This window comes from Oryza glaberrima, chromosome 10 (assembly GCF_000147395.1).
Source record: "Oryza glaberrima chromosome 10, OglaRS2, whole genome shotgun sequence".
In the NCBI taxonomy this organism is placed as follows: domain Eukaryota; kingdom Viridiplantae; phylum Streptophyta; class Magnoliopsida; order Poales; family Poaceae; genus Oryza; species Oryza glaberrima.
In genome coordinates this window covers 20,139,095-20,209,751 of record NC_068335.1, presented here as the reverse complement: position 1 = coordinate 20,209,751, position 70,657 = coordinate 20,139,095, and the positions used below count along the sequence as shown (strand labels likewise).

General features: G+C 41.9%; 7 protein-coding genes across 7 annotated transcripts in view; 2 read left to right on the top strand and 5 right to left on the bottom strand.

The window, feature by feature from the left end:
• The first annotated feature begins 1,749 nt into the window (after positions 1-1,749).
• Positions 1,750-3,512, top strand: LOC127753137 (putative B3 domain-containing protein Os10g0537100). The gene has a single exon (XM_052278608.1). It carries the CDS (start codon positions 2,230-2,232, stop codon positions 3,178-3,180), a length of 951 nt encoding a protein of 316 aa, XP_052134568.1. The 5' UTR covers positions 1,750-2,229; the 3' UTR covers positions 3,181-3,512.
• Positions 3,513-17,436: 13,924 nt separating this feature from the next.
• LOC127785764 (peroxidase 5-like) lies at positions 17,437-19,800 on the bottom strand. The gene is made up of 3 exons (XM_052313161.1): positions 19,265-19,800; positions 18,976-19,164; positions 17,437-18,332 (listed from the first exon to the last, which is right to left on the bottom strand). The coding sequence occupies exons 1-3, from the start codon at positions 19,496-19,498 to the stop codon at positions 17,739-17,741; spliced, it is 1,017 nt and encodes a 338-aa protein (XP_052169121.1). The 5' UTR covers positions 19,499-19,800; the 3' UTR covers positions 17,437-17,738.
• A 2,961-nt stretch (positions 19,801-22,761) lies between these two features.
• LOC127753221 (peroxidase 5-like) lies at positions 22,762-24,162 on the bottom strand. Its single transcript, XM_052278694.1, has 3 exons — positions 23,878-24,162; positions 23,622-23,810; positions 22,762-23,518 (listed from the first exon to the last, which is right to left on the bottom strand). Exons 1-3 carry the CDS (start codon positions 24,097-24,099, stop codon positions 22,973-22,975), a joined length of 957 nt encoding a protein of 318 aa, XP_052134654.1. The 5' UTR covers positions 24,100-24,162; the 3' UTR covers positions 22,762-22,972.
• Positions 24,163-24,590: 428 nt separating this feature from the next.
• LOC127752859 (protein CURVATURE THYLAKOID 1B, chloroplastic-like) lies at positions 24,591-26,281 on the bottom strand. Its single transcript, XM_052278296.1, has 6 exons — positions 25,872-26,281; positions 25,659-25,768; positions 25,496-25,582; positions 25,324-25,386; positions 24,913-24,950; positions 24,591-24,818 (listed from the first exon to the last, which is right to left on the bottom strand). The coding sequence occupies exons 1-6, from the start codon at positions 26,035-26,037 to the stop codon at positions 24,764-24,766; spliced, it is 519 nt and encodes a 172-aa protein (XP_052134256.1). The 5' UTR covers positions 26,038-26,281; the 3' UTR covers positions 24,591-24,763.
• A 1,368-nt stretch (positions 26,282-27,649) lies between these two features.
• On the bottom strand, positions 27,650-33,624 carry LOC127753035 (flavanone 3-dioxygenase 2). The gene is made up of 4 exons (XM_052278493.1): positions 33,266-33,624; positions 32,922-33,169; positions 29,004-29,328; positions 27,650-28,435 (listed from the first exon to the last, which is right to left on the bottom strand). Exons 1-4 carry the CDS (start codon positions 33,476-33,478, stop codon positions 28,193-28,195), a joined length of 1,029 nt encoding a protein of 342 aa, XP_052134453.1. The 5' UTR covers positions 33,479-33,624; the 3' UTR covers positions 27,650-28,192.
• Positions 33,625-46,383: 12,759 nt separating this feature from the next.
• Positions 46,384-57,012, bottom strand: LOC127752535 (MADS-box transcription factor 56). Its single transcript, XM_052277940.1, has 8 exons — positions 56,708-57,012; positions 56,298-56,593; positions 49,547-49,625; positions 47,744-47,805; positions 47,546-47,645; positions 47,367-47,408; positions 47,210-47,251; positions 46,384-46,897 (listed from the first exon to the last, which is right to left on the bottom strand). The coding sequence occupies exons 2-8, from the start codon at positions 56,480-56,482 to the stop codon at positions 46,706-46,708; spliced, it is 702 nt and encodes a 233-aa protein (XP_052133900.1). The 5' UTR covers positions 56,483-56,593; positions 56,708-57,012; the 3' UTR covers positions 46,384-46,705.
• Positions 57,013-68,919: 11,907 nt separating this feature from the next.
• Positions 68,920-70,657, top strand: part of LOC127753411 (SUMO-conjugating enzyme SCE1-like) — a 3,256-nt gene continuing 1,518 nt past the window's right edge. The window contains exons 1-2 of the mRNA XM_052278900.1: positions 68,920-69,077; positions 69,172-69,255. Coding sequence (XP_052134860.1) covers positions 69,009-69,077; positions 69,172-69,255 — 153 coding nt within the window. The 5' untranslated portion in view covers positions 68,920-69,008. The remainder of the gene's footprint in view (positions 69,078-69,171; positions 69,256-70,657) is intronic.

Genomic DNA, 70,657 nt, shown 5'->3' with positions numbered 1-70,657 from the left:
TAGGTTTTTTTTTAAGTTCGTTCACTTTTAAAATACAAAAGAAGACGTATAAGAAATCTCTTTAAAAAAACTCACATGCTAACTTGAAACGATTAGACTTCTAATTGTATCTCATGATCTTGAAAAAGACAATATCCAAGCGAATTTCTACAGTGAATTTTATCTTATCTAAACCGTATAACATTAATAGTAAGATTAAGATAGTCTTCTTCCGTTGCAACGTACTGTTATTTTTTCTAGTTGATTGCTCAAATTGAAAACACAAAAAGTAATGCTGCGAACTAACAGTTTGAAATATACGAGTGAAGGACACAGACAGTAGCATATCGTCAGTACTGGCGTACTGCTTATATCTGGTGCACATATAGTTGCCTCAAATATAAATGTACTCATGAGTAACACTGGATAGAATAATAATTTATGGAACTATGTATGATCATCAGAAACACTGACCGGATCGGATAATGCTATAGTTAGAAACAGGGTGGAACAGCTAGTTACTATACACAAATAAACTATAAGCATTTCTAGGATTTAAATTTTATACGCAATAGAAGTATTTTGAGGATACTGGTTCGAATGAACATGAATCCAAGAATTTTCAACCAATCAAGTAATAATACTTAGGATGGAAATCTCCAAGCAAATTCAAAATTTAAAATTTGACCAATCAGATGACTAAAAGAGAAAATCTTAGCTAAACAACATATAAATGCTTATATTTAGGATCGAAGGGAGTAAGATGTATATACATAGTTTTCCTTTGACTTAAAAGAAATCAAATTTAATTAATATATGTGTGAAATTAATTTTTAGATAGTGGAAATGTAAAAAAAAAAAAAGGAATGGGAAGTCTAGTTATGTACTACTCCTCAGCAGTAATGCATACGGCAAATATGGACATAGTACATTAAACAACTCAATTCAAAACATTGTTGATGAAGAGCCCAAAGCATCTCAATTCAGTTTTCAACTCTTAAAACCAATGGGATCAGGTGTTACCACACACATGAAATATAATATTGCATTATCCCCCTGCTTCCAGTACTGCTCATGGGTAGTACAATTGCCTCTTTCTGGCCAATCAGCTGGCCCAGTTAATTATGGAGCTCATCACACCCTTGCCTAACTAATACTATAATCTAATCTAAGCTTGGGGCCCTCTAATGAGTTAGTACTAGCAGTTATCACTACTAGTACACAGCAGGAGCAGGGGGTTGCATGCATGAAGTACTATGAGTGAGGATATATATCGATCAAAGCTAGCTTCTCTGGCCGGTCAAAAGCTTAAAAATACCCTAATTAGTTTTATTTTCTCTTCACACCATGCATGGTTTACTGATGCTGACATAGATTTTTGATGCAAATGTGGTCGGCACAAAATTGTTTAAGAGTGCTAGAGCCAATCAGAATCACACATCCATCCATCCATGACACCCAGCTGCTAGCAGCAGGGCTTGAGAGGGACATGCTCACATGATCTCTCTTCTCTCTCAAACCCAATATCATTAGTAGCCCCTGTGGGCCCCACACCTCCTCTCATAGCTAAGCTATAGTACCTAGTAGCTATATACCTAGCTTAGCTAGTAGCTAGAGCTAGATCCCTCTCTCAGCTTGCATTGCACTTTCTTCTTCTTCTCTTCTTCTCCTTTCCCCTCCTTGAGAAAGCTACTTGGTGGCTATATACCTACCTGTGCTTGTGTTGTGTGTGTACATAGTTGCCATCTTCTTCTCCTTCCATAGCAACCTCATACACACACACACTCTCTCTGGTAGTCTGGGTGCCTAGTTACACATACATTCATACTCCATGCTAGCTCTCATATATACACCAATCTAGAGACACCCCTAATTCACAGTGCCACATGCAGTGCTATATTATCAAGAGAGAGAGAGCCAATTAAGCTAAGGTAGGTAGGTAGCTTCCATTTCTTCCTAGCTTGAGTATCTTCCCTTCATTGATCTCCATATATTAATTAGAACCAATTTAGTAGTAGTAGTATTGTTATTCCTCCCCAAGAAAAACATCCACTACTTAAAGGAGACTCGATCTCCATGTTATAATAAGGTGATATATATATATAACCCTAATCCAAGTCTCCAAAAATAGTAGTAGCAGAGAGTACACTGTTTCATATATCATCCCAACTTAGCTCCCGGAATTAGCATACTAGTCAAAGTCAACAGCTTTGGTAGGAGGAGGAGCACGCGAGCTTAGGTAGCCTAGCTATGGAGTTCACCCCAATTTCGCCGCCGACGAGGGTCGCCGGCGGTGAGGAGGATTCCGAGAGGGGGGCGGCGGCGTGGGCGGTGGTGGAGAAGGAGCACATGTTTGAGAAGGTCGTGACGCCGAGCGACGTGGGGAAGCTGAACCGATTGGTCATCCCCAAGCAGCACGCCGAGAGGTACTTCCCGCTCGACGCCGCGGCGGGCGCCGGCGGCGGCGGTGGTGGCGGCGGTGGCGGCGGCGGGGGGAAGGGGCTGGTGCTGAGCTTCGAGGACAGGACGGGGAAGGCGTGGAGGTTCCGGTACTCGTACTGGAACAGCAGCCAGAGCTACGTGATGACCAAAGGGTGGAGCCGCTTCGTCAAGGAGAAGCGCCTCGGCGCCGGCGACACCGTGTCGTTCGGCCGCGGCCTCGGCGACGCCGCCCGCGGCCGCCTCTTCATCGACTTCCGCCGCCGCCGCCAGGACGCCGGCAGCTTCATGTTCCCGCCGACGGCGGCGCCGCCGTCGCACTCGCACCACCATCATCAGCGACACCACCCGCCGCTCCCGTCCGTGCCCCTTTGCCCGTGGCGAGACTACACCACCGCCTATGGCGGCGGCTACGGCTACGGCTACGGCTACGGCTACGGCGGCGGCTCCACCCCGGCGTCCAGCCGCCACGTGCTGTTCCTCCGGCCGCAGGTGCCGGCCGCTGTGGTGCTCAAGTCGGTGCCGGTGCACGTCGCGGCCGCCTCGGCGGTGCAGGAGGCGGCGACGACGACAAGGCCGAAGCGTGTCCGGCTGTTCGGGGTGAACCTCGACTGCCCGGCGGCCATGGACGACGACGACGACATCGCCGGAGCGGCGAGCCGGACGGCAGCGTCGTCTCTCCTGCAGCTCCCCTCGCCGTCGTCCTCGACGTCGTCGTCGACGGCGGGGAAGAAGATGTGCTCCTTGGATCTTGGGTTGTGAGCTCGAGCCAATCTGAATTGGAGAAAGGCTAAGCTAGCACTGACGACGGCGACGGCGACGACGCCAACTGATCAAGATCAGGCAATGTTTGGAGCAGCTGCGTATATAGCTTCAGCAACTGCATGTGTAACAGTGAGATGAATTATTTTCTTGATGATATCTTGCTCATATTAATTATTAGCTAGTTAATTTGCTCTATGCTTAAAAAGTTACTGCTCTGTTCTTCATTTCTATGAGCCTAATTTGGAGGAATTTGATCAGAAACTCTAGAACTGTGTACTGTGGGTTTCCTTAGCTTGCTACACTTCCAAAAAGGTGATCTTGGTTAATTATAATTGTAAATACTCTTATCAAGTTGCAGTAAGATAAGTACTATATTGATAACACTGTGCAAGTACCTGCATATGATAACAATTTAACCCCCAATTAATCTATGTATATATAACTTGATTAATTGGCTTTGTACTATATTGATAGTGCCGGACATTCATTTTTTTTTAATCTCTTGAAGAAGTTCCAACCTCTCAGAGCAGATCATGAGAGGCTCTTCTCCCAAAATAAGGCAGATTACTGGATGGTTAGAGGTCAGATATACTACTGCAACAAGATCAGATATGCATGCATGCATGCATCATGTACTCCATATACTATCCATATCGTATGATAGTATGATCCCTGCCCTCTGTTGCATTGGTTCCTGTGCAATTCTTTTGCTGCTGCTGCAGTGCTGCATCTCATGTTCTGATCCACTCCTGTCTCCGTTGCTACTGGAGTAGCTGCATATGCTGCACAACCCTCTGTAATTCGTGTAAGATTCTTCAGAAATCATGCTGGCTCGATCTTACAGTTAATATCCAGCTGACTGATGCAGAAAATACTTACAAACCTAGATTCTACAACATTAATTGTGCATTTGTAGTTTTGTGCACACCCATAGCATACATGCACACAACAATAATGTTATAATTAATTGTGAATATATTCTTGGGTCATTTGCCAATTAAACCCTTTAAGAGAAAAGTGTAATAAAACTTAATTTGAGTATAAAAGGAATTTAAGTGCTATTACTCCTATTTTGCATCAGTACCTTACAAAAGAAACATCAATTGCTCCAAAAGAGTAGTTCTAGCTGAATTGAAATGATGAGATATGTGCACACATTACATACCGTCACATATTTTTTTGGGAAGACTGGTTATAGCTTTTGTTAAAGCAAAGGCCGGATTTTATCTGTTAGCTAAATAAAATTGTTGGAAAGACTTGTATATCATAAAATGATCAGTGATACAAAGGAACATTATATATACTCACTTGGAAAGGATTTGTGCCGAAATAAGTTAATTCTAGCTAATATTTAAGCATGTTTTAAATGTTGTTACTGTTATTTCCCTCCTGATTCTCTCTTGGATCAAGTATGCATACACCAGGGAGAAATATTTTATTTTATATTTATATTTATAAGTAGTAGTACATTATGGAACACTGGGCAGCCCAACATGCACTTTTATTTACCTTTAGGATAAGAGATGCACGCCCACACTAAGGACCTAAATGGAGTACAAAATAAATATAGCAAAAGACTCCACAAATATATACCTCAGTAGCTATTTAGTCTTCCTTCCAGAGAGCTGATCTTTCATCAATTATATATTCAGGTTTCCTTCAAATTCTGCTGGCTGCCTATTATTGAACTAAAGTTCATGGAAAGTACTAGCTGCTCCCATGCAAATATGTAGTCCTGCCCATTGATGTGTTCTTCTCAATATCTAAACTTCAGTGCTGTGCAGCACAAAATTGGATGCCTAATTATGTACATATATATGGTAGTGAAGCGTTCGAATTAGTTACAATTCACTAACTAATGGAGACAAATTATGTTGTAAATGGTCCTAACCACCATATAAGAAAGGATGGTGGAGTGCCATATTTTCCAGTGCCATTATCTTAATGCATGTATGGACCATCCTATACATATACATTTTTTAAAAGAAACGTGCATAATCTTGTACAAACATACATATACTCGATTCAATGTGTGCATCATCTCAATGTGATATACTAGCTTCGTTTTAGTAGGATATTTATAGCTAGCAGCCAGAGTTTACATTCCTTAATTGCACAAAGTTTGCAGAATTTGACAAGCATGTATACCTTAGAACGTCACTATATATTCTGTTGAAGTGAGGGTATAATATATAAAACTAGGTCTTCAAAAGTAGAAAAATAAAAGCACCTGATTTGCATCTCTCTTGAAGTGTGGCAATAATTAATTAATTAAATCTATGTTTGATGAATATATGCTGTCATTGCTGAACACTTGAAAATTACGTATACCTACTACCACAACACACAACATCCTAGCTAGTGGAGACATATTATTTGTAGGCTAAAGACATTCTGTTTCATTGATGATACCGTAGAGAGTCGTTCTTTATGATCATATATATAGCAGAATATAATGTTTCCCTATACAGTTTGTCTAAAAAATATGGAGATATCCACAATTTTTTGTTAAAGCATGCACAAATCATTTAAAATGTTGTTCTAACATATCTTTATATATTTTTTTAGATAATGGAAATTTCTGCCTTTACTTCAATAGAAACTACAGCCAATTATTACATTATATTGTTCATAGCTTATAAGGCTGTCGACAAACCCTTAAAGAGACAGAATAACAGTAAAAATTCCAACCTACAAAATGAGATAACATAATCAAAATGAAATCATATTGCTAATTTTTTATCCATTGTTGGCATAAATCTGCATCACCGTTATCTCTAAACTTGCCACACATTTTGCATGATAACATCTCCTTATATTTAAATTAAGTGTTATCTGTGTGTGTTTTGCAATTCAAACACAAGTTGTATTTATTTGCAATACATGATCATATATTTTAGCATATGCCGTGTTGTAGGGGTACACTATACATTTCATAATTGTAGTGCAGGAGGGGTTACAGTTATACTTCCGCGACCCTATTGCACATATATATATATATATATATATATATATATATATATATATATATATATATATATATATATATATATATATATATATATATATATATATATATGCTCCCTCAAGCTTAAGCTACCTGGGGAGAGAATTTAAATTAATTAAACATAAATTTATTATTTCTTCAAAAAATGTTATCTCTTATATTAGATTGATTTCATATTCACAGATTCATTTGGGGAACAACTAACTTTTTGCCACTCCGAAGGGATGAGTGGCAATTCGTTCAGCCAAGTTCTTATAATTAAAAGTTGGTGAGAAAAATATGAGATATATATGTACTCCCTCCGTTTCATAATGTAAGTCTTTCTAGCATTGCTCACATTCACGACGATGTCTAGATTCATTAATATCTATATGAATGTGAGCAATGCTAGAAATACTTACATTATGAAACGGAGGAAGTATATACTTTGCTTGCTAGCTAGGGTTCATAGCATTAATTAGTATACTACATGGGATAAAAACTTAGATGGCATGGGAGTTAATGTGGAAAGAGGCAAATACATAGTTTTGCATGAAAGCCAAGCTCAAATTAAGCAAACCCCAATACAAAGAATCAAAAAATATAGTGGGCATGGACATGAGTCTGATGAGCTTTAATGGAGAAGAGAATTTTTTTTGAAAGAAATAATGGTGATCTTTTTTGCAGGATGATTTTATAAATTATTGGGCCATTCTTAGAAATTGTGATATATAGGAGTACTAGGTCTAATATTAATGTATACTGTAGCGTCTAGTGTAAATGATGTGGAGATTATAGACACCACTGTAGGATCGAATAGAATAATATCATGCCAATTGTTCATTACATAATAAGAATTAAAAACATTTTGATTTTACAACCACAAATAGAGTAGTCATGCATTGGGACTGCTCTTACCTAGTCCCTCCGTCCCACAAAAAACGAATCTAGTACTGGATGTGACACATCCTAGTACTATGAATATTGACATACTACGAATCATAGTACTAAGATGTGTCACATCCAATATTAGGTTGGTTTTTTACAAGGCAGATGGAGTATACTCATGCGTACACTTCAATATAAATTATTGCTATACATGTTAACTCAAAAAAAATCCCATCACCTTGTCGAAATAACATGTTGGTCACCCAACCTTGGTATAGGTTCTAAGGTTGTGTTTGGAACTTCACCTCCCCGCACGAAAAACATGGTGATTTGTTAATGGATAATTAATTAAGTATTTGTCGGTGATATGGGCCTGGGGGTATCACGTCTAGAGGGAGGAGGCCACCCTCAAACCCACGTGGCTCCCCCGAGGGGGATCGAACCCGGGATGGAGCGGTGGCTGCCCCCTCCCAGCTAGAGGGAGGAGGCCGCCCTCAAACCCACGTGGCTCCTCCCGAGGGGGATCGAGCCCGTGGTGGAGCGGCGGCTACCCCCTTCCAGCTAGAGGGAGGAGGCCGCCCTCAAACCCACGTGGCTCCCCCCGAGGGGGATCGAGCCCGGGGTGGAGCGGCGGCTGCCCCCTCCCAGTTAGAGGGAGGAGGTCGCCCTCAAAACCACGTGGCTCCCCCCGAGGGTGGTCGAGCCCAGGGTGGAGCGGCGGCTACCCCCTCCCAGCTTGGGGTCGAGCTGCCCCGACCCCCTCCACATATCAGCCCACGTGTACAGGGATAGGTGGGCACGCCTAACGCCTACCTAACCACATTTAAAGCGATTTATGCAGCCGCGCCACGCCGCATTTAATGCGGCGTGCTGCGCATCTGACCGGTTTGTGACTGGTCGAATGACCAATGGGACGGCGACTATGTACCCTCGCCATGTCAGTGTGTCAGGCGGCGTGCGGCGTGCTCCATCCCGTCCCATCATAATGATGAGGGGCTTCACAACCTCTTATCCCGGTCAGAGCTAGTCCAACCACTCTGAACTGACCCGGGTACCTGTTTCCTGGTGTGAACGGGAACCCGGAAGTCCTCAACCATTAAATGGCGAATGACAAGGGCGTCCCGCATGATCTGATGGGCCCCACGCAGCAGCCGACGCGCAGATAGCTTCTGGGCTAAGGCACAAGACATGTAATTAATATAGACAATATTTTCCCTTCTCCCTAGGTAGCACTCGCAGCATATGTGGGATCCCCTTAGAGTATAAAAGGAGGACCATGCCTGGCGAGAGAGGGGATCGGACTCTGGATCCCCAAACTAAAGCTTCTCTAACCCTAGCTTGTACATGGAAGATTCAGAGGCTTTGCAAGCATAGAAGAATCATCATACACACAAGAGTAGGGTATTACGCTTCATAGCGGCCCGAACCTGTATAAATCCCTTGTGTCTCTTTTGTCTTGAGAAACCTCGGATCTCACTCGCTCCCCCGGCCGAACTCACAAGGAGGGTCTCACGACCTCCCGCTAGAGAGGATCACTCCTCGACAGTATTAGCTAAAATAACTTGAAAATTGGATTAATATGATTTTTAAAGCAACTTTCGTATAAAAATATTTTTTGCAAAAAATGAACCATTTAGTAGTTTGAAAAGTGTGTATGGGAAAAATGAGAGAGGTGAGTTGGTAAAGTAAAGAAAAGAACTCAGCCTAAGAGATACTAGTTATATACCTGCATTCATATTAGTACCTGAGTGGTGGCAGTACGTACTGATAAGAACACGTATATACACTTAAAAAAAACAGAGAAATAGGAAAAATATAGGATTCTCATAGGAATTCTACTACAAAACAGAGAATTGTAAAACATGAGAAAAATACAAGAATGATTGTTTGATTGAACCATAGGAAAAACGTAGGAATTAGATGAGAGAGATAGACTCATAGGAGACTTTCCATGAGGTTGGACCTCATGTTAAAGATCCTCCAAAACTTGTATGGATTAAGACATTTCTTAGGAATTTCATAGGATTCAATAGTTTTCAATCCATTGTTTCAAAGGGCCATATAAGAAAAAAAAATCCTAAGAATTAGAATCCTACAAAAATTCATATACTTTTACTTCAAATCAAAGGGCCCTACATCTGTACTTCTAAAAGACATTATTTGCTTGTTAATTATGTGCTAATTATTGTACGTTGGTGAAGTCCAAAATGTGATCAAGTTGGTCTCTAATATAAACAAACACTAAATTAGTCAGACATGGACAGACAACAAACTAATATTAATTAATTGTGAGAATATTCTGTTCTTGCTATTTTCACCAAAAGTAGTCTCTGTCAAGCCAGCTAGTTGTAGCCAAAAGTTCCCAAAGAGATACTGATCTCATGAACACTCAGATATTCCTTCTGTGGTCTAGAACACAAAAGCATTACTGGCACCATCCTTTTTAGACAACAGTAAATGAAGTGACAATGTATACATCATTAATATATAATTTCTGTACTTGCTCCTAATTAATAATTAATGGATATCCCAATCGTGATTGTTGTTCAATTATACGCGTGACGATCGATATGAATAATATGATCGAGCTAACAATAATATGCAAGTCGGCCGCAAAGTGAGAAAAGAAATTAAAGCACATAGATCGATCACAGTAGTTGAGTTGCTAGATAACGAAAGCTAGCGAAGGCCCACTTGGTAATGCACCAATTTGGCATCCGATGCTGCTGATCCGAACAGTAGATCACGTTCTTCGATAGCTACGTGTGTACTGTGTAGATTATAGCCGGCTGGGACGGTAGCCTTTTATGTGGGGAAACCTTATATATATATACGTGTCGCCCTAGCTAGCTTTGATATTTGGCATCATGGCATTCATTGAGATCCACAAAAGAAGATGAAGTTGTTGACTTGCAATAATAATCCATTACAAGAAGACATTTTCTTACCGTTAACGGCCAAGAAATCTGAATATCCCTAGCTTTCTAGACTTAGTGGTCGAGCAACGGAATAAATAACCTTGGTTGTTTCATGTTATACTTGGCAGTTTTTGACCGCTAAGAAAATTACGGATTCTTGTAGTGATTTTATTTATTAGTTTCACGCGTCAAAGAACAGTACAACGCAAAGCTTAAACTGATAAGTAGTAGGTAACTAAAACGCTCAAAATTCACTTATATTCCAACACTCTCCCTCATGTGGAGGCTCTCTCGATCCTTATATGTGGAATAGAAGTCAACCATAATTTTTTTATTTAGTTGTGTACCAAGTCAGAATTTGAATTCGAGATATATCTCTGATAATATATTGAATTGCATTTACCGACCCCAATTCAACACAAAAGTTAAGTTGATAAGGAAAGATAAGTAATTCTTTTGTACTACAAAAGTTTCTCCGATCAACTCCATCAAATAAAAGCAATAGCAAAATAACTCTTTCTGATTTTAAATATAAGTTGTTCCCCTTGCAGTGAAAATTCAGGTAAGTAATCTCTTCGCCAGGTGATCTTATGAAAAAAAACAGTGACCTATGCATGAGAATTAAGAAAATAGTATAAATAACTTTGTTGCCTTCTATTGCACGACATTGGTAAAGGTACACTATTTATTTTTCTAGGAAATATTCATAAAAAACCATTAAATAAGTAAAAACTCAATTTCATTTGGAATAAAAAATAGAGAAAATTTTGAAAACTTTTAGGTCCGGTTTTTATGGGTTTTCACATATTTCATGGCTTTCACCGAATATTCTCCTTATTTACCAGCAGTGTAATATTCGCTTGACAAATACAAGAAGGGAAAGAGTAGAGGAAAAAGTGTCATCCCAATAGTTTCCCAGATTAAGACCATCAAATTAAACATATTATATATAGATACATGGTGGTTCTTCCTTGCTAATACTGTGCTCCATTAATTTGTGCGCATGCTCGCCAAATCAAACTAGCAAGGTCAAAGCACTAGTAATTGATTAGACGGAATAGCTAGCTGAGATGGGCACTGATCTAGCTATATCAAAGTGATCCCACAAGCTTTTTTCTAAAAAATCAAAAAAGAATATCAAAGAAAGCAGTCGCATGGCTAGCTAGGTTGCCAGTACTGTACATCATGCATATGGTCCATTCTCCTCGAAACAAAAGAGAAAAAGGAAGCTGTAAATAAAGTTTTGTTTTGGCATGCAGCAAAGTTGTAACTTTGAAATTTAATTTGTCTAGCTCGTAATTAATAAAGGTCCTTTGATAACTCTAAGAAACCGCAGAAGCACAATAAACTGGAACGCGTACGTGTACATAGGAGTAATGCAATACCATCGTTCGTGAGTTTTGACCGTACAATTTTGAGCTTTGACCAACTATTAATCTAATAATGTTACTTTTAGGATGAGATTTGCTATAAAATTAACATCGTTGGAGATATGCTTAAAAGTATTATCTTGACTATGATTTTGTAATCGTACATTAAAAATGTAAAAAATATATATTTATAGTCAAAGTCCATCTTAGTCTCTGTTTTGAAATATAAATATTTCTAGGTCTATAATTTACGATTAACTTTGAGGGAGATGATTCCTTTTCAAACACGTTATTGGTTGAAATTTGAATTTTGATTGTTTAGATTCCCTTTAATCAAGCTTGTTGATTAAGAATGCTTTGATTTTTGTGCATAGATGTTAGTGTCTTAAAAAAGTTTAAATTGTGATACAAATTTTGAATATTAGAAATATTTATATTTTGAAATATAGGGAATATTTTTTTTCAACAAATGAAGTACTAAAGTATGTGTATTGCCGATATAATACATCACCATTTAAGTTCCTATTGAAAATGTGAAAGATTTCACTTATCACTATGAATCTATTCCTACAAACTAATTCAAGCAAAGAATCTGGTAAGATTAGTGCATGTAAACAATAACATTATACAGGAGCAAAACCAAAGGAAAAAATAATTAATAGTACTCCAGTAATGCACTGTATCATTTGAGAAAACAAACTGCAGGTCTCGTCCTGGTACGGGTACCCGAGAAATGTGTAAGGAGGTGGGGCCTCAAGGCAATGTTCTAAGGTCCACGAGTCCGTGGTCCCACCCGGCAGCGACAGCAGCAGGCAAAGGCAACAGTAGCAGGCATGCCTCGCCACTGCCGGTCGCAGCGCAGGCTCTCATTCCTTTTTTATACCCACCTGTCACCTGTGACGCCATTTAAGGTACGTTTAAGGTGCTTCTAGTTACTGCAGCTTCTCCTATAATTTTTAACTCCCCAAACAATCCAAATTGTTACCTAGATTTTAAAAATTTATAGTTGTAGAATCCAGAAAATAAACTACAACCTAAATCTCAGAAGCTGGCTAACAACTAGCAGATTCTCAGAATCTTAAGCTTCCCAAACCGAGCCTAAATCTCATATGCCACTCATCTCCCCACTGCCATGTGGGCCCGCCATCCATCCGGCCTCACATGTCAGTCACACAGCTGGCGTAGTCTTCACTGCAGACAAAACTGCTCACCGTTAGCCACACTGCAGAGATCTTACTGTGGTCGAGTTGCCAATTTTACTGCACACGTCGACGTGGGCTCGATGTGTCCTCCGGGACCACCATGTCAGAGACACAGCTACCGAGGAGTGAAAAAAAAATTAATAAAAATCTCTACGTACAGTACATCGCTGCCAAAACTCTGCATGCATGTATGCATGCTCGCGTGTTTCCTCCTCTCCACACTCTCGCTGCTGAAATGCAGGCAAAAGGGATGCTTACATAATGCATATATATGTGCAATTTATGCATGGGAGCATCATGGCCGGCTATGAACAGTTGTCCCCCCCTTTCAAAGGTCTAGACATAAGTGGGTAGATACCTTCATCTGTCTATGTACCCACCATTGGCTTATTCTCTCATTACTGGTCTAGGTAGGAAGGAGGTGAAGGAGTTGTGGGGTTGCAGCAAGTGGGGATATTGAGTACTGTTCCGCGATCAATACCGGTCGACTACTTTCGTGCTCTATTTGTTCGTCCGTCGGTGCCCTGTGCGTACGCGGTTTGCATTGGGTGTGTGGGTTGTACTGGTCCGGGGCGTATCCCGCGTGAGCCGACTGAATTAAAGCGGGTCACGAGTCGTCTGTCTTGGCGTGACCGAGAGAGACAGGTGATGGCTATTTTTGCGTGGAGGGCAGGGTATGTAGCGCCCCCTCTATTGGTTGGGAGCATCTTGAATTGGATGATAGGATGGTCCAATTTGTAGGCGTTGTAGGTTTGAATTTTGAATTAGGCTACTACTTGGAGTTTTCGTGACTAAAAACACAATTTCAAGGTTTACTTCCCATCCATGAGCTTCAAGAAATAATTACCTCAAATGCGTGATATATGGTTCATGAAAATTTAGGTGGTACCATGTTACTTCAGAAAACCCTTTTAAGGAAACAACCTTTTGGCATCCATCATGCACTTGGTCTGCTCAATGTATACCTCGAGGAAGTTAACTAAACTGCAAAGTAAAGTGGTTGTTAATCTAACTAAAATTTTTTATTTAAATTATATAGATCATTCGAGTTTGTAAAAACATGCCCAAACTAAAAATCAGCTAATAAAAAGCTCAAACTTATGACCAATTAATGGTAATATATCAGCATGTGCCAATTGAATGTTATTTCGAAAACCTATACTTATTGATCCACACCAATTTAGATATAGATCACACAGCAAAGCATACATACAAACTAACTGCAAGAAAAAAATATCTCTCTTTCTATCTAGCTTATGTCGATCAAATGTGCTATGTGTTCTGACAAAAGGGAGGCCACTGGACCACGGATAATTGAATATTCTCATCATGACTTCCCCACACAAGACATTACCAGGACAAGTGATTGCACTATTAAAGAGAGTCATATGAATCTTTTGTCACAATTAAGATGAAAGAAATGATGTCAAGTACTCCCTCCGTCCAGCATTTATAGGATTCAAATTTTGTATTACAGTATACTATGTATTTCTAAGGCACGTGACAGCTCGTTTCAAGTCTGGTGGCCGTCTTCTAGGACCTGCTTACCTGAGCATCTCGCGCCGGCTTCAACTCCCTGGTCCTCCTGGTCTCTTGGCAGCTGTGGAAGGACCGGTACTCTAGGGTATTCGACTCGGCGCTCTCCTTAGTCTCCGTGGTTTTAGAGTTCATTCACTCGGAAGGTTGTCTGTGGCCTTCCGCTGGCATCGCCGCTTTTTTTTTTGTGGGGGGGGGGGGGGGTTGGAAATATAGTGTGGCTCTACTACCACCCTCTCGTTATTTGGAGTAGCTTTTTCCCGCAGTAATTTCCCCTTCTTTTACCTAGTTACAACTGATTGTGTTACGTAACAAAAAAATATTTTTCTTTTAATATATTGACATGCAATCGATTTGTGCGTTCGCGAAAAAAAGATTCTAATGTACAGAAATCTATACACATTTTCATCGGTGCTTGGGAGGGTAATCCAAATAATTTAATACTCAAATTTATCCATTCGATAATGGAAAGGAAATATTTTCCCCTTAACCTTCGTATTTTCTAAACAACTTAGAAATTAATACTTATATTTTCAAACGGAAGGAATACTTATTTAACTAAAATCCATGAAAGAAACAATTAACTTGCAACTCTATATATGTGTGTCTCTTGTTCTAGCTAGCTATATGATTTTCTGGGATTCATGCCATCAAACTTAACTCTCTAGACTTGTATTTTTCCTTCATATAATAGTTAATATGTTACGAATTTACCATTTTCTTCTTGATACTTAGTACTGCAGTTTTTCTACAATTACAAGATATTTACAATTACAAGAATGGAAAAAATCACATGAGAAGTAAAAAGGGTGTAAATAACTAATGAAGCGGATTCAAATCCTGATAGGCATGCACAATCACGCTTATATGAGTGCACTTTTACTTTTAATTTTGTGTAGAATGAGAAGTCGAAGAGTGCTATACTTTAGTACATTTATCTTGGTGTGGGGCACTCATCGATGGAGCAATCATCTCTGCAACCATATAACCTAGAAATTTTTCAAAACGTACAGTGCCGTCCTTGTATCTTCCATTATTTTACTTATCCCCAGACCCTAGTTCCAAAGCTTTTTTCCAAACTTAGAACTTTCCATTGTATCAAACCTTTCATACACACGCAACTTTTCTATCACATCGTACTAATTTCAACCAAACTTTTAAACTTTAGTGTGAGCTAAACACAGCCTGAGTGGCCTAATTTTGCCTAAGCACATGGTACGTATATAGGTTAGTTATGGGTAGCTACAAGTACGTACTCACTGTTGTCTACAGTATACATGTACGTACTACAGTATACAAGTACCTTTAGCAGGCAGCTTCCAGCCTTCCAGGCCATCAGCCATGTCCTCTACTCCTCTCTCTGTCACGGAATAACATCACCCAATTGTAAAATACTATCGTACGTGAGAATGATGTTAATGAAACATATGGTGATATTTTTTAACTCTATAACTCTTTTTTGATGGTACTAGTTAAATAAGTCTATCAACTTCTATATATGAATTAGGATATGAAATTTATTCGTATATACAAATTGATTTATTTAAGAATGAAGGAAATTCAAGAAATATATATTGGCCACATGCAGAAATAGAGGGTACATACATATATATAGAGAGAGAGACACACACGCGCGCGATGTATCGGATATATATTATATGTTCTGCATGCGCAATGCGTCACCTGGACCATGGTACACGTTCCCATCAGATCAATACTACTGTATATGCATCTGTACACCCCTTCTCCTTATGTGTGGTACACTAACTGGTACTAAGTACATGACAACTACAAAAGAACAAAAACAAGGTCCATCCATCCATGGCATGCTCTACAATGCTAGAAATGTAGTCGAATTTTGCAGATAACTAAATAAGCATAAAATATTTCGGTCACTGTTCGGCAAGTTAATCATGGAGCTTCCCAGTGAAAGATCGAGTTATGCAATGGTGCACTTGTAGTGTCTAGTAATCTATATATCCAAAACAAAGAACCATTCAAAATGAGAAGTGGGCCAATTAAAGCAGTGGGCAAAGTCAAGTATGGCCCAGTATGAATCTTAACCGATTAAAGCTTCGTGATGGGCCGCTCGTACACTTGGATGGGCCGTTGTTGAGGCCGAATCAAATTAACAAGGCCCAAAGATTTATATCTGTGTATTAGGCCCAACGAATTAGGCCTCGAGGAATTGAGGTTTCTACTGAAGGCCATTGGCCCATTATCCTCCAACTTGCCTAACCTGGAAGTCGAGTAGCAGCCATGTCAAGGTTGATTATTATTTTTTTCTCGAATGTGCAAAAGAATTGCACGTTAATATATTAGAAGAAAAAAATATTTGTTACACAACGCATTAAGCTAGACCGACTTATACCAAGAGAGGAGGGAAACAAAAGACCAAGGGAAAAAAAACTCGATACTACGACTCCAAACAGTGTGAAGGGGGCATAGTCCACTACTCTCCGAAAATCCCAAAATTAGCAATGCCAACTAACGACCAAAGATGGCCCTCTAAAAGGATGGACTGTAGGACCTCTGAGACCAAAGATAACACAGAGTCGAAAACCCTGGAGTTCCGTTCCTTCTACAGTTGCCAGGAGACCAGGAGGATTAGAGAATCGAAGCCAGGACGGAGATGCTCAGGCAAGCATGCCCTAGACGAATGCCATCAATCCTAGAGGCAGCTACCAAGGGAGGGAGAGAGGGCAACCCAACCAAGAGACGACAACACACGGAGCCAGACCTGCCAAGCGAACACGCAATCGAGGAGGATGTGGTTCGCCCCGTCTCAAGCTCTTGAGTGCAAAAGGGGCAGACCAAGTGACTATCAATGCCGCGCTTCTGGAGGAGATCGGCCATCCAGCAGCATCGTTGAAATGCAAACCAGAGGAAGAACTTGCATTTAGCAGGACCCTTCACGTGCCAGAAAAGATCAGCACAAGCAAAGAAGTGCTGGCCATAAAAGCACATCTGGTACGCCGAACGCGCTGAGTAGCGCTGGTCATCTTCCAACGCCAAACAAGACGATCCTCGACACCCGGCAAGAGCTGGACGTGAAACACTGCGTCCCAAATAAGAAGAAACTGGGAGATGGCCGAAACAGTTAGTGCGTCGCGGATGTTGGAAACCTAGGAATTGTTCGCCAGGCCAGAAGCGACCGTGAGTGAACCTCGGAGGCGCTGGGGCACGGCGAAGAGGAGATCAGGAGCCAAGGAAGCCACTGAGCGGCCATCAATCCATTGGTCAGTCCAGAAGAGCATTGACTCTCAGTCCCCTAGCACGAAGAAGATGGATGCCTCGAACATGTTAGAAACGGTCCGCTTGACTGGGGCTTTTCAAGCCATCTCAATAAGGATGCCCAAAGCGCTGCAGCCACATCCAACCTTAATTTTATTGCAGAATCAACAATTAATTAGCTTCTCTTTTTTTTAATATTAAGCACCATTTGGCACACATGGCTAGTTACAACTTACAGTTCTCTCAAAAGACACACACAGTCACAAAGAATTAATACAGATCATCAGCCAAAGAATAGAGAGCTCTAGCTCTTGATGCACAACCAACCAACCATACACACACACGCACACACAAAATGCACGTTACATACATGATACGTCACGTTGTCACGGCGAGCTAAGCTATGGCTTACCGATTTGCATCAGGCGACCCTGCAGTTTGCCCTGACCTTGCCGCTGCTGCCGGTGAGCACGCCGACGGCGCCCATCTTGACCATGGCGGCGGCGAAGTCGCTCTGGAAGGTGGAGGCGTCGTTGGCGTAGGCGACCACCTGGACGGCGGTGTTCTTGTCGCCGAGCAGCGCCTGGTCGGAGGAGAGCAGGCCGCGGTTGTTCATGACGCCCTTGAAGAAGCCCTCGTCGAAAGCGTTGGGGGTGACGGCGTCCATGGGCACGAGCGCGCCGCCGCCGGCGGCGCCGCCGCTCTGCGGGCACTGCTGTGCCAGCTGCGCCACGTACGCCGGGTCCATGGTCGGGTCCTGCCCGCCGCCGGCGCCGCCGGCCGTCGTGCCCGCCCGGTACAGGCGGCTGCTGAACGAGCTGCAGTGCGACGCGCCGATGGTGTGCGCCCCGGACAGCGCCACCATCTCCCGCTGGCTCAGCCCCTTCGCCGCGAACATCTGCGTCAGCTGGCTCACGCTCGCCGTCGGCGGCGGCAGGTTGCCGCCGGTGTCCGACGACCGCGACACGCTCCCGTCCCGCCGCCCCGCCGGCACCTGGTACGCGTTCCCGCCGGTCTGCGCGCCACACAAACAAACTTCAGCATCAATCTCCCTTTTTTTTCTGTAATAATGCAGGTGCAGCCTGGGGCGGAGCTAGAACAAAATGAGGGGGTTTCACTCGCTTGCTTTACTCTGGTTTGAATCAAATTTAGCTTAATACTGATACCTAAGTTTAAACTGACGGGGTATATATATGGTGGACACCCCCTAGCTATACTAGCTCCGCCCCGTGCAGCATGCCAGCATCATGTGGTGAAGGCAACGTGCCAACGTGTGCAGAAAAGTTGGGGACATGACATGCATATATAGATCAGAATCACTCAAGATTAGCTTTTTTTTTCCTCCCAAATCGTACGTGCGCTATATCTAGATTAAGCTTTACGTTGCAAAACCCATATGAATATATGATCATGTCTAGTTGCAAAAGCTGGCAGATGTAAGACTGAAGCAACGGCAATGGGTACGAGTAATTGACAAGTGCGATAGTGTGTGAGAGTGTGTAGTTACATCTAAGAGATTTTATAGTGCTTGAGAAAATACCAATAGATATCGTATTTTCTATTAAAAAATTTGATACCTTCGGTACTAAGAGTTAAGAGAATTTGCATTAAAAATTTAAATATCTCTTATGTACTGTAAAATTTCTCTAATTACGTACCAGGGCGACGCTGTCGCGGGCGGCGAAGGCGAGGATGTCGGCGCAGGAGACGACGCCGAAGCAAGCCTGCTCGACGCGGGCCTTGATGCGGTCGACCACCTCGAACCCACGCAGGCTGGTGTTCGGTCCGGCGTCCTTCTCCGCCTGGTTCCCCTTCGTCGAGTCGATCAGCACCGACGCATCACACCCCTGCACATCCAAAAATCATCCACAACCACATCACATCCAGCCACTCTCGCATGCAGCTGATCGATATATCGAGCAAGAATGGTGGATTGGCACTACTGACCCTGACGAAGCAGTCGTGGAAGTGGAGGCGGACGAGGCCGGCGGCGAGGCCCGGGTTGGCCGACACCGCCTTGCTCACCTCCTGCTGCACGATGATCTCCGCCGCCGGGCACGAGTTGTCGTAGAACCCCACCCGCAGCTGCGCCTCCAGCCCCGTCGCCATCGCCAGCAAGCTCACCGCCGCCACCTGCAAGTACCACGACAGCATCGTCGCACCACCGCCTCTCATCGCCATTGCCACTAAGCTCACACCAGCACACTCACTTTAGTACTAACTGCTCTCTTTATATACGGCTTAGTGGCTAGTGCTCGCTACAACGCCTATCTTTTTTATACAGGAGTGGACGGACACATCGACGACTGATCGATGGATCACTAGCTATGGCTATGCTTCTTGGTTAAGTAAGGCGACAGTGGAAGAGTGGCCGCGAGTGAGTTATATAGAAAATCAATGGAGGAGGGTTTAATTAGTGGAATCTTGATTGAGCTGGGGGGAGAGAGTGATGATGATCAGTGTGTGACAGATGCCGTCCATGTGCAGAGGGGATAGGTTGGTAGTGAAAAGTTGTGGTTCTGCTGCCAATTGGGGGCCTTTCTTTTTGTAACATGATTGGGGGCCATGGAAAGCGAGCGAGATCGATTCATCGATCGATCTGTGTAGGTAGAAGGAGTACTCCCCTGTTTTTATCCGCAGCATGCAGTAGTACATCTTGAGCACACAACGACGGATCGAAGCTGCCATTTGTGGTGTTCCGGTGACACTCTATGTCACATGACCAAAAAAAAACAGAGAGAGAGAGGGGGGCAAGCACTCGGACTTAATATGTAATATATCATTCCACAAACATACAAGTTCAAATTCAACTTCTATAAATTATAACAAAAATAATAAATTTGACTAATAATTGCATATATTAGTTAAAGTTTAATTTGTTATTTTTATTACAACTTGTAGAAGTAGAATTTAAAATTACATATGTGTAGAGTGATATATTATATATTAATCTATCTTGCTATTTTTTTTAAATTTTTTTATAACCATTTAGTTTACATACAAGAAATGGGTGGACGTCCATCCTAGAGATTAATTAGAATCATCTCGCACGCCCCCTCAAAGGAACAAATAGACTTTCCCCTTGTTCATGTGAGGAATATTGTGTTTCCTGTGTTGCTACATTGACAGCATTGGATGTTGGCTATGACATCGTGTAGTTACAGCTGAAGCATCAGTAGTGAATGTTTGGCTTTCTGCTAGGACTGAATTCTGAATAAATGTTTATGGTCTCCTTTACAGTTTGGTGAGCCTTTTTTGTGAGCTGCTGGATAATCTTGTCCTTCTGATGAAATGATAAATTATTTCCTGGGGCTAACGCTGGGGTGTCGTTATGTTGCATTTGGGGGTCCAAATTAACAAATCCTCTATACAATTGCAGTATAGGATGGTCCAACCTGTGCCTTTAGTCCCATTTCAATGGCAGTATATGTCTGTAATCTGCAAGGAGAGGCAATTGGGAGAATCAGATACGTACCCAATGGAATAGAAAACTTGATTCCTGACAGCCAATTAAGTTCCAGGCAGTAATGTATACTGTAGAGTAGTGGCAAATGCTTCCCAGCTAGAAAGAATCCAGCAAGGATCAAATGATTGGCTCACAGCATGCTCGGTTTCATCGACGTTTGCTTGCTAGTTAATTAGAAAGCACCTCCTTTCTAATCTGTGTTTCCATATCAAAATGTTGATTGGAATTAACAACGTAGCATCAAAGCATCCAGTTTGGTTGGTTGGAGACAGAGGAGACTCTTCACTAATTCGTTATTACAGAACAGCAGTAGTATTAGTTTCTCCGTATGCTAAGAGGGTCATTAGACTCATGACTCACGAGTTCATACTTCAGATTTGATGTGTGAAAAAACTAGTGAGATCTACACATGCAGGTCCGGAAGATAAGGCTATGATTCAGTCAAGTGGAGTTATATTTTCAGCAAGAACATGTACAGAGCCACCTTGCAACGGCTAATCTGCTACTGATTCAGGCCACTGGTGTGAGACTGTGAGTAAGTGACTGAATGAGAGTAGCGACTGCGATGCACATGCTGCGATCGTGTTTGGTAGAGCTCGTGTCCTGACAAGATTCTTCGATGTTAAACGACTCTTGCCGGTCAGAATTTTGACCTCAGGGTAAGGAATCAATCTTTATAATACAGTTTGGATCGGGAGCCAATCCGATAAAATATACTGTACATCCGTTTAACAACTGAATGCCTACAGAAGAAATGTCCTGATGTCCTATGGTTGATTATCATGTACTAATTTAATATCTACTGAATATACAGAAAGCAGTAGTCACACGTATTTTCGTTGTCTAACCCTCACATCGTTTCGCATAGAGCTGATCATAACCGACTAAAAATATTTTATAGAAATACTTTTATATATGTCTTATTAGTAACTTTAAAGCCAACGTAAAATATAAACTACGATAAAAAATCAAAATTAATTTTAAAATTAAGATTTAAAATTTAAATTTTAGGTGTGGCTGATAAGACAAGGAGTAAAGAACAAACCGAAGAAGGCAGCTCACTGTTACATGTACACTGAACATGTAACAGTGTTCAGGTTGTCAAGAATGCTGAATCCAAAGACAGTATGAACGGCTTCTGCAAAACTGCCTCTCCTGCAGGTTGCAGCCTTGCTGTTCCATGGGTCCCCGTAATCTTCTTCTGCAGTACAGCTAGTGATCGATGCCTTTGATAAAAACTGTGAGCTAACTAGCCAGGCCAGCCATTTTCCTTTAGAGCAGAGCAGCAGCTTGCCTGAACTTTCTGGTTCAGAGAACATGATCATCAAGCTATCAAGAAACGCTTTTACGAGATTATTAGGCTCTTAGCACATGACAAAAGCGCCAAATGCGCGTTGGTTTTGCCGGCTTATGCAAAGGCGTATCCGGGGTTGCGACCACGAGATGCATGTTTGTTCACACTTGGGTCAGAATGGGGGCCACGTCGGCGGCGGCGAGGTCATGAACTTGCCGGCTTTCCGCCGCCGCGAACTGGGCGCGCTTCGCCGTTGGCCCGGCCGCCGAGGGACTCTGATCCGGCGTGTGAACTGCCGGGGCGGCTGGGCTGACCACGGCCCATACCCTGTTGGGCTGTATCTATCTGATGGGGCCTCGTGAGTTATGGCCTGCTCTTATCTGATGGGCCGTGCCCGTTTGTGCAAACTGCATCCTGTTTGAAGCAGTTTGACTAGAGTCAACATAATCTGAACTTTAGGAGTGAATCGAATATATCCTGTAAATGGAATAATATGGGCCAATGTTTATATCCCTGTTTGAGATAGTTGAAATTGATGGAAAATTTAATTTATGTGATATGTTTAAGGGTATAAACGAATAAACTAACTACTATGTTATTTTAAAAAATATTTCAAGAAAATTTTTGCACGAATCACGCTATTTAAGTACTTGGGAAAAGTGAAAACAAAAATCCAGAATAAAGAAAAGAACAGTCAATCAAGAAGTTATGTGTACAAAAAATATTGTTGAATCTGAACAAAATGGTGGCGGTGAGCCAGTAAAAGGTGAACAAACAAATACAAGCTGAAACCGAGAGAAGAAGATTAATCGAGGAGAAAGTCATGGATGAAGCAATGAATTCAATCCGTCGATCGTGCCGCGCTCGATCTTGCGTGCAAATTCGCTCATCGCGATCATGTCCTGACCCGCCGGCAGTTGTCGCGGACCTTGCCGGCGTAGCCGCCGCGGAGGCCGCCCATCTTGACCATGGCGGCGGCGAAGCTGCTCGTGAACAGCGCCTGGTTGCCCCTGAGCTGGGTGACCCTCGCCAAGGTCCTGGGCGAGTTGAGCGCGGCGTCGGACTCGAGCACGGTGCGGTTGGCGAGCACGTTGGCGTAGTAGCTGGTGTCGAAGCCGTACTCGCTGCCGGCGTCGAGGGCGGCGACGTTGTTGGAGTTGTAGTTGCACTGCTTCCTCAGCGCGTTCCGGAACGCGGCGTCCATGCCCTTGTCGCCGTCGCTCGTCAGCCTGTACCCGAACGTGCCGCACCTGGCGACGCCGAGCGTGTGCGCGCCGGAGAGCACCACCATGTCGTCCACGGTCAGGCCCTTGCTGGTGAAGTACCGCGCCAGCTGGTCCACGTTCCGCTGCTTCGGCGGCGGGAGGTCGCCGGTCATGCTCGCCCGCGACACCGTCCCGTCCGGCCTCCCGCCGGGCACCTCGTACTTGTAGCCGCCGGTCTGCACGCCATCAAATGCCAGCCGGCGATGAGAAAGAATGTGATTACAGCTGAGCTGCGTGAGTAGGCGAGGATGTCGGCGTGTGGAAGACGTGCTCTCTCACCATGACCCTGACGCTGTCGCGGGCGGCGTAGGCGAGGATGTCGGCGCACGACACCGTCTGCTTGCACGTCGCCTCCAACCTCGCCTTCACCCTGTCGACGACGTCGTAGCCTCGCAGGCTCAGGTTCGGCTGCGCGTTCTTCTCCGCCTGCCCGTCGCTCGCCTCCAGCAACACCGACCCGTCGCAACCCTGAAAATCAAACCGGCGTTACATCAACTCGGCGACGACCGGGGACGCCATTGCTAGCTTAGCTTACGTTGACGAAGCAGTCGTGGAAGTGGAGGCGGAGGAGGCTGGCCGGCATGCTCCGGTCGGCGTTCCACGCCTTCTGGACCTCGTCGAACACGATGGACTCGGCGGCGGGGCACTTCTGGGCGTAGTACTTGTACACGAGCGTCTGCGCGTCGGCGTGCAGGAGCATGCCGGCGACGGCGGCGACCAGCCACAGCGCGGCCGTGGCTCCCCTCTTCATCGCCATCACCGCGCTCGGCTAGGTAGCTTGTGATTGATTGATGCGAATGCAAATGTGATTTTCTCGCCGCTGGCTGGTGCAACGACGAACAGCTCGAGCGGTATATATATATGCGAGGTGATCGATCATGTTTGCATTTGAGGCGAGCACGTATATATGCGTGATTTGACTAATCATGTGTAAGTTAATGGGAGCGAGGTCGATTAAGTCAAGAGAAAATAGTGGCAACTTTGTCCTTGAATCCGACGTGAGATTGTGTAACTGTGAACTGGCCGCGAATGATAATAAAATTGATTAGTGACGCTAACTCTCTGTCGGTTTGGACGTGCTTCCGTGTAAATTGTTGAGTGTTTGAATCTGCATTTCTTTGGTCCAATCATGATGGAACAGAGTAACATGCCCATGGCTATGGCTCTGTCCCTCACCCTCTCTAAAAAAAAAGAGAAAGAGATATGCTACTTGCTTGACAGAAAAAAAAAAGGACAATTGACAAAGAATTTCAACTCTGAGTAAACATTCTGAAAAATGTTATTTAGCAGTAATGTCCAACTTATATAGACATACATTGAGTAAGAGCAATTAAATTAGATGCTATGCTGTGATACAGTACAGATAATTAATCCAGTAGCAGCCTCCCTTGAACTGAAGTTGTATATAAGTAGTATCTCTGTTAACCGCTGATTATATCCTCGTAGACCTCCCTAACCTTTGCAAAGAAAGCTTCCCTGCAATTCAACACAATAGTTTGAGTTAGGACTCACATCTGTCAAGCCTTTGCACTTTGCAGGTTGGATAAAATAGTTGTGCTTGATGACGTACCTGTCAGGCTTGAACAGCAGGTTCCGGTATGCAAACCACTGCATCAGAAGCAACATATTATCAAGAGATGGAACTCGACGGAAAAATGACAGCAATGAACTAAGTAAGAAAATTCAGACTTGAACAGTTCCCAAAGCAGTTGGTATAATGCAGCAGTAATCATACTTCTAGAAACAAAGTTTTTTGCTCTGACGTGTATCTTACTCCCTCCGTCCGATTTTTACATTTTGCTTTTACTATTTGACCATTCATCTTATTAAAAAAAAATTAGATTTATTATCCAAAGTATTTTAAGTATAACTTTTTGTTTTTTTATATTTGTATAAATTTTTTAAATAAAACGAGTGGTCAAACAATACAAACAAAATATCAAAATATCTTGTATTAGGGGATGGAGGGAGTAGTTCTTACCCCGCTGTAGCCAATGCCAACAGCTTCCATGAGACCAGGAACGATAGGAAGCCTGTCAATTGCCTGCAAGGCAATCAAGCAAAAACCCAAGTTAATCACTGTATACCTACACAATTCACAATTAAGAAAGAAAGAAAGAAATGCAAGTGTGAGCATGTTTTTGAGTGCCGACCGATACAACTCCGCCGGCGCTCCACATCCCGAGCGACGCAGCGACCGCCAGCGTCGTCACCGCGTACTTGTCCTCAATCCTGTCCCACTGCACGCAACAATGGTATATACAAAGCGATTGGTGACACGTAATTTCAGCTGAGAATGTGTTTGTGTATATCTACCTCTTGTTTGAGGGCATTGATGAACTCGGTGATCTCCGCGTTGGCGGCGAGCGGCGCCGCCGGCGCCTCCCCCGCCGCCATGGCCACCACGTTCCTCGCCAGCCTCTTGCCTGCAAATTAAAACGCCACTTCGGACGTATCAGCACAACGACGCTGTGCCTACTATCAGCAGTGAGCAAGCAGCTGTACTACTGGTCGTCGGTGGTGACTCACAGAAGGACGCGACACGGGGCTGGCCGTGGGAGGCGAGGCCGGGCAATAATGGCGGAAGCGCGGGGAGGCCGAGGCCGACGGAGCGCTTCGCCGGCTTCACCTCGGCCGCCGCCGCCGTCGTCGCCGCCGCGGCGGCCGGGGTGGTGGTCGCGACGGTCGGTGCCATACTATACTGTACCTTGTACAAACCGTGCGTGCGTCGCAGCTAGCTAAGCTCTCTGCACGTAGTACGATCGATCGGTCGATCGGTGTCGTCAATCTGCTGGTAGTAATAGCGGCCGCGAGATGGGAGTGGGACGGACGGCGTACGGGCGGACGATGGGGGTGGAGGGATCGGAGGCCGGCGGCTTGGATAAAAGTGGGGATGGGTGGGATGGGTACCACACGTTGCGGGCGGGAAACTGATAAGATGAGGTTTGGGCATTTGTATGGCCTTGGATGATGATGGATCATGCTATACTCCCGTTTTATTGCAGATCATCCAAACTGTTTCCGAGATGGTTGATCCATGGAGAGTACGTGTCACCTCACCTATAATCCCTTTTTCTTTTTTGGATAATGACCTCTCTCTAATCCATTACATACATCATTGCAAACGGCCAAACGCCACACAAGAACGTTCAGTGTGGGCACACGTACTTGCATTTGCTTGATGGATATGGATAGATGTGTCCTGAGGTAGAATTAGCAAACCTAATCGAGGATATGTATGCACAGAAAGTTTCTTTTTCTCTAAAATAAAGGGTAGTGTGTCTTATATGGGTCAATTTAACGTTGCCACAACGATAGAATTTTCAATATACTCGGGAGTTTATAAGATTATTGGTCTCTGGAAGCTGGTCACAGACTCCCAAAACTGGACCTCAAGCTGATGCGGCCACTCCCAGCGGTAGGCCCATGAACCGCGGCTGACATCTCAGGCCCAATTCACCCTCTGCTTCGGCTTCATGGGCTCGGCTGCTTCGCCTCCTGAAAAGCCCACCATAAGCTCACTAGGCCTGCAGGTTTGAGTGGGCTGGGGAAACGAGGTGGGCCCCCCGTTCTGGAGGAGAACCAGTTCGGCCCATGACATGCATGGGCTCTATCACCCGAGATGTACCGTTTTGGGCCTGCCCCACAATTAGCCCACCTACACAACTGAACAAATCTTCGTGACTGCTTTCCCATTTCCAAGAATCATGAAAAAAGAGGTTTTTTTTTTTTAGAAATCACCGTAGGGGAGAGGTTCCCCACCTGAATCTTCCATTGAAAGGAGTAGTAAGCTTGGGGTTACAAGGTTACATGAGCGTGGGCATTGCCAGCAGCGAGCCACTACAGATGAGTAGTTAGGGGCGTTGTAGAACATTTTTCCACGCTAGAACCACAATCCTATCGGAGCGCTTAATTCTTTCAGCCCATAGGGTCGCATCGTCAATACAACGTCGCAGTAATCGATGGAGACAGGGTTGTAGATGTCTGAAGACCATATCATATATGTGATTCCACAAACCCCAAAAGCATAGCAGGAAAAAGGATCGGAAGTAGGAACAGACGGCCTCATCTTTTCACTTATGCTTATACTTATCAGCCAAAATTTCAATTTTCAATCTTAAATTTGGAGTTAATTTTGGGGTTTTTTTCATCGAAATTTATTTTTTAGCTTTTGCTTTTAGATTGCTAAGAACACATATATAAAGTTTTTATTCATAAATTATTTTTCGTTTGCAAATATGTCGTTTCGCTTATTCCGGGAATAAGCGAAACGATAGAGTATGATAAAGACTGATATTGAAAAGGAGTTCTACAACCACAAAGGATGCCATTCCCTTTGCAAGTAAAAAAGGGATACAGAGTTACAGACACTGAAAGTTGTTCCACAAAAAAAAGATACTAAGAGACCCTCCTAATATCCAAAACCAGGGACAAAAAACCAACTGATTAGGAGCTTCAACACAATCCACACTTCCCTATGATGGCTATTAACGAAATCTCTTTGTGCTCTCTTTTTCCTTGTAAGTGAAGCTAGGAATGGAGGCCGCTGAGGAATTTAGTGTCCAATTAACAGAGAGCAAATAGGCATCCAAGAGAGAACTCAAACTTCATTTGGAGAGAGATTTGATAATTTAACACTCTTTTCAATGGGTTTCGATTATTTGATATCCTGGCCCACTTTCATTTACTCAGATGGTCCCATATGTCATCCTCACAAATGTCAATTAAAGTAATTGGACAACGAAAAAAGTGTCAAATTATCAAATTTTTCTAATTCGTGGTCAGGGTCACAGTGTGTAGTGTTCGCCTCACGGTTTTGATGTCGACTCGTAGAGTGAGCTTGCGATGAGCTAAGTCCTGAACAGCTCGAGGCAGTGCTCCTGGTCAAGGTTCCTGCTCCAGAACTTCTTGTAGTACTCGTCGTAGGTGTAGTTCCGGTACACCGCCGGCGAGTCGTCGGTGATGAGCTTCTTGGCCGGGCCGAGCTCCACGCTGTTGCACGGGCACAGGAACGACGCCACCGACATCCTCTCCCTGTCGGAGTTCACCACCGCCCGGTGCCACACGCTCCTGTACTTCCCGTTGCTCAGCGCCTGACAGAACCAGCAGCAATTTAATGTTCAGAGTTCAGAGTTTCAGACATCAACACGTTCTACATGCAGCTTTACTGAAAGATTCTCAGCCCTCTTATGAAACAAATTGAGAAGTGGAGGAATTTGAAGAATTTGCATCATATTAGGATTTTTCTTACAGAGACCTCTAGATCAAAGGGTTCAACCTTCGCCGTGTTTAGTTCTAAACTTTTTCTTCAAACTTCCAACTTTTCCATCACATCAAAACTTTCCTACACACAAACTTCCAATTTTTCCGTCACATCGTTCCAATTTCAACCAAACTTTTAATTTTAGTGTGAACTAAACACAGCCCTTATAAAATGGAGCAATCCATGAAAAATTTGAAAGAAATAAATCATGAGGTTCTACCTCATGTTTCCTAAGACTTGAAAATTTCTTGTGTTCTTCCTATGTGTCATCGAAATGTTAGTTCTAAAACTTTTCTGTGTTATTAATCGTCACTTTATTGCTACGTTTTTTCTGTCTAAGTGTTTTTGCAATCTTAGATATGAAAAGAGGCCTAAGATGATCTGAGAGGAATGGTCACCTGAAGTTGGTCGCCAATGTTGATGACGAGAGCACCGGGTTGCGGGTTGACGGCAATCCACTTGCCGTCGTTGAGGACCTGCAGGCCGGCGACCTGGTCGTCCATGAGGAGGATGGTGAGGGCGTTGGGGTCGGTGTGCGCGGGAAGGCCATAGGTGAGCTCCGGCTCCGGGCACTGTGGGTAGTAGTTCACCGCCATGTGCTGCTCCTGCTCCCCCAACGTCTCCCTCATGTATCCTCCCTCCAGCCCAAGGCTCTCCGATATCGCCTCGTATAGCCTGAACCCTAGCTCTCTTACCTCTGTGCAGTACGTGCCGATGATCTCCCTGCAATGTCATCACGAATTCGATCAGTCGCTTGATCAATTAAGTACTTCATCCGTCCTAAAATATAAAAACCTAATACTATGATTAGATACCACAAGTACTACTTTGTCATACTACTATATTTTGGAGTTGAGGGATACTCTCTCGTCTCATAAAAAAATCAACCAAGTATCGGATGTGATACATTCTAATACTATAAATCTAGACAAATCTATATCCGGTACCAGGTTAGTTTTTTATGGGACGAAGGAATAAGTAATAATTATACTGAAAATTCTCTGTATTGAAGTGAGGTATGTTTGGACAAGTTAAGATGCCAAGAACAGCATCTGTCATCACTGAAAACTGAATGGGCCTGCAGAGTACAGAGAGACATGGATAGATTTTGGACAAGTAGTACGTTATCTTGAAAAAATATTTCTGCACGTGGTTGATCACGTTGTGGTTATCCTTGTATATTCTCACTTGTTCACATGTGGCCATGCATGTGCTTCTTGGTTTCTTAATCAAAAGATGTGGCCGCTGTTACAACCCCTGTAACCTTTGGATTCTGATTCCAATTCCAGAGATTGCAACGGGGCATTGTCTTCGATGTCAGTGTCGCATGCTCTGATTTCTTTAGGCGATTACATTAAACATTTGTGAGAGCATCAAGCAACTAACTACCTTGTTTTTCTTGCACGGTGCACGCAACTAACAACTACCTGCGCACATGGTGGAACCATGGCCACGCACAGTGCAGAATATATGGTCATTAGCTAGATGCTGAACTCTTATTCTAATATATTAACGTGGAGAGCTTTTACTCCCTCGGTCCCTTAAAAAATGAATCTAGAACCAGATGTGATATATTATAGTACTATGAATCTGGACATATGTATGTCCAAATTTGTAGTATTAGGATGTGTCATATCCGGTATTAGGTTGGTTTTTTTATAGGACAGAGGGAGTACGTGTTAAAGAAATTGTGAGCGTGTTAAAGATTGAACACGAGACCACAAGATTAAAACCACACACTCTTTGATACTGCACTATCAAGTACATCTCTTAAGCTTTTACGTGTTTACGGGAAAAAAAATCAAATTGATATAGACTATGAGACGACGTTCCTGAATCACGTGGTTTTGTTTGCCACCTTTGATGGCTCGTTTGCTCTTGTTTCTTTCTTGGCTTCAGGTATCTATCTGCGTTTGTGCGCGCTAAATGTTCAGAAAAGCAAAGGGGAGCATATCTCTTAGGTTTTAGCTAGGTGATTCAGTGACTGCACATTCTTGAAAAGCTCCACCGTACGTGTAACATCAAGGATCGTTTTGTTGTTATGCATGCCAATCTCAGTCCTTATCAAAGTAGATGTATTCGAGAGCAAATTGCTCACTCTGACTTGTGAAAAAAAAAAAAGAGTAAAGTCCATTACTGGTCCCTAAGCTTGTACCGCTGTATTATCCCGGTCCCTAAACTCGCAAATCGACCGTTTAGGTCCTCAAACTTGTTCGACTGGGTCATCCCGGTCCCTAAACTTGCAGATCACTCGTTTAGGTCCTCCAACTTATTCAGTTGTGTCACCCTGGTCCCTAAATTTGGATTTGAATATCATCTGGGTCAAATAGGACGGTCTAAAGACTTTATATTTAAAAATAATTCATAACTTTTTCATGTGAACTTTAATGAAGATAAACATTATATTAAACTTGTAACCCTTGATGCGGTCTACAACTTTGTAGTTGAATTTTTTTTATTTTAAGTCATTTTTTGTCCCAAAATGTAATTTTAAAATTAAAATTTCAAAATCTATAAACATGCAACAATATTTTGGGACCCTAAACAGTTTTAATTCAAAAACTTTTCAACTAAAAAGTTGTAGGTCGCATCGAGAGCTACAATTTTGATATAAAGTTTGTCTTCATTAGAGTTCACATGAAAAAGTTATGAATTATTTTTTGATAGAAAGTCTCTAGACCGTCCTGTTTAGGGACCGGGTTGACACAACTGAACAAGTTGGAGGACCTAAACGAGTGATCTGCAAGTTTAGGGACCAGGATGACACAGTCGAACAAGTTTGAGGACCTGAACGGTCGATTTGCGAGTTTAGGAACCGGGATGACACAACGGTACAAGTTTAGAGACCGGTGATGGACTTTACTTAAAAAAAAAAAACATAGTGGAAGGTGACACGGAGCATGAAGCTTAGAAGCTAGCGTGATAAGCATTGCAATTTCCAAATGTTATCAATTTCATTTCGGTACCGGCCGAAATGGCTGGAATTTGGAATTATGGCACCTACCAATTCCAGTTCTAATACCAGCCAATTCCAGCAGTTGCGGTCCAGGTTGAGCCTAGGTTGTTCTTTTACTTTTCCAACTATTAGTGGTCCCTACTTCAAATTATCCTGCCAATTTGATATATGTGGTATTCGATCCTATTGCTATATATGGTTACAAAGTAAAATTCAGTGAAATTATAAATCTATGTTACTTTTATTAAGCTCTGGAACAGTACAATAGTTTCAATCCCATCAGAATCTTTTTCCAATTAACAATATTGTAGGGATGTAAGTGGGCCGAGCAAGCGGTGTTTTATTTTCTTCCGGTTATTACAATTGTAGTTGATTTTTTCTTTCAAGTTTTATAGTAGCAAGTAGTAAATAAACTATAAGACAGTTTTTTATACAGGCAGTGGGTTGCCCGCTTGCATTCCTACATTCTGTCATGACCTCCCAAGTAGAATTTGACAAGATTGATGATATCCTTTGTCGCATATCTTGTTATTTGTGAACTTGTGATATGTGAATAGACTGACTGACTTGAGGATTGATCTTCTGTCTGTGTAATAGACCGGCCAAACCTTTATTTATGCTTCATCCTCTCTAATGCGTCATGTTTTAAATGATAGCAAACCATTTACCTTTTGAAAATGTTTGCTAACGTGCAACTACAAAAGGAAATGGTGTAGAGTGTGTGGAACTCCAACCTTCCAACTCCCTTGCTTCGTTTTCCGTGCGCACGTTTTTCAAACGATTAAATGGTGTGTCTTTTTTAAAAATTTTCTGTAAGAAAGCTGCTTTGAAAAATCATATTGATCCATTTTTTAAAAAAATTAGCAAATACTTAATTAATCACGTGCTAATGGACGCTCTGTTTTCCGTGTGTACTATTTGGGTTGGTAACCGGCATATGCGAACACAGCCTAAATGCAGAGAATTTTTTTTAAGAATATACTTTTGTCCACAAAGGTACTGTGGTCCATGCAAAATAATTGTACTCCATCTGTTCTAAAATATAAATACTTTTGAATTTTTTTACACTTTTAAATATACGAGTAAAATTGAATATGTGATAGTTGTGATTGATTGAGATGAGTGAAATTAAATAGGCAGATAATTTATTATATTCCGATATAGATTTTTAACGCTAAAAGTTGTTCCTATATGCTACTCCTATATTTTAGAACTAAGGGAGTAGAAATGGTCCAAAAATAAATTAATCGCAGTCAATTTCAAACGTGTTTTAGCAGTAACCGATACTGAATGGCGAATGGCAAGCATGAATGCAGTAACTAAATGTGTAGGAGAGCTGAGACAAAATAGAAATTTGTACTTGAAGGAGGGCGGATTGGAGGGCCAGTCGGGGACGAACTGGTGGAGAGGATAGCAGTGGAGGCGGAGGTAATCGCGCCAGTTGTGCACCGTCTCCTTGCGCACGTTGAAGCTCGTCGACAGCCGTATCTTCTTGGCCGGATCGTCGGAGTAGAGCTTCGCCTTCTCCTCCGCCGGCAGCCGGAAGAACTCGCGGCCCACCTCCATGACCGACGCGATCAGCGCCGCATCGATGCCATGGTTCACCACCTGGAATCACACGCGGGGATTTTGATCAGCTCGTCGTCAGCTTAGCTGCAATTTCTGCAGATTGTTGAGAGGAATTCGTGTTGATGATGATGATACCTGGAAGAAGCCGTGGGTGCGGCAGGCGTCGCCGACGGCGGAGACGACGGCGGCGCGGTCGGGGGAGGCGAGGTCGACGACGGGGATGCGGGCGTCGGAGACGACGAGGTCGAGGCGCGGGCGCTGCGACTCCGGGCGGACGTACTTCCCCGGCATCGTGTCGTGCACGGCCGTCGACAGCAGCTGGTGCTGCTGCTCCGCCTCCGCCGCCATGTTCACGACGGCGACGGCGACGACGACGTCGGAGGAGGAGAGGACGACAACAACGGCGGCGCGTGTGTGCAACGACGACTGTGGCGTGTGCGGCGACCGTCCGGCGACATGGCTCACCGGGAGGCGATCCCCGAGCTGGTCTTATAGCGGAAGGAGGAGGAGAAGGGATCGAAGCAGACGTGGCGAGAGGGTGAGGAGTAGTTGACTACTGTGAAGGCCTTCGAGTCGTTGGCTGCTTGCGTGCGTCACAGCCGCGTCCGCCCGTGACATCATTGTCTCGACTCTTCGCTCTCGTCAAACACCCAAATTAAACTCATCGATCAGCTAGTGCACGCAAGAAAGGCGAGAAGAATACTCTGTTCTGTTCGTTCCTTGGGCATGTGTCGGTGCTGGTGGTGGTGCTCTGTTCCTGGCTGCACAACGCGATCTGCGGCCATGTGTGTTCGACCGCGCGCGCGCGCAGGCAGAATCCGAAGCTCTGCAGGACGACAGAGTGTTTTGGTGGTAGCGTACGCGTGTGTGTGCGCCATGTGTGGTGACGCTGCGGTTGGGGTTTGGGGTTTGTGGTTTGTTTTTGTAAAAAGCCAGATCTGATGGGTGTACAGGGGCTACAGTGTACTGGACCGTGATCTCTTCGCAGGATCGAAGATCGATCGAGCAGCTAAAAGTGGGGCGAGGAGAAGGTTTCAGATCTACTGTAGGTGTACAAGCGTAGCCCGGGACAGCGAATCCAGAGACAACCACAAGGACACAGGTGCGCATGCCGTGTCGTTGCCTCATCGTCATTTTATCTCTACGTTATTTTTTTTAAAAAAGAAACCCAGTAATCTAGGATTTAAATTTAGATAGACGGGTTCCACTGCAAGAATGTAACCAAGTGAGTTACGTTCACTTCGCTATCTCTGCGTTATTTCTGTTCATGGGTTTTTTTCAATCTTACGTTCCAAAAATGGTCTAAAAGTTCATCTGAGAGGAATAGTCACCTGGAGCTGGTCGCCGATGTTGATGACGAGAGTGTTGGGCTGCAGAGATTAACGGCAAACCATTTGCCGTTATTGAGGGTCTACAGATGGGCGACCTGGTCATCCATGAGGAGGATGGTGAGGTGTCGGGGTCGGTGTGCATGGGGAGACCATAGTGAGCTCTGGCTTTGAGCACCGCGGATAGTGTTTACTGCCATGTGCTACTCCTGGCCCCTTATGTAGTGTTTGATTGGAAGGATGGGATGGGATGAACCCACTTTTAGGGATGTTTAGTTTAGGGGTAAGTGGGATGGGTTGGTCCTTGGAGAGGAATATTCCTCTCTGATCTGGGACCAATCCATCCGGGAAAAAGGGCCGGATGAGCTCATCCCACTTAGGACGAGCGCACGGTGTGAGCTCGTTCGCACCCGCCACCACCTCCGCATCCGCCAACACTCGTCCACGCCCGCTGCCATCTCCGCGAGCGACCGCCACTCCTCTCAGATCTGGGAGCCACCTCGCCTCCGCGACCACCGTCACTCGTCCACGACCCGTCTCTCCTCCGCAAGTGACCGCCGTCACTCATCCGCTCGCGCCGATGAGCTCCACCGCCCCCACGCTCGCCGCTCGCCGCTCGCTGTGCCCCAGCTATTGGGAGCTAGATGGCACTAACGGTAGTGCAAAGCTGTCTATCCCATCCCACCTCAATCCCTTCTACCAAACAAAAAAAATATAACCATTACATACTATAAACCAAACAGACAATTGAAACCATCCCATCCAAAAAAAACTAGGATAGGTCTAACCCATCCTACTTAGGGACACACGCTTAGGGACTCCCTCATGTAGCCTCCATCCAACCCAAGGCTCTCCAAAATGGACTCGTACAGTCTGAACGCTAACGTCCCTTACCTCTCTACGTATTCTGTTCAAAACACATGTACATGTTCTCTGTTGGGTTGTTCTATGGTACTCGTACTAGAGAAGAAGAAAGAAGAAAGAAAACGTGACAGAGATAACATGGTTCTAATTTCACAAAAGCTCAGTGATACCCAATCGATACCACAAATAATAATGGTATTTCTTTCCCAATTGACAAATTTATAATGGCATCGATGTAATAACCATTTTTTTAAAAAATAGGCTCTACATGCAGAGGCTAAGAGTAAATATCAAAATATGTAATTTTCGTATAGTTCCTCCCGTGAATGTATCTGTATGTGCATAATTATGTTCAGCCTGTAAGTGTAATTGTGAGATATATATACATACATACTCCCTCCGTCCTCTAATATAAGGGATTTTGACATTTTGCTTATACTGTTTGATCACTCGTCTTATTCAAAAAAATTTGTGCAAATATAAAAAATGAAAATTTGTGCTTAAAGTACTTTGAATAATAAAGTAAGTCATAAATAAAATAAATAATAATTTCAAAATTTTTTGAATAAGACGAATGGTCAAACGGTGTAAGAGAAATATCAAAATCCCTTATACTAGGGGATAGAGGGAGTATATAATATGGTAATTTCAAGAAGAAACTACCAATCTACTCATGGTCCACATAGATTGAAAACGAAAAATGTGTATGCAATTAATTAAAGCCTAGGGGCATATGGATGGAGCAAAACTTAATGACATGGAAAGAAAAATGTGAAAACTAAGGGGGCATAAAATATATTTGTCTTAAAGCTTAATTGAATTGATGCTCCAAGACCAACTAGACCTCACTAACTTCCCCCATTTCCTTTTTAGAAGTTTCCTCTGTCTCACATTTTCCTCATGTGGGATTATCTTCGGCTTCTGATAGAGCCAGTTCATCCTCTTTCTCACATGAAGACACCTTTACAATGGTTTCTATTGGTGGTAAAAGTAATCTTGATTTGTTCACCCTTTTTTACATATTGATCATGCATATCTTCTTATATTACCACCTCAACCAATAGCACTAGAATATTTTCACTGTTAGTAGAACTCATAAATCAACAGATAAGATTTGCTAAAAATAAATGGTAGTAGAATAGTACCAACAGAGACCACCCTAAAGATACTAAACCATTATATTATCAAGTGCATGTGCCAACTAATTAAAAAAAACTTAGACCGAGTTATAATCAGCTTAACGGTTTAGCTACTTCCTCGTTTTTAGCGAGTATATATGTTCACCAGCTGAAGTGTATATACTAAAAAACTTACTGTGCAGAAGTTTTTTTAAAAAGAAAATCAATAAACCCATTTATTAAGTTTGTAATAGTTTTTTTTAAAGAAACGCAGTACAAATGTAGATGCTCACACACGTGCACACTCACCCTACCTATCTCTAGGAGTATGTTCAGAAGATTGGACCGGTATATCTTGAGATTGACGAAGTCACCACTGACGCCTCGCTGTTAATAGGCACGTCACCTACCACTGAAAGAATAATTAGCCGTAAATACGAGCATATGTGTTAAGTCTATAACTTAAATCTGGGTGAGTTGGTTCCACCGCATGAAACCTAATCAGTTGAGCTACATTTACTTCACAAGTTTATAATTGTTAATACTTAATTAACCATGAACTAATAACTCATCTTACTGTACATGTGAGGAAAAAGCTCCAGCCAACCTTTAGTTAGAGCGCAGCCTTAGTCTAAATAAAGAGACATACAGTTCGTTTATAGTGAAAAACACCATATTCCAAAAGAAGATGCTCAGATACATTCAATCATTATCAACAAGACGTTCACTTGACCTAATTAGCCATGAAAGAAAACGAAGTGGGCGGCTAAGAAGCACGTCCGCGACGAAACATTCAAACGCTATAGGTATAGGCGCACGGCGGCTAATTTATTAATTAAGTGGAACTGGAAACAACGAAGTAGTGGAAGATCTAGCTCACCGAGAAAAACTCCAGAAAAAAAGCGATGGTCAAGCGACAAAGATGACTGAAACCTTCCACTTCTCAACAATGGCGCCTAATTAACCAGAAAATTTTCACGGCTGATTCGGTAGTTTCATGCAGCAGATTGGCTTGGCGTGGCTGGTACGCGCGCGCCCGTGAGCCGTGACGCGATTCGCACTGCGCTAGCTGCGGACGAGATTCGCACGGCGGCTCGATCGATCGGTGGTTCAGACGATGTCTCTGATTGATCAGTCTTGGAACTGAAGCTGCGGATTTTCTATAGAACCTGGCAATCTGGCATTGTATATTTTGATGGGCGGTGGTTAGATTAGATACACGGCGCTGGCAGCAGCTATCGGGCCGTCAGCTAGTTGTCGTTTCGTACTGCCATGCCACATCGTACTTCAACCATGCATTTTTTGGAGTTCATGACAAGTGGCAACGGCAAACTTCAACCATGTCCTCTTCTGAGAGGAGAATGCGCACTTCCCGAGTTTTAAAACGGTGTGCTTTTGAAAAGAAATCTACATGTAATTTTTTCTAATTGTTTTAAGATTGAGTGTCTCACGTTTATACGAGCACTTGTGTTATCTATGTTGTGCATTGTGCTGTGTTTTTAAGAAAAAAATGGAATGCAACTTTATAATATTTTATCACTTTGTTTATACTTTTAAATAATTACTATAAATCGACATGCTATTCAGCCAGTAGTACAAAAGAATAGCTCAGGAGATGGCAACGGTTGCACACCTATCGAGTTTTGTTACACTATACCCACACCCGTGATGATTAAAAGTTCCCGCATCCGTACAAGATTCTCACGGTACCTATACCTGTGCGCGTAATGGGTACCCGTTAGATATCGATACCCACTACCCCAACGTGGAACATTAAATTTTACACAATAATCATACGATTACGACGACAACCATCAATATCATATTAGTAACCTTAATTTTAACATTAACAATCAAAAGCAAATAAACAGATAGTTAGAATTAGACCATATATGACAAGTAACGAACCATACTAGGATTAAAAAAATTTGTCCACTAGTACATTAAATTCAAATTCATGGGTATAAAAATTAGACCATACACATGTACGTACTGACTCCTAAATCCCAATGGAGTAAAATCCATCGGGTCTCGGGTTACGGAGCCCCGTTGCCATCTTTCAAGAACTGTACAACTCTCCGAGTACAGCCTGTTGCTGGTCAAAATTTCGTCGTCGCCGGCGAAGATCCAGGAACAGGAAGGTCCCTAGGGCGGCCGGGGCGGTGAGTGAGAGTGACATTTGGGAGCTGGGAGCAACCGCGTGCGCCGACTGGCGATCGACGTTCCACGAACGCTAGCTCACCGCGAGCATCGCACGACGTAGGCACGTCGTCTGAACCCTGTCGCCGTCGTGCGGGCGGCGGAGCAGGACAATCTCTGTCGCTTAGCTGCGCGGCTTTTTACCCGTTCAAGCCGTCTCCCGTCGCCCCCGATCGCGGCCGGATCATCTCGCGAGAAGAAGTGGACAGATTGAACGCGTCAACCAGGCGACCGGATCTTCGACTTCGTCACCGCCATTCCAAATTTCCAATCCAGTAGTAGAATGGTAAGCATCGATCGGTCCATTGACAGGAGTGAGGTCGTTGCCATGTTGTGCGTAATCGCCGTCGTCGGTTTCTGTTTCTCTGTGATCTCTTTCGATTTCTCATCCTCGTCCCTGTTTCCAAATGAACAGAGACTGCTTTTTTCCCCGCATCTGAGGAGGATGAATATGAAATCTATGGTTGTACTTGCAGTCTTGCACCAACCTCAAGTAATTGATTAATTTCTTTTTGCTCACATGGTACTTATGGTGGTGTGGCAATGACGATCACTATTGTCTATTGAGACGGGAATTCAGCGATTCGTCGTTGTTAGGGTGTTAACTGCGTACGTAAATCTCGGCAGTTGACGTGCGAGGCCGCGTCGTTGCCGGTCGGTGCCAAACACTGTACCTTGCGTGCATGGAACGTTCTGCCCGGCCCGCGGTCCAGCCCGGAGCGTCCAATTTTGGGAAAAGTTCCGAGAGCGCTACGCGCGGACGTACGGCGCGAGAAGAAAAATCGAACGCCTCCGCAACCATCCGATTCATGCACAGGTGCACTAGTCATCCATCATACATGTATCAAACGAATTTTAAACTATTTTTTCTCTCAAAATATTTATCCAAATCATGATCCGATTGCACCATTAAATTCGTTGCAATTAAATCTTTAAAACAAGACCACACATGAATATAATCCGATAAAAAAAAATTAGCTTATTATTGAATTATTTTTAAATGTTACACGTTGTTGCACCAAGTATATCGGAATTGTTTCACTAAGTAGATCGAAAATATTTTATTGGACGCCGTTTCGTCTTATATGAAAATAATGTTTCAGCGAATAGCAAAAGGATGTTTCAACTCTCTACAACATTTGATTCATACATAGTAAAACATCATGAGTACATTAGGTAAAATATTTTTAAATTGAAAAAAAAAACGGATGGTCAAATGTTGCAGTTGACCAACAAGTAAAACATCATATTATATATATGGTGAAACAAAAAAATCAGCAACTGGAACATTTAAATATTCTATGAAACATGGTGAAGAAACACGTTGAAACATGTTGCTGTCACACATGAAACAACAAGTATTAACTGATTGAAACACATGTTTTTCTTTTATCAAAATATAAGCAAGCGATATCTTGTTGTAAAGATTTAATTACAACGAATACAATGGTGTGATCGGATCTTAGATTGAATAGGTAAATTAAGAGAAAAAATATTTTGAAGCTTGCTAAAATACATGTATGTATGCATGCATGAGGTGGAGAGAGAGTAGCAGTAGGTAGTTTTAGGAATTTTGTGAAACACACTTAACACACATATTGAAACATATCACTATCACGTATGAAACATTTTGTTTTAACGGTTTGAAACATACGTTTTTCTTTTGACATAATATAATCATATGATATCTTGCTGTAAAGATTTAATTGCAACGAATATAACGGTGTGATCGGTTCGTAGATCGGATAAGTAATTTAGAAGAAAAAATATTTAAAGAGATGAGAAAAGAATGAAAAGAAACAGCTAGGTATATGCATGCATGTTACAGTACGACAGTACTAGGTTGCTGATCTACGGCATTTTCTTGACGTCAATAAAGAGAAAGAAGAAATTAGCAAGCAAGGACTGAGCTGACCGTAGGCGTCCGATGTTTTTCATCTGATCGGACGTTCGAAGAGAAGGATTTTTGGAAAAGTTCTTCTAAAATTTGACGCCGTATTTTTTTTACCGCTAATGTAAATGTAGTAATTTGCAGCGTAAAAAGTATTTAACTGATTTTGAGAGGCTGCTATACCCGGTTGATTCCACAAGCCGGTACTCATCAATACTAGTGTATCAGGTTGATACTTATCGCTATGCCAAATTACCGATACCCGTTGGTACTAGAAGGAAGAAGAGATAGCTGCCACACACACCAATAAACATATATACCATCGCCCTCTTCCTCTTCCCTTTCCTTGTACCCGAAGATGGGTGACGAGATCATTGACTAAGGACAGAAGAGGTCTTGTCAGCCCGAGAGAAAGGGAGTTCAAGGAGGAAGAAGCTTGACGGAGGATGTCGAATCCGGAAAATGAAGGGACGGCGTGTTTGACACGGAAAGGGGATAATTACTATCACCGCCATTGTCTTCCTCTTCCTTCAATTAGTATAGATATTCCACGTCACTGTTGACTCCCTATCTTCTTTTGCCACCAGACCAACCAGGTTGGACGGCTACAAGCCTCTAGGCATTAGATCCGACAATGTTAAGCTTGTGAATATCAGATTTTATAGCCACAATCTCCCGACGATATTGAACGGTGGGGCGAGGGGTGAGTGCCTATGGCCGTTGAGGCAAGTGGCGAGGGCAGGGTGTCGTAGCACCGAAGTCAGTGACGATATGGAGGCAACAACACGGGGAGGATGTGTGGCCCGAGTGGGTATCATGCAATGGACGTTCCATAGGATCCCGCACTACTAGAAAAAACATTTTTGCATAGTGAGGGCTTTTTTTCCAGGCGGGTATGACTTTTGGAGTCAAATGGCTGCCTACGAAAATATAAATCGAGGTGAAGCTCACCGTCCGTCTACGAAAAATCAATTTTTCCAGACGGAGCTCTTAAGCGGTCCGCCTGCAAAAATACCTTTATTTTCACAGGCGGACTTCTTAAGTAGTCCACTTGAAAGAATTTGATTTTTGCAGGCGGAACCTTATGTGATCCACCTGCAAAAATCATGTTTACCTAAAAAAAATTTAAGTCCTATCCTTATCTTCTCCTCCACCATCTTATCCTCCCCACTACTCGTTCTTTACCCTCCTCTCTCTCTCTCTCTATCATGTCCCTCCGGCTCGAGCGGTAGGCACAAAGGCTCCCTCCCCCGGCGGCGGCGGTGTGGGCCGCCGGTGGAGAGGAGGGGCCGCGGCAGTATAGGTGCGGCCGAAGGGGAGGCGGTGGCGACGAGAAGGTGAGGCGGCGACCTGGGCAGAGGGGAGGTCGGCTCCCCTCCCTCTCCTCTCCCTCAGCTCTACTCTCCCTCTGCCGCTGGCCATGATGACGATGACGCCGCCGCTTGGGTCCCGCACCGACTGCAACGACGATGATGCCGCCGCCTGGATTTGCTCCCCTCTCTCTCCTCCCCTTCAGCTCAGTCTCCCTCTGCCACCGGTCGTGACGACGACGACTACCGCAACGCCGACGACAACTACCACGACGCTGACGACGCCGATGCTTGGGACCCACCACCGATTGCGACAACGACACTGTCGTCGCCTGGATCTAGTTCGCCTGGATCCGTCGGAGGGGGAGTCCGGCGGTGCGGCCGACGGGTTGGGTGGTGGCGCTGGATTTTTTTTGTTAGTTAAAAATATTTTCGCAGGCAAGTGGATCTACCTCTTACGAAAATAATAGATACCACCTGTAAAAAAGGATGCCCGCCTGCGAAAATCATCTATTTTTGCAGTCATTTGTCTACAGGCGGTCCTTCCCCCGTCTGAAAAAACTATTTTTGGCCGCCTAAAAAAAATGCTCGAAAGTATTTTTCTTTTATAAGGAATATAATTATATAAATATAGCTAGTCTCTCGTTTGCACGAATCATTTGTCTTTGGCTGTTACGTAGGCATAAAGTTCTGTTAGGTTTTCTTTTTTTTTCTCTGCTAGAAAAAATACCCGTTGCATGTTTTTTTAGTGATATATTAAGAGAATAAGAGCTAAGCAATAAATTGAAATATTGGGATCACTATACATTATAATTGAAAAGGTTAATGAAAATCCTAATATCGGGATTGCTATATATAGATTATAATTAAAAAAAAGTTAATAAAAATCTTTTCTTGGTTTTGGGCTGAAAACCTTCCTTCCTTTTCAGCCCTAGACCAATCCACTACCTCCCTCCATTTGGCCACTACCTCCCTCCGTTTGGCCTGCTTCCCCTATAACCCCAGCTTGCACCGTCCACTATCATCTTCAACCTTCCGAAGATAGTCCCATGCCCCGTAAGCCGAGCTCGCATCATTCACTACCATCTTCAACCTCCCGAAGATAGTCCCGTGACCGTATGGCTGCTGGAGCAAATCTCCTCATCAAATCCGGCTGAATCTTTCTCGATCATCCAAAATTAGTTAAGGATTTTTGATCCACTCGATCTACTATTTCCCTTTTTTTTTCTAAAATCAGAGCGTAAAACTTGGGATAAAAACGACCGGGGAAGATCGCCGTCATCATCGGCAACTGTTAAACGGAAATTAAATCTGACAAATTAAAGCTGAATCGAAAGGGAAATCATGGAGATTTTTGCAGACAAATTGGAGGAGAAAATGCATTATAACGGGCGAAAAAATAGCGACAAAAAAGTTAACGAAAAAAAAAACCAAAAGTGCCCGGAGGCGCGCAGTGAACAGATCGGAATAAAAAAGCGGACGAAAAAAAACCAAAACTTTAGCGCGTGCGAAAAAAACTCTTTCGCGTGAAAAAAGTCAGGATAAATACCGGTGCCGAAAAAAACGGACTTTTTTTTACTAGAGAGAGTATTTTTTTTCTTTTTTTTTTGGAAGTCGGACGATTATTTTACGAGATGTTTTTAACTGACAACAGATGTTTTATTTATCAATTTTGGAGTCGGACTTTTTCTTTTGCTTTTTTACCTTTCTGAGTGGGATTTTTTTTCTATTATACATACTGCGGAAAATTTTTTGTTTTTTTTATAGAGATAGAGATAGAGATAGTTAAGAGATATAAATTAAAATAAAAACATAAAATTTAAATCGATTTAAATAGAAATGACTTTCTAAAGTACCGGTAAAAATATTTTTAATTTTTATAATAGTAGAGAATCACGTACGCGGTAGGTAGCCAGTCCATCGGACTGTACGCTGTAGCTTAACTCATGTTTTGGTTAAAACGATGCAAACACTCTGATCCTGTCAATTTCTTAATCACCACATGGGCAGCGTGAATATACTCTTGTTGCCTAGCTAATTCAAAAACTATATACACTGACACCGAGGATCTCAATCATCGATGCACTCATCTAATAACTATTTTGTTAACAGATTGATATTAGGGTCCTGTTTGGTTCCATGTGCTAATGTTTAGCCCTCACCTTTTAGGCTCAAATTAACCCTCAAGGATCTAAACAGGTGGACTAATTTTGAGCTAATGTGAATTAGTCCCCCTTAAAACATTAGTCCCTAAAGGGGTGCTAATGGAGCTAATTTTGTGTAGGGACCATAAAAAAGCAGCTCTCTCTCCTTCTCTCTCCTCTCTTTCTACTCTCTCTTTACGTTTTAGCCTTGAATTAGCCCATGGATCCAAACATACCACCCTAGGCTAATGTTTAGCTTACCAATTCATAACTAAACATTAACTCTTAAAATTAGCCATGAACTAATCTTTCAAACAGGGCACTACAACCTTGGGGCCTAATTTGGATTGACAGACCCTTGGGGCAATCAAAGTCAATCAACTTGAACGATTGCATGTCGTCACTACCGGCACCCCCCATTACATCATGCACCATGCAGTCATATGCTTGCGCGTACAAGCTTCAACATACCTTTTTTTTAGCGAAAAATGAAAACCTAATATGGGTTGGTTCTTTGGACAGAGCGGCAGACAGAGAGCCCTAACTTCTCATCCCTTGGTGGGAGCCTTTTACGAAAAAGCCCCTCATCTTCCATATTTTCAAGCGCGGCCATATTCGTGAATTTTCTCTTCTTTGCATGAAATATCCAACTTTCGTAAGGGCCTATATGTAAAACATCAGCTCAGAGGTTTGTTTGTTAGGGGCCTGTATCGAATTACAAATAAACTGAAGGACTTTTTCGCAAAAATTTCAGTCCACACACTATACCTATCCGACATGGATGACCCCAGAATCGGCATGAGACACCGGCCTTCAAGAGGTAAATTTCTCTTACTATGTGTTGAGTTTAGAAAGATGGTTGGGTAAGTGCCAACCAACGGTGGTGATAACATCACCAGCTGCAGCTTCATGGGTTAGAAAAGAGCGGTGAATTGGAATTTGCGGTGGAGAAATATAGATGGTCGCACATGTAATTCTCTTATAAATAATAAAAAAATACAATGGTATCTATTAGTTATCCTCTCTCTCCCGGGTTGGGTAGGGGTGGAGGGCGGTTGTGTCACCATCAGCATTGGAAGGTAAGTATTGTACTATAGGGCAAGGCGAGGGGTGGGGGAGGGAAGGGCCAAGAGTGACAAGCGGATGTCCTTTTTCTGACGCCGTGCTAGATTGAGGGCACCGTCAAGACTCAAGAGCTCAAGCTCCTTGCCACCATGGAGAGCAGGAGAGAGGATGAAAGAGGGGGGAGAGAATACCATTGTATTTTTTTATTATTTATAAGAGAATTACATGTGCGACTGTGCGTCCACCTATTTTTTTTACTAACAATAATGACAATTAAACGCCACATAATCCACCATCTAACTACCACGTAGAACAAAGATCATGTCAACATGTTAGGTAAGACAAAACCACCTATGATTGAGGAAGTCTTCATATAAATGGTTTTGCAGTTGGAGCTAGGATAAAAATTAGAATGGGGCTGTTTTTTAAAAATGAAAAAAGAGAAAGAAAGAATGGCCTGGGCTATAGTTGAGGAACGAAAATAGACTTTTTCTTAAACTAGCATCATCCGTTAGTAGGATTTACTTGGTCCCAGTATTCCATCGAGAAAAGGGGCTTTATTAACATTGGGCCAAGCTTTGTTCGAAGGCCCAGATTAACCCATTCGCTGCAATGCAGACAGGATCAGACGTCTGAACTCAGAAGAAGTAACAAAGCTGCAATTCTGTTCGGCGGCAAACACCTACTCCCTCCATCAAAAAAAAAAAAAAAAGTAAATCTAGAACTGGTTGTAACATATTCTACTACAACGAATCTGTCTAGATTTATTGTTCTAGGATATGTCACATCTAGTACTAGGTTGGTTTTTTATAGGACGGAGGGAGTACAACCATACCACCTTATCGAATATTCAAATCACGACAGCCGAAATTAGGTTGGGTTCATTTCTCCGACAAGAGTTGGATAAAATTTTGGATACTCGTGGCACGCTTTTCAAACTGCTAAACGATGCATTTCGTGCAAAAATTTTCTATATGAAAATTGCTCTAAAATATCAGATTAATTCATTTTTCAAGTTTGTAATAATTAAAACTCAAATAATCACATGTTATTACCACCTCGTTTTGTCGTTTTGCGTGAAACACTTAATCTTTATCTTAATCGAGATTCAAACACCACTTAAGGATCATGTCGCCAGGTCGGCATAATTTCCATCCATCGGTCTCAAGAAGTCTAGGAATTTCGACGCCCAAAACGCGTGGCAGTTGGATCAGCTACAAATCAGTACTCCAGTAGTACAACATTTAGCTTCCACTCCCATAAATTAACAGCATCTACCTTCCTCTTTCGCAAGCTCAATTTACACAAACACACAGGCAGGTGAGATATGAGGGTAGAGGCAGCAGGAAGCGAAATATATACTGGATTACCTGGCATTTCAATTTGCCGATCTGGTCTGCTACAGCTTTGTTAATTCTTTGTTTCCGTTTGTGTTTGTACTTACCGGAAATTTTATTCCATTGCCTAAAGAAAAAGACAAGGACACGCATATAGCTAATAATGCGAGATAATAATTTACCCACCGAGAACTGCATGCCTGGGTTTCATGTGCGCATGCGTAGAGCTCTGGTTATTCTTGTGAGATGAACAGGATGTCACTGGCGTCGTTGCTGCTACTGCATGCTATATAGCAGCTGTTGCTGTGGCTGGCCTTCTTCAACCTGTCTCCGACCGGTTGGAGGAGCGCTCCGTGCCGGGCAATCCAATGTACAGATCAGTCTCCACGTCCATGGCGTCGGCGGCGCCGGCTGTGCTGCTCGTCATAGGCACGTCCCGCGGCCACGCCGCCGTCGCCGTCGTCGTCGTCATGTGGTTAGCCACCAGCGCCGCAGCCTCAAGGTTGCGATGCTGCAGAGATCAATTGCACATTTTCTCAAGATAATTAATGGAAATGGTTTATATCTCAGATTCTGCCATAAGTCACACAGCCTAAGTTTGTTGTAAAAATGAATCAATTGCACATGTAAATAATGGTGTGGTTGATGGGTCATATATCAATCTGGTTATTTGGATAATATAATTAGGCTGCACATCAGCACATGCATGAGATATCAGATATACTCTGTACGTGCAGCTTTACTGGATAAAAGAAGAAAAAGGTAGTTTGCAGTATATGTTGTTTTGCCTGATAACAGGCGGTTGTTCATAATCATTGATTACCTTTCCGCGTAAATTTTCGTTGTCTTTAAGCAAAGTCCGCTCCTAATATCAGAGAGATGCAAGGAAAAAAATAACATCCAGAGTTAGGGAAAAAAATATATGGAGTTTGATGTATTGCTATAGGGAATAGGAATATGCATTGATTGCGGCTGTATACCTTCTCTTTCAGCTTGGCTATCTGCTGCTCCAGAAGCTCGGTCTAGTGTTAACGAATAGATAATATAGAAGAATGCGTGTTAATAATTTCTGTAAACAGAAGATTATTCATAGTTTCTGAAAAGTTTGCCTTCAATTTTCTCATGGCCATTAGGAGTACTGAAAATAGCTAATATAAACCTTCTTTAGTCTTATGTTGTGGAGGCTCTTCTCAAGTTTCATTTCTAGACCACGCAGTTCTTCAATAGAGCATCCTTCTAAATTTTCTCCCAATATTTTCCTGCATCACATGTAATTCAGAGTGAACTACTGATTTTTTTTTTGGCTCTCAGGATTATCATGTAATCATACTCCTCAGAAAGAGACACGATTGCTTACCGTCTGGACTCATCAAGAGCTTCAAGTTTCTTGGCCAAGCCTAAAGTATCATCTTTGACTTGCTGCAGTATATATGATTCAACCTTAGAAATTAGAACGTGCATGTTCACATGCTATAGTACTATACTCAAGAATATGCCCCAAAAAATATTGAAGTACTTCAATACTTCTATACATTTTTATACCGCACATGTTTTTTGGTGAAATTACAAATGGAATTTGGCACATATGAGTTAACTAGGAAAATATTGATTCAGCTAAGTCTCATGCAGATAATAATTATTTTTCATCTTAATAAGAAGTTACCTGCAACAATTAATTAATTGAAGGTGCTAAAGTGTAGGATACTAGGATGCAGGCATCCTATATACTTATATATAGGGGTGAAAACGGTAACGGAAATTCCCGGCCAACTGGCGTTCGTTTCCGACTTTCTACCGGCCGAGCCATATGGAAATGGTAAAAAATATGAAAATGGAAACGGAAATGATTTTGCTGTTGTACCGATCGTTTCCGTATTTACCGTATTCTTATGGAAATTACCGTTTCTTATAATGTAGTAATTACCGTATTTCTAAATATGTTGATATCTAAAGGGCACGTCTCTACTTGACGCACAGTTTAGAGATTGATTGATTCTTCAATCAAATCCCTAACTTGAGTGCATGGCTAAAATGGAGTTAATTTATAATTTATATAGTATAGCTTGAATTTATTTGTACATATAACATACTTATGTAAAGTTAAATATATGTTTTCTATAGTTTAACGTTTTCATATTTGTTACCGGTTTCCGATCTGTACCGACATGTTTCCGTCCGTATTATTCCGTTTCCGGTTTTCCGATATTTCCGATATCATTTTCGTTTCCGACTTTACCGTTTTTAATTTCATTTCCGAGAAAAATATGATTATGGAAATGGTTGAGGTTGTTTTCCGATCGTTTCCGACCGTTTTCATCCCTACTTATATAGTTCATCCACACTAAGTGTAGTTATTACTATTTCTCTCTTCTCTCATTAAGCCACATCACCCCAATTATTTCTAGCCTTTGGATGATAGATCTATGGTTCAAATTGTCTCTTCTTTCTTCTCTCATAACACCATGCAATCTCAATTATTTATAGGCTCAAAATTCATAAGTACCAATTTGTTTAGTTTTAGTAATTATATTGCATCATATATGTACATATTATGTAACTTAATTTCCCGCGGCAACGCAGTGGGGTATTCATCTAGTTTAATTAATAGACATACCAATGGCAAATTAATAGGACTCCCAACAACCGATCAGCTGATGAACATGTTACATGTAGCGCTACTTTACAATGTGTTTGGTACTTTGTACTTTTATTGCTAAATTAACTGCAGTATGTTCTCTTAGCTAAGCTAGCACTAATAACTGAAGATGCAACTTTCAAAAAAAAAAAAAACTGAAGATGCCGCAAAATGTACCACACCACACTACAAGAAAACAGAATGTTCTTGGCGATCGAAAACCGCCAAGTATAGACTGAAAACCACCAAGGCTAATTATTCTGTCGCCCAACCGCCAAGTCTAGAGAGCCAGGGATATTCTGTTTTCTTGTAATCCTAGAGTCTAGAGCTATATTAACAAACACGCCATTGCTACGTTAAAATGCATGCCAGAAAGTTAAAACTCAGCAATATAAAATTGTGCCATTAATTGCTAAATTGCAGTACCTTCTGCATCACGCAAGAACTCGTCAACATAAAAAGAAGGAAATAGTTTTCATATGTTGCATGATATATGCGGATTGTGTGTGGAGGCAAGATATTCACCTGGATATCTTGTTGAATTGTCTTATTGTTGACATGATCCTTTGTGTATGCTTTATAGCGGTCGATGGTTTTCTGTAGGCTGCAGAACAGACACAAGGAGCAAACTAAAAATCAGAAGATCGATGATATAATCGTTCTGGGGCAAAAAACATACATACTCTAATTTATTAGTGCATGCATGACTTGAGCTTAGCTGTGCTTGTTCCAACCTGCTACAATAAACTAGCTAGCTCTGCTAGCTCAGCAGCTCAAATGTTTGTCTGTGCATATTGCGATGCTACAAACAGTGGTGGCTACAGGCCTATGGCCAACTATATCCAACCAAATTCTTGCCAAAAAAAAGTAGAAACAACGAGAGGTAGATATGTATGTTTCAATGCCAATAGGCGGCTGTTGATTTGACAGTTGCGCTTCCAGCTTTCTCTGAAAATATATCAACACCAGCACTAGCGAGGAACATTTTGTTACCTTCCTAGCTATTTATTATATCATAATTCAGATGTTACATCCCAAGCTGTACACACGATAGCACATGCATGGACGTTCTATAGTTACCAATAAGTGAACGCAAGCACTTAAACATCAATAAAATTCAGGACTGCAAGTTAAACTGGTGCATGTTCTGTGTATATCACAAAACGTTCAATTTCAGTACATATGTTAAAAAATATTTATTTATTTGAAAAAAAAACATTGCATAATTGACCATCTTTGAGCCAACTTTTTCAAGAAGCATGTCTACATTTGCCAGTATGACAGACATCCTTTGGAGCAATTTTGTTTATGTATGCAGTTCAAACCAGACTAGGAAATACATCTACTTGTATTACATTTTAAAATGCTTTATTCTTTGTGTAAATTTGGTTCTAAGTATCTATCTTGTTCAAAAAGATTAGATAGTCAACATCTTTTGAGTTTTTTTTAGAATCTTTCCTGGTAACAAAAAATTGGGACACAAACTCAAATTCTATCTTTTTAATAAAATATAAAAGGCATAACTGAGTTCCACTAAAATAATATTTCAGGTAATCATTCCATAGGCAGGGCAGGCTCAGTTTAACAAGAATAATGGATACTACGATAAATGTATCAAGTCGCAAAATCACATGTATTATATATAATATGAAACTTTTTCTTGACCGCTATATATTATGAAACTGAACTGTTCCTTCTGTTGTCCACCTAATTAAATGAACAATGCAAGAGCTTCACTCTTCCTAGTGATGGTTTAAACTTTTTGATAATTGGAAAAAAAAGCTGAGGATATATATTCTGGATCCTCCATTTTCATCATATCTGCTTCATTGCCATGCTGGCAATATCTTAGCTAAATAAATAATGCAACTACCTCAATGAGCAATCTTATGTGCAGTGCGCATGCATGTTTCTGAATCAACATAATCTGATTGGCGTGCATAGGAGTGTGCCTACTTAATTATTGACTAGCCTCCTCGCAAAAAAAAATTATTGACTTGCCAAAATGTAGTTGTTATCTAGTAGAAACAAATATATTGTATTTGGCTATTCTTTGGGAATAATAACAAGATTCATCAGGTAGGAATTGTTCCAAGCATAAAAGTTTCAACCATATAAACCAACAAGAATCGAAACCTTGTCCAATATAGAATATAATTTTCATGGAAGGATAACACATGTAAGCTAACAAGCCTTATGGATTCGAAATTATTGGCCATGCCTTTTCTTTTTTGCATGAAACACATTCAGACATGCATAAATAGAGTTCGTGTGACCTTATCGGGCTAAAGCTCAAGTTTTCAATTAAATTTTAGCAAGAGCATACCTTCAACATCGGTTGTTGGCACCAACTCAGGTTCACTCAAGGTCAATTTAGATCATTCATTCAACTTGAAAACGAAATTGATGTGCCATATGCTCAAGTTCAGCTCATTGACAACCCTACTATATGTTATGTAATATGTACAGAAATTAAACAGCCATTGATGGCACAACCATGTTAGAAATCTCAACGTCTAGTAACTGCCTGGGACAGTTTATTTTATAATTTGAAAATCTAGAAAAACATATTTGAAAATTTATATATGAATTTATCTTCACTTTGAAGGGTTATCTGTAGGTACATCTCTAATGGAAAGAGAGAAGATCAATAAGATATTTATGTGTGCTGTGAAATTGTGTTATACCTTGAATTTCAATTTGAGAAGGAATAATATTGTGGTATGCCCTATGTAGGGGTTTTGTGATGGATTATTGCATTATGATTGTTCATGATGGACTTATATCTATTGATGCGTATCATTACTGATTTTTTTAGACTGGTCAGATCATTATTGATGATTATGTTTTGATAGTTTTCATCTACTTGCGATGTATTGTTTATGCAAAACTGTGCTTTCAATCATGCTGTTTTTCTCTGCCTGCAGGTTACTGAACCACAGTGAGTTCAAAATTTTAGATTTGAACATTTGTCTAATACTTCCTCCGTTTCATAATGTAAGTCATTCTAGCATTGCCCATATTCATATAGATGTTAATGAATCTAGTCATATGTTTATGTCTAGATTCATTAACATTTGTATGAATGTGGGCAATGTTAGAATGACTTTCATTATGAAATGGAAGAAGTAACAACCAGCAAGCGGTACGGGTATTTCCGGCAAAACCAGTATTGAAAGCTTTGGTTGCAGCACTTGTGGAATTGGGGCGTGTTGCCTGTACACTAAAGAATAGTTCGAGCTCAGCTAACTAATAGTAAGTATTATTACAAAAGTTAGTTTCACACTCATTTTTATGAGAAGAGTATAATACTATTAACACATATACCTTTTTCCCATTGAAATACAAATACCCTATAACCAAATTATAGAGATTTTTTATATACATTGGGCCCATACAGCAAAGCTCCAACTCCACCTCTCCTTGAGCTAGAGCCCAACCAAACGGTTTCAGCTCCACCTACAAAGAGAGAGGAGAATGCTAGAGTGCTTTTATAAAATGAACTAGAGAGGTATAACAGAATTTAGCTAGTACTTAGAGTTGGAGCCCTGCCAAACAAGCCCATTAAAATATTTGTAATTAATCATTTTCTCTTTGTTACTCCTACATATGGGTCTATGGGGGTACTATGCCCCTAGATAAGCCTTGTTTGGTAATGGACTTTTAAAGAGCTAATATCTGTTCGATAAACATATGAAGTTATTACTACCATTGAGCTGCTACTTTCTTGCTAGACCTAGTGGAGACTTTGCAGCTATTAATTTGATAGTACCAACATTGATTTTAAACTGAAGTTTTCCTGAAACGGCCAAAAATTCAGCTGGTATATATATATGCATATCCGGCTGCACCATCTGTTCTTTGTTCTTTGTGACAGTACTTGCATTGCCCCATTCTGCCCAGAATGGAACGGATTTGAAAAGAATGAACAAAAACCATAAATGTTATGCATAAATGTTATTAAGATTAGTATGTATAGTGTAGTTTATTAGGGTAAAAGGTAAGTTTGATTTATCCATATTTCAAATAAAGTATTTGGAAAAGAAGACAAAACTGACAACAACACTGTAATTATGAGCAATTGTATTTCAGAGAAATTAAGCATCATAAACAGGACTAAAGACAGCACACCGATCATACTACCTCCGTCTCATAATAGATGTCGCTTTGACTTTTTCGTTACAACGTTTGACCCTTCATTTTATTTGAAAAATTAGTGCAAATATAAAAAAGATAAGTCATACTTAAAATACTTTTGATAATAAAGCAAGTCACAAATAAAATAAATAATAATTGTAAAATTTTTTTGAATAAGACGAATGATCAAACATTACAAATAAAAACTCAAAGCGACAAGTAATATGGGATGGAGGTTGTATATATAATGTTTACAGTTCACGTACAAAAGATCTCACATTAGACAAAGCAACTAGCTAGTTGCATTAACTCTCTATATATGGACTGACTAATTAGGTTGATAAATATCTAAATTTGACCATGAGAAGTGTGGTGCCTACACGTATATATATACTTGCTTGGAAGATTCAAGGCAAAGTAATTTCAGAACAAACTTTAAGATCATAATTAATATGTAACATTGGCCAAATTTGGCATGATTCAGTAATATACTCATGAAAGATCGATCTATGGACAATGTATTTTTTTCACATAGGTATAGATTTCTGGTTAAACGATATATATCAAGTACTTAGAACTTAGAAAATACTCCCTCCATTAACAAATATACACATGCCAAATTGTTTAGTAGAGATTAAAGTTGAGAAGAAAATATTTTGGTGCCCCTTATTAAAAGAGAGAGAGTTGGAGGAGAAGATAGAGAGATGGAGGTGGGACGGTGGTTGAGTGTAAGTTAGAAAGAAATTTGAATGACGGGTGATTGTTGTAATAAGTACTCCATCGATCTGTTCTAAAATAAATGAATAAGCTACTTTATCACTTATATATGAGCCAAATAATGAGGAAAGGCAAATGACCTAAATGAGGGATGTTTAGAAGTGGGAGGGTAGTTGAGGTAAGATAAGAAGTTTGAACAAGAGGTGATTAATAGACAAGTAGCACTGTAATGTGATCACTTATCTTGAAACGAATTTTACATCCAAATTGGTCACTTATTTTGGGAAGAGGGATCAGTAGTACTCTAGGAATAATCATCATATTTGTGGATAAATTTTAAATGCTTCAAGTGTTTATATATTTATGGGTAGGAGGAGTACTAAATATGATCAACAGATAAGAATTAAGGCACACGATAATCTGATGAAGTAACATAAGCATTGCTCACACTCTTAAAATTATTGTTTTAAAGCCAAAGCATTCTACGGATTGCGAGTCAATTAAGAATAAGCATTATCACATGCTATTCACAGTAGAATTAACTTCATTTGTACTGTTGTTTGGGCAGATCAATCGACGACCTATAAGACATGTCAATCACATGCTTACCAAAACTCCTTTTCCACTCAGCTTTACATGCTCTACAATCTAGCTTCTTGATAATGTTTATTAAGAAGTAACGTAAGTAATGAATGACAATCCATAGTTTTGCACTTACATTAGAAGAAAGTTCGTTGCATATCGTAGCTTGCAAACTCAAGTATTTTCTAGATAGATCTTCCTAATTGAGAAAGAGGGAGAGCATACATATATATGAAGTGTGATGGAAATATTATGTTGTCGAGTATTGGCATGGAGTACTAATTAAGTTATGGGGTACTTAACATCACTTAATATCATGGAACAACATTAAGTGTTCCCTAGACTATGGTTTGGAAACTACATGCACGACAATGAATTAACTGGCAACGCTTTTTCACTGCCGTAGACATATAAGCCTGATAAAGAGATGGATATTAAGGTGCAACAAGCCATGTCTAAGAGATGATGATTAATCTATAATAAACGGTGCACCTGATCACCAAAATATAAGGATTATAGTACAGTGTGCGCCAGATAAGGTACGTACTCTCCACTCTCTCCACTCTCCAGCTGGAGTGGGTGCAAGAGAACTAGGAGTAAGATACACAATACGAGTACTATATCCACAAGGAAGAGGGGAGAAATATATAAATCACGGTTCCACCTAACAAATTCGGACCTGCTGAAAACTGAAAAAATATTCAGAAACAGCCATATCGCATGCTATGTACTGTGGCCAACGTCATACTGTGTATGATGGAAAGATACCTCCACACCATACCCTCGACGAACGGAGCTGATGCGACCAATCCGTGGTACGTTTTGCGAGAGAAATCAACTTGGCTAGCTCATCAGCCAGTGTACGATCGAGAGGGGAGCAGTGCAGTGGTGTGGATCGAGAGAGAGAGAGAGGGTGCAGGTAGGCGCCCAATGATCTCTCATCTCACTGACCGGATGTCACATTAGCTTGTTTCTCCATTTGTAGTCTCGCACGCTCGCAGGCTCGCAGCCTTCTTCCTACCCCGCAATTACTGGCCACGCACGCCGGCCGGCCTCCTTCCTCCCATTGGCTGCCATTTACTTTGGTTTTTCTTTGTCTATTGGCTATCTTGGGTTTATTACCTCTGCCTTCTTGTACGTTTTTGTCCTTGATTTTATTCAGAGGTCAGGAGCCTCCTTTAATCGTCAATTTTCCCGCGGATCGAGAACAAGAATCGACGAATGGGGAAGGAAGATGCACAGAGACGCGCCAGAGAATCAATCCAGAGCTCGTGGACATGCTCCATGGAACAGTTGTTAACATGTGAGAGGAAGAAGAAGATGAATGAAGAAGAGATACTACAGGCAACTGGTGGTGACTGTGAGAGAGTGCTGAGGTGTGGGCATATCCATCCGGTCTCCAGGGCCGTACAGATATTTAGGGGGAGAGAAGGGGTCAACTTCTACAGGAGTTCACAGCTTCCAATAATAACAATAATAGCAAGTGAGAAGCAAGACGAACTAGTAGGCTACTAGTAGTGTGTGTGGCCGGCGGTCGCCGTCGCCGTCGTCTTCGTCGTCGCAGCAGCGGTGGCCAAATCCGCAGGTGCCAAATCCGAACAGACAACCCATTTTTTGTTCGACGGAATTAAGGGCAGGAATTCAAACTCTGACGAACAAGCAATCCCAACAGCCGAATCCTCAAACCCCCCAAACCACAAAAATCACCCGATTACCACAGAGAGAGAGAGAGAGAGAGAATGAAATCGCAGTTGCATTTGATGCAGCAGCACGACGAGGGCGAAACGAGCGAGAGAATAATTTCCGGCGAGAACTTGCCGAGAACGAGAAGAAGGTATACCTGGGGGCGCTGGCGAACTCGTAGAGGCGGCCGCGGGGGGAGAAGACGATGAGGGCGACCTCGGCGTCGCAGAGGACGGAGAGCTCGAACGCCTTCTTGAGGAGGCCATTCCGGCGCTTGGAGAAGGTCACCTGCCGGCTCGTCGGGTTCTCAATCCGCTTCAGCTCCGTCCTCCCCCGCACCATCGATCCCGATCTCTCTCGACCGCCGCCGCCGACGACGACGACGACTCGACTCGAGCCGCCGCTACCCGCTACTCCTCCCCCTCCTCGCGCAAGCCCTTATAAACTACCCCCCTGCACACGCGTCGCCGCAAACCACCAGAAGTGAAAAATAGTATATTAAATCACCAGATCAAAACTGGACAAAAGTGGACAGATCTGAGAAAAACCGGAGACCCCCCCTCTCACCCGAAATGGCTCGACGACGACGGCGACCTCGCGCCGCCGTGGGTGCGGATTTGCGAACGGAAATCGCGGCCGCGCGAGAAGGCGAGAGGCCGGGTAGTAGTAGTACTAGCAGTAGCGGATGGGAGGTGGGGGAGTGGAGAGACGAGACGAGACGAGGGCGAGATGGGTGGGGAGGGGAGAGGAGGAGGAGGTAGCCAAATAAAGAAGGCGACCGCGCGAGCGACTTCCCGTCCTGGGAAACCCGCGACCCACGAGGCGCCCGCGCGCGAGCGCGAGTGCGACCGACCGAGACCGGCAATCGCCATTGGCCGTGGATCGCCGTCGTCTCTCGTCCCACCTCCTCGCGCGGAAAGGGGCGTAGGAACAAGTGGGCGAGGCCCCGCCCCAACACTACCACCAGGTGGCCCCTTTCCGCTTAGCTGGCCTCCGCCTATGGGGAAAGAGAGATCAGAGGGACCGCGCCAATTGGTGGGAAAGAATTCACCCATTTGCACCCCAGGTACTCCCGCCTAGGACATTTCTGGCCACTGCATTAGAGTAAGGCTAATAATACAGCCGACCTATTGGCTGTAAGGTTCTTTGTAGCTTTCTCTCAGCCTACCTATATAATAGTTAGCTCTTTACAATTAATATAGGACCCATTTGTCTCTCTCACAAAGTTTCTTGGTTCTTATGCTCAAGCCGGCTGTAAGTCTACAGCCCGCTTCTCTCATCCACCTCAGCATTTAGCCGGCTTATAGCCTACTATTATACTTGCTCTTATGCTTAGATTGATGGTCAAGCTTTAACCATTTTGGTTCTTATTACTTCCTTCGTCCCATTAAAAACCAATCCAGCTAGTCTTGGATGTAGAACGTGTCACATCCACATTCAGTCCTAGCTAGATTCATTTATTGCAGGACGGAGGGAGTATGTCCTAATGTACATATTATTGATTCTATGGAGTGAACATCTCGATTTAACCGTGGATGTGCCCCTAACACATACTTGAAGAGACGGAGACCAGCGAAAAATCCCTAATCTCATCACTAAAATGAACTAGTTAAAGTTGTGTTAACATGTACCACAAGAGTGGCTCACATCCGTTTTCCGACCCAATAAAAGAATCTACCATTGCTAGAAATAAATAAATCAAATGGCCCATGAATGGTGGTGGGGTTTGTTTCTATCCTTGTCCAGACACCAGAGTGGGATATGTCAAAAGCAAGTGGCTAGGCGTATGGCTTGTTTTGTTTTTCATATATATGGCAATCGTACGTTAAAGTGTGGCTATCTGCCAAGTATTTTCCCTGTGAGTAGCCCGTTAAAGTTTTTGCGGGCAAGAGCGTGAAATCTTAGGATAATCATGGCAATAGCGACATGCTTTGATTTCACATCCTCACGAAAACACATGTGCCTTTTAATTAAAACCATATGCATGGGCGTGGACTTTTCAATCAGAAAATAGTATCAGGCCATCTCAATGAGAGCAGTACTCGAATGAAAAGTTGTGTGCTAATCTTATATAAAAAGAAATATCTCAATATAATATTGTGAATGCCGTATCAATTTTATAGCCATTTGTACTTACAATCATAATTTTATTTACAACATGGGACAACCAAATTAGAACTCCTCTAGAAGAAACCAGGAAAGCATGTAGCAATCTATCTGAATTTCACAAAAAAAAGGGGTACAAATCATCACAATTGAGCCCTTGACATGCATAGTACGCATGCCATTCTTGTGCAAATCAGAACACAGCATCATTCCATGCTACAAACTCATTACCAAAAATCAGATACTACAATTTTGTTTTGAGAAATAATTCTACTGTTAAATGCGATGTAAACTAGTACTATATTTGAACCCATAAATCTGATGTTAACTTGTAGCCTAATCGAGAAACAAAACGGCACCTACCCTGGTGAGTGGTGAGTGGCAAGACCTAATCCAGCATTGCTACAGTGCCATCCATCCCTAGTATAGCACGTAACGTATATAGACCGTTGGATCCAAAGGCAGAGAGGAGCAGATTATTCACCTTTGTAGCCTGTACCGCATCTAGCAACAGTGAAAAATGTACTGTACGTGTACTGTAGTACTCCATAATCCCGTCTCCGTCGCCTACGACAGCCCCACTCCTCCAATCTCCAAACGGGAAGTGTTCGCAAAAAGAAAAAAAACCCAAACCCCAACTTGGAGCATGGGAACGAGCAGCTGTGACAGGTGGGCCCTAGCTCGGTGGGTCCCACTGTGGGGTCAGAACGATGGTCCGACGATTTCTGCCAATCCCGGGGGTTTGGTGGGGCCCACGGGCGTGTACGAGGGTTGGGAGCCGGTCGGGGGGCCTCACGAGCGGGTGTACGGACGGACCGCTGCGATGGCGACACGTAGCCGCGGTCAGGGGCCTGCCTCGTCATCCGGGCCATCCCCTGTGGGGATCCCGCACGTAGGACTCCCTTTCAGTTTTCACGTGACCCACACAGGTTGCAAAGACCGGGGAGACAACCTCGCCGGAATAAATGGGCCTGCTATAATTGGTGCGGTTCGTGGCATTTTCAATATCGGTTTAGCGGCGTTCTAATCTCACTTGATTATATTCTAGTAATAATTTTAGTACCACTATTAGATTAGATGGTCGTCTATATCGATGAACAGCGATGCATCAATGGTAGACAACAATATATTGTACTATTTTACATGGTTAATTGGTTGTGGGGCATCCACGTGGGTTGCGTAAGTGATACGCAAACTAATATAATAGGGCGTAAGTTGTATATTAAAAATCTACAAGATGCATATCGTCTAGGCTTTTTGGAAGTAGGTCCGGTTTAGATTTAAAGTTTGAACCCAAAAAACGTCACATCGAACTTTTCTACTCACGCAAACTTCCAACTTTTCCGTCACATCGTTCCAATTTCAATCGAACTTCTAATTTTGGCGTGAAACTAAACACACCCGTAGTATCACCTTTTTGTAAGGTCTATCGTCTTACCGCACTTTAAGAATTTGTTTTATATAGGTTCGGTATAAACTTAACAATATTTATCTTAAACTAGTTTTTAACTACTTAACAGTGTATAAATTTTGTCAAATATAAAGAACTTGTATGTACAGACGCAAATGAATATTTGTAAAAAGAAATTTAGTCAGTGCAGAGCATGAGACATATCTTCCTACTCACCTATTCATGCTTAAGCGCGGTATGCATGCCGTACAACAACATGGCACCAAAATAATTAACCTTTTTCACTTTGGAAGGCGCAGGGTAATATGTTTTTCACGTGAAATCATGTGTGCACGTATCTGGATGTGCTCCTTTTTAGTTTTACAGCCCCAAAACGGTGGTAAGCTATTAGTGGAAAGTGTCACTTCACAACTTTTCATACATTGTCTTTGAAATTTCTCTCTTTCTGTGGTCTCTAGCCATAAGGTTAATATGAAGATGTATTATGTTTTAAACTCTTGAATAGCCATTTAATTTGTGATAAAACAAGGGATTAGAGTTCAACATATTGGGTGGTTATTAGTAGCTAGTACAGTCTAATTACTTAAAAGGATAACCACACTCCTTGCCCAAAAAGAAGCCTAACAAGGATAACAACCGACGTCGGCTGATATTTCCAGTCTTTTTCTCCTAATATCTTATATTAGTATAAGTCAATAACATGTCATCATTGTGTGACAATTTTTCCTTGTCCTACTCCTATTGGAATTAGTGGATTGACAACTTTGGAGTAGCGTCAAATACTATTAGTGTGCTGTTATTTATGCTACCTTGCATAATCATCTGTTAGCTAGGTTAGTAGGTCCTGGATCCAATAGTACAGTAACAGTGACATGATCATCTGGAGATCTGCGTGCATAAAAGTGTAGATATGCGTCACTTGTAAGTTTTGTGGTTCTTAACCGCGTCCGCTGTTACTGTTGAGGTTTGCAGCCACTAGTAGTAGCGGTAGTAGCTGCGTGGAAAAGCCATAGCCAAGCCAGTCGAACATCCCTTTATAAAGACGTGAATATTAGGAAAAGACATAATATCAAATAATTAGATGTGGTGAGGCTTTAAACCCAAGTCATCTAGCCCACCACCTCGTGTAACTAGCCAGAATACCCCTAGATGTTTCTCTGAACATCCCTTTATTGTTTTGGATGTAAAATATGACACGTCCTATATATATATGTTTGTTACTTACTCCGTTTCAAAATATAAAGTTGTATGGGACACGTCTTATCACTTCGAATCTGAACAAACTGCTTAATTATCTAAATTCGTAGTATTAGGATGTCCCATATAATCAAAACTCCTTATATTTTGTGATAGAAGGAGTATACTCGATCGAGTATACTTGGTTAATTACAAATGAATTATAGTTGTTAAGTGATGAACACATCTAGCGAACCTCTCCTAGTACAAGGGGTGCAATGATCTCCCCGGATTCCATCTGCATGTGCCTTTCACTGATGGCTTCGAACTACGCTACACAATCTGAAATGTCCTTTTATATCTGTATTTGGTAGTAACACAATAAGTTGCATTGAAGCAGCAGTGTACTGCTAGCTACTACTCCTCCATGCAAGTAAACAAGGTGAAACAAGATATTGAATGCTGAGTTTTGGGTAGCTAGGTTGCATTGTTGAGCTTGTGCATGGGAGCATGTAAAAACCAATGGGGAATAACTTCTTTTGAGATTTGTACTGGGCAGCTTAAATTAGAAGATAGTGGATTTGTGGTCCATGCAATTATAGTAAGTGTCTTTTTCTCTTATGTACTAATTAAAGGTTTTTCCTAGTACCTGACAGGTGCAGCTCGTACCTTTTGAAGCTTTTGTTCGGTTTCTTGTAAAATTTTACTATTGCGTGATTGTCCTTTGCACAGTTGTTGTACCAGTGAGTAGTGACCTCGCACTTGGGTTTCAGAGTTGGAATGAGTATACTTTGAGGTGATTGAGATTGACTAGCATGGTACAGAGGTAAAGAGCCCTTCCTACTGGAGAGAATCCTTGTAAATTGTAATGTTAAACTGACACAGTAGGATGTACAAAAGGAGTTAACCATGCTACCACTTCTATACTTCTTCCATCACATAATGTAATTTTTTTTAGATAGACACGAGTATTAAGAAAGTATGTAGCGATGAGTGGAGGAGAGTTGTGATTAGCGGAAAAGAGAAAATAGGTGAAAAGAATGGTTGTGATTGGTTGAGATGAGAGGGTGGGTAAAAATATAGCTTTATTTTGGGAAAAGTTAATATGCTAGAAATAACTATATTTTAAGACGAAGATGACAAGATTGTGGTGAATACTGATAAAAAAGAGTAAGTCCCCAAACAAGAGATATTATGTACTCTACAAAACAATGGCCATGTTTTTAAAAGAAGGTGAGTGATACTTGTGATTGATTAAGATAAGAAAGTAGGTAAAAAAAAGATATGGTTGTGATTGATTTAGGTGAGAAAATAATACAGAAATACTTATCTTCTTGAACAAATTCCAAGCTCTTGACATCCTTATATTTTTTTTGAGATAATAAAGTGCTTGTTCACTTCATTGAAAAAAAAAAGAACTTATCAAATTTTGGCATTACCATTTTTTTTAAGGTAAGGTGTGGACAAAAGTGTTTATTTTGTTATCTTACTAGGTAAAAAATTTAAGAATGAAAAGGTTCAGAATTACCAAAATTTAGTAAGTTCGTGTTGGTAATAGTATGTTTAGTTTGGCCATGTTTAGATTCCAATTTTTTTCTTCAAACTTTCAACATTTCCGTCATATCGAACTTTTCTATACACACAAACTTCCAACTTTTCCGTCACATCATTCCAATTTCTTCAAACTTTCAATTTTGGTGTGGAACTAAACACAGCCAGTTATGTTACTAAATTTTAGCATTGCCAAATTAAATTTAGAAGGTTGAGAATGGCATTAAAGTGAAAAAGTTAAAAAGATCATTATATCATTTGTTTCAAAGAAACTACACCAAATTATTACAAAAGCTTATAGTCAAAACAACTGTAAATTACAAATCACGGTTTGATGGAAAACAAGAGACCAACTATAACACCAGCCTAAAGACAGCGAGTAACAACCTATTGCCAAACCTTCATCCGTGATTAGTGAAAATTTGTATAATATATATGCATGTAGTTGTTGTCCTCCTCAAACCTTTGTATCATGGTCAAAGTCATGTCACTAAAGAGATCCATCGTCACCTAAGCTCCAATGTGTTTTTGGACAGAAGTAGTAGTACAGAAAATGATCAAAAATTCACCTTTTCTGGCTGTGTTTAGATTCAGAAGTGTAAAGTTTTGGCATGTTACATCAGATATAGTGACACACATTTAAAGTATTAAATGTAGTCTAATAATAAAATAAATTACAGAATCTGCCTGTAAACCGCGAGACGAATTTATTAAGCCTAATTAATCTGTCATTAGTAAATGTTTACTGTAGTACCATATTATCAAATCATGGCGCAATTAGGCTTAAAAGATTCATCTCGTAATTTACACATAATCTGTGTAATTAGTTTTTTTATATTTAATACTTTATGCATGTATCCAAACATTCGATGTGACATGGTGTAAAATTTTGACTGGGAATCTAAACAAGCCCTCATATTCTTACCTTTTACTACTTAACCAGCTAGCTGTATCTTAGATTCTCCAACCTCAACAAATTAACAGGGCCAATATTTACTGTCATGCTCGTATGTTCATGACACGGCGCCACCGTAGGATTGTACGCCGTTACCGTTCTAGAAAACTGAATCATGCCGGCTTTTGTTTCGCTCGTACTTTTGACATTTTGACACAGAAATAACTGTTGGTACGAGACTATACGAGGGATTCTAAGCCGTCCAGTATAGATCCTCTACGTGGAAAGAAAATGGAATAAGCAACAGCGCAAGCTAGTATAAAGATATTGTACTCAACTCAACTCAACAAGCGGTGACCTAGCAATGCATAGCAATTTGTTCTCTTTATACAAGACAACAAGCTAGTAGACGTTGTGATAAGGTTGTTCCCAGCTTTGCGCCATATCCCTAGCTAGCTATCTAGCTGATCTAGTACGTTTTTCATCAGCTCCTTTTGCTTTAGCAAAGCCGCATTTTGGCTATTAATAGCTAATAACTTTGCTATAATTAAGAGTTTAAGATCCACATAAGCTCTCACCAGTACACCTTTTCTTTGAAAGATGCCGAGATATATATCTCTCTCTCCACTATCCTCAGAGAAAGTGTATATCATGTCCCTTGACCCTTGCTTAAAAGATGAAAGGAAACCAAGAAAAGTAAACTTAAGCACATATCTGAAAGAAAAGCAAGGTGATCAGAGGCAACATAGCTCCTGTAGGAACTATACAATCTTCAGTGATCCGGCAGAATCTCATCCACCTTCCCATGTTGGCCGCCGAATAAAGCAGCTAGCGTGTCTGATTAGAGCGGGAGCCACTGAGGCTTTACTAATTCACCTCGCCTTTTTTTTTGTTTCCTTTGAGTGGCAAACCAACTGGCCAATTAAGGACGGTTTCCTAAAACGGCCGGTTAATCCAAACAAATACTCCCACCATTTTAAGATGTATGACGTATTTTATTTTGTTAGGACAAAATTTATTATCTAATATATCATCTATGTGACAAAAAATATAATAATATAAAAGTACTTTTGAAGACGGGTCTAATAACATTAATTTTACTTCACAAAAATTATATTATAATAGAATAATTGTTGATCAAAATCTTAATCCTAATAAAACAAAATACATCCTCATTACTCGGTGATCGATATAATCGAATTGCCAAATAAACACACACCTAGTTAGGGCATCAGAAACTTTTCAACCGGCAACTACTCCATCCGCCTAAACGAACAAATCTAGAACTAGATGTGTTAAATATACTTTATAATGTATCTGGTTGGCATTCTATCCATATTCATATTCATTATACTAGATTAAGTCACATCCAATTTTAGATTTATTTTTTATGCAAGGGTCTAAGGTTGGGCCAACCTACCTTCATCGTTTGCTTTTCAGCATATAAACACAACCAAATTTAAACTTAAAATTGAACTATTTAATTTTAGAGTTGGTGTCGATGTTTCTTTTATAATGGTTTATTTTGTAGTATTTTCATTTAAATCGCTAATTACACATATATAAAATTAAGTTTTACCTAATTTTATTGCTAATAAGCTTTAATTTACGGCTTATAATCAGTTCTAGTAATACTCCTTCTAGATACAAATATGAAGAGTTTTAGGTTGTTTATGAGGTGAAATTACACCGATTCTCTTGACCCCGAAAAGTTCATGTTTAACAATATAACTACAAGTAAATTATTTCCGCCTTATAGTAGTACTATTCTAAAATCTCTTATATCCACAGATAAATTTCAAAACTGAAAAATTCGTAATATTTATGGAATTAAGGAGGGAGTAGCAAGTATCCTTTTGGAAGGAAGGAGGGGATATTTATGGAAGCCATGCGAGAGATTGATCACGTCAATGGCATGGATGCAGAAGCTAACGGCTTTCCTAAGTTTCACAGACCGTGGATCGATATCTCAGCTTGGCTGTCTATGCAGGTCGCAGTTGCAGTTGCAGAGGTACAGTATAGTAGGAGTACGTACGTACGTATATATAGCAGCTGATATGACACGACCATCCAAACAAAGAGACCGTGATGCACACTGATGCATGATGCCCACAGCTGCAACTTGAGAAAAGTTGGAAGGGGTGGTAATATAGTTGGAATGATCGATCTGGATGAGGTGTGTGCTTTCTTTCACTTCAGGCTGACGTGCAGGGCCCCTCCTCGTCTTAGGTTGTTACTGTAGCGTCATGTCACAATCGTCCTCGTCCTTCCTCGTCGAAAGATCGTGAGACGAACGTGGGTAGCTTCAAAAACATTTACTACTTCTGTTCTTTTGGTAAATAAATGTTGGCGTTGGAATTTGGAAAGGGTTGAATTCGTTCGGAGGAATTTTGATCCACCGTACTGCAATGATACTTTGGAAAAGAGAGAGAGAACAACGGGACCCAGCATAGACTAAGGCCGAAAAATATGGCCGTAGAATCACAAGATGTGGGCCGTACGATCGCTACGAACGGCCCAACTACGGGCCCAGTACACTCTCATTCGGCTTGATGGTTGCTGACTTGCACGCGGCACTAGCAGGAGGCCCACGACCCCCCCGAGCCCGTTTGCCATCTCCTTCCCACATCGGCATAGTTCATTAAGGCCCAAGCTTTGGAACTATTGCGACCTTCTGAAGGCCCACTTACTCGATGACAGCCCATCAGTGGTCCAATTAGCATACGAATGGGCCACTACAGGCGCTATTAGCGAATTAAGGGCTTCGTTCACTTCATTGCCAAAATAAATCTTACCAGTTTTCTGGTATTGCTAATTTTTAGTAAGTTAATAAACTAGACAGATATTTTTCATTGTAAATTTATTTTAACTTTTTCAAAATTTGGCATTACCAATCTCCTCAGCTTTACCAACAAATGATAAAGTGTATTTTGGCAATGAAGTGAGCGAGCCCTAAGTCTACTTTCCATCCCTTATCTTTCTGTTCTTATTTAGTACTTTCAGATTATAGCCAAAATAAACCTTACCAAAGTCTACTTTCCATCCCTTATCTTTCTGTTCTTATTTAGGACTTTCAGATTATAGCCAAAATAAACCTTACCAAAGTTTGATACCAAACTAAACGTAGGCATTTTTTTGGCAACTTTGCCAAAAAAATGATATGATTAAAAATGGCATCGATCTGAACAGGCAGTTCACTTAATTGCTTCCCTCAACTGTAAAACCGGGTGTAACGTCTCCCCGATCTTCAAAAGCCAATGCAAACCACCTCCTTTAATAGTTTGGGAAGCGGTTTTTACTCGTGTGGTAGGTTGACCATGATTGATGCACTGGGTCAATGGGTGAGAGTGGGATTCACATGTCAGCGACTTCCACATCATGTCATCTTCTCCCCCCCTCTCTCTCTCTCTCTCCTCTCTTCACTCGCACGTGCTGGCGGCCACGCCGGGCACTGCGCTCCCGCGCCCCCACCAACCTCACCACCAGCTCCCTGGCCTCAAGCAGATGCTTTAGCACTTCGCTCTTGCCCACGAGCTCCTATTCCACGAAAAGGCTCGATGGGACTGACAGCGCGGGTGAAGGCCCTGCACTTGGCATTTTGGCAAAGACATCCTACAAGAGGCTCAGCAGGCCATGGAGCTCGTTGCGGAATCCGCTGTGCATGATGTATAGCTCGTTAGCGCGCGGTGGCCGGCGGGGATATCGGCCATATTGGCAATGATATTGTCAGCCGCGCTTGGGCTATAGGTTATTGGTGTGGTCATCACATTCTGAGACCTCGCGGTGGTGAGTTATATATAACCTTTGGCTAAAATTGTAGGTATCTTATCTCTTGGACTTAAAATTCGTGAGTATTAACCTTACTCTCAAAAGGTACGTACATTAACCTCTCCGCCCTTTAGTTATGTGAGTCATAGGCTTCGACCAAAATTAACGAATATGCTTTTGAAAAAAAATATCAAATATTTTCTTCGACCAAAAATTTATTGAATAAGCAAGCAACTATAAGGAAGAAGCCTATATAGCCGAAGAGACGTACCTAGTGGTATGGTTCGTTCGGCACGCCAACTACAGTGGACCGACAAACCGACGAAGCACTCAGAAATCTCCAACCTAGCTCCTTGTCGTCCTCATCACCAAATCCTCCTCCTCCTCCCTCCCCGTGTCCTGCACCACCTCCGACGATCACCATAAAAACGTATCGCGACTACGGGTTATGGAGGATGTTTCCTCCTCCACCTGCGGACACATCACAAGTGCATAATACAAAGGTGGTGTAGGGCACAGGCGCCGCAGATCCGACTCATCAGTGGCTCATGGTGATGTGGAAGAAAACCCTAGGACGGAGAGGCGGAGACGAGACGAGGATCCAATGCGGAGCTCTAGGGTTCAATGTCGAGCTCGAGCAAGAGGTGAGGAGAGAGAACCGTTGCGGGCCTTATCTCCTCAAGAGAAAAACGGATGGGTCTAGTGGGCCAAACTCGGCCCAATATCGTTGACAATTATGGCCCACGTCATAGTCTACACCCTGCAATGTACTCGTTCTTTTTCTTTGGAACTGTAGATTCTTCTTTATTTTCTTTTCCTCTTTTTTTCGTGCAAGGATTGAAACTGAATGATCTAGACCAACATCAATTCTCTTTATTCATTTAATGAATCAATAGTCAGAAAAAGGAACTCTATAAAGTGAGGCTTGATGCACACGCCGAGCAGCCAAATTTGACTCACGAGTGACCAATTTCCCTGCTTCATTTTTTTTTTCCTCTCCTCGTGAGGCTCTCGTCCCTTTGGGCAGAACAGAACAGATGCGAGATGAGATTGCAACCGAAAGAAAGAACTTGAGCAAAACAGATAGAAAAAGGCGTAGGTAATTCGGCACGCGAACCTGATGCTCCTCAACACAGAAAAATAAATTATTAATAATAAAATAATAAAATAATAATAATAAAACGTTGGAATCCACCGGCCTCCGCTACTTTTGTTTCGGTCCCACACTGGGCCGTTTGCAAGATGACAAAACCAAACGCAATCTCAGCGAGAAGATCCCCGCCTCACATTCTCCATTTGTTTATTACGAAAATATCGCCTTTCTTATAAAATATCCGCCTCTACAAGATTTGAAGGGCCTACTTGGGATTAAGATTTTAAAACACCTATTTTGATAGTTATGATATTCTTTGGCTTTTCAGTTTTTGACTTCAAATTTATATTCTGTATTGTAAAAATATAAATTACTATAATGCCGGTGTAAAAAAATATTATAATCTGGGTAGGAAAGCTATACTGTTTACCAAAACTTTTAATTATGGAGGAGCTCCAGCTGTTAAAAGCTCCGCAACCAGATACTAAGGCTTGTTCACTTTGATACTATTTTCAAGCATACCATTTTTTTAAGTAAAGTTGCTAAAAAATATATATGTTTAGTTTGTTGCTAAATTTAGTTAATACATATGAAATCCTACCAAAATTTTAGCACAATGGCTTACCAAAACTTGGTAAGATTTATTTTGGATACAATAATCCGGATAGCCTTAAAATACCCTTATCCACCTACCCCTCTGACACGCGGGCCCCACGCGCACCGGGATTTCCACGCTACCATTAACGAATTTCGTGGAAATAATAATACAAGGAGACCGAACGACTAGAGATTAGAGAAGGCGGCGCTTCTTCTTCTTTTCCAGAGACTACCAAGCCCAAACCAGCAACCACCCGCCGCCGCCGCCGCCATGTCGGGAGGGATCGCACGCGGCCGCCTCGCGGAGGAGCGCAAGGCCTGGCGGAAGAACCACCCTCACGTCGGTGATTTTTTTTTCTATTTTTTTCGCATCTTCTATGGCCGCCGATTGAGTTTCTTCTGACCTGGTGCTTTGCTTGCTTGCTCTGGATCAGGGGTTCGTGGCGAAGCCGGAGACGATGGCCGACGGGTCGGCGAACCTCATGATCTGGCACTGCACCATCCCCGGCAAGCAGGGGGTAAGTAACCAAACTGCTCTAGCCGAGGCGCCGACGGCGAACCATCCCACCCCTCTTCCTGTTTCGATCTGTTTCGATTCTGCTGCTGCGGATGCTGGTGTGTGCTCGGATTGTGATGCGACCACGCAATCGGATGCTTCCTCTGTGTGGGGGAGAATTTAGGTTTTTGCCGCGCTGTTCTGTTGGTAGGTTTGGGGAGGGGGGGGGGGGGTAGATTTGTAGATTGGATTGGTATCTGCACTGGAATCTCTATAACCTGTGGGAGAATTATGAGTAGTTATGTTGGTTGGAGGGTTTGAATGAAGTTTTTATTGATGGATTGTGTTGATTTGCAGTGGGGATTTGCTAGGGTCTTACAGATCTTAGTATGATTTTTTTTTTTAGAATTTTAGTGTTATCATCAATTAATCTAGTAGTACCTTTTATTTCTGGACAGCTGGGAGGAGTTTTCTCTGTTGTTTGAGTGTTAATTACGTGATTTTGTAGCATGAGTTGCCTTCAAACGTTCTAGGTTCAGCGTATCAAATAGTTCTTTTCCATCACTAGAGGTTTGCACAGTTGCCTGCGTGCTTTGCTTTACCACCTGTAAACCAGGCATGGAGCACACGGACTCATGAATCCCGATGCAATTGCACGGAGTCACGGGCACAGTTATTGAATTAACAGGGTACAAGGATCTGAATGTTGTAAGATTTAGTTGCTGAAAGATGGATTATAGTCACCATCACTACTGTCTTCATAATCAACATCACTTCCAAAACACTTTATCTTGCATATGGGGGGATATATAGTAATCTTCAGTGGCGGACCCAGGATTTCTTCATGCCCTAGGCCAAATCTAATTGCTACTATCCCATACCATAAATGAGACCCACACTAATACATAATAAGAAGTACAATACAAATTATTATAGTTTCGAAAGGAAAAAAACAACAATGCAAGAAACAGCATCTAACCTCAAAATGACAGCTATTTGCTCTTTGAAAGATGCATCTCCATCATACTCATCAACAAAAATGGCGGATTTTTTTTCCACCGAAAGCATTTAGAATGGTTTTACCCGTCTCAATTGCACAAGATTTACACTGTAGATTTTGTATTTTTAGTGAAGTGAATAGATGATTCCCGGGAGAATTTTGAAATGTTTCTGGTCATCTTTATTCTTCTCTTTATACCCCATCAATCATCTATAGATTTCATCGCTAAGCCTCTTCACCTTCTATCTCTATTAAGTTTAAAACAAATTGAATGGAATCAGAAGATCTATAGGTGATCTAGGCCATTTAGGCATTTGAGAAATGGGAATACCAGAAATAGATTATGAAAAACTCACCTGTCAAGGTCCTCGTCCGCTCCTTGCCCGACAGAGTGGAGGTCTGAGACTCTGAGCACCTGCCGCTT

Excerpts from the sequence above, each read along its gene's own strand:
- LOC127753221 (XM_052278694.1), bottom strand. The coding sequence starts at position 24,099 with ATGGCGATGAAGAGGGGAGCCACGGCCGCGCTGTGGCTGGTCGCCGCC. Across the intron at positions 23,811-23,877 it reads TCCACGACTGCTTCGTCAAC|GGTTGCGACGGGTCGGTGTT; the intron begins GTAAGCTAAGCT and ends TTTGATTTTCAG. Across the intron at positions 23,519-23,621 it reads GCGACAGCGTCAGGGTCATG|ACCGGCGGCTACAAGTACGA; the intron begins GTGAGAGAGCAC and ends GATGGCGTGCAG.
- LOC127752535 (XM_052277940.1), bottom strand. The coding sequence starts at position 56,482 with ATGGTGCGGGGGAGGACGGAGCTGAAGCGGATTGAGAACCCGACGAGC. Across the intron at positions 49,626-56,297 it reads GAGTTCGCCAGCGCCCCCAG|CCTACAGAAAACCATCGACC; the intron begins GTATACCTTCTT and ends TCTGTTCTGCAG. Across the intron at positions 47,806-49,546 it reads CAATTCAACAAGATATCCAG|CAAGTCAAAGATGATACTTT; the intron begins GTGAATATCTTG and ends TATATACTGCAG.
- LOC127753137 (XM_052278608.1), top strand. The coding sequence starts at position 2,230 with ATGGAGTTCACCCCAATTTCGCCGCCGACGAGGGTCGCCGGCGGTGAG.
- LOC127785764 (XM_052313161.1), bottom strand. The coding sequence starts at position 19,498 with ATGGCGATGAGAGGCGGTGGTGCGACGATGCTGTCGTGGTACTTGCAG. Across the intron at positions 19,165-19,264 it reads TCCACGACTGCTTCGTCAGG|GGGTGTGATGCGTCGGTGCT; the intron begins GTCAGTAGTGCC and ends TTGGATGTGCAG. Across the intron at positions 18,333-18,975 it reads CCCGCGACAGCGTCGCCCTG|ACCGGCGGGAACGCGTACCA; the intron begins GTACGTAATTAG and ends TGTGGCGCGCAG.
- LOC127752859 (XM_052278296.1), bottom strand. The coding sequence starts at position 26,037 with ATGGCACCGACCGTCGCGACCACCACCCCGGCCGCCGCGGCGGCGACG. Across the intron at positions 25,769-25,871 it reads GCCCCGTGTCGCGTCCTTCT|GCAAGAGGCTGGCGAGGAAC; the intron begins GTGAGTCACCAC and ends TTTAATTTGCAG. Across the intron at positions 24,951-25,323 it reads TTGGCATTGGCTACAGCGGG|TGGTTTGCATACCGGAACCT; the intron begins GTAAGAACTACT and ends CTTCTGATGCAG.
- LOC127753035 (XM_052278493.1), bottom strand. The coding sequence starts at position 33,478 with ATGGCGGCGGAGGCGGAGCAGCAGCACCAGCTGCTGTCGACGGCCGTG. Across the intron at positions 33,170-33,265 it reads GCACCCACGGCTTCTTCCAG|GTGGTGAACCATGGCATCGA; the intron begins GTATCATCATCA and ends GTGTGATTCCAG. Across the intron at positions 29,329-32,921 it reads TCCAATCCGCCCTCCTTCAA|GGAGATCATCGGCACGTACT; the intron begins GTACAAATTTCT and ends ATGACATTGCAG.